Source organism: Magnolia sinica, chromosome 6 (genome assembly GCF_029962835.1).
Source record: "Magnolia sinica isolate HGM2019 chromosome 6, MsV1, whole genome shotgun sequence".
In the NCBI taxonomy this organism is placed as follows: Eukaryota; Viridiplantae; Streptophyta; class Magnoliopsida; order Magnoliales; family Magnoliaceae; genus Magnolia; species Magnolia sinica.
This window is the reverse complement of record NC_080578.1, coordinates 48,387,492-48,455,102: the sequence shown is the minus strand read 5'-3', so window position 1 is coordinate 48,455,102 and position 67,611 is coordinate 48,387,492. Positions and strand designations below refer to the sequence as shown.

Genomic DNA, 67,611 nt, shown 5'->3' with positions numbered 1-67,611 from the left:
TGCTTCGCCGATCGGGATTGCCTTATAGTTTGTTCGGCTAGTTGACGAAGTTCTCACCCTTTATTTCCATCAGGACTCGCTCCTGAGGCTTATTGAGCAGGGTGTATGTCGTGAAATTGTTGTTGGGTCACTTACCTGACCTACGTTCATCCCGAGGCCAACCATCTTTTCTTTTTTTTTATTGGTCGAGTTGGTCTCCTTCTTCATTGATTCTTTTACCGAGCCATTTCTACTTTCGCAGGATCCTAGATTCCTCTGCGTCGGCGTATTTTTGCGATCGGTTCATGAACTCGGCCAATGTAGACGGGGGGTTCTTGTCCAAGGAGAAGAGAGAGGGCTTATCTCTTAGCCCTTGCATGATGGCGTTCAAGGCCGTTTCATCCGAGTGCTTTCGGACCTGTAGGGCTTCGAGATTGAAGCGTCTGATGTAGTCCTTGAGGAGTTCCTCTTCTTTCTGAACTATATTTTTCAGATGTGCCAATGCTTTAAGTTTCTTCTTCCCCCCGATGAAGTTCGTGACGAACGCATCACTGAGTTCAACAAACGAACTGATGGACTTCAGTTTCAATTGTTTGAACTAAAGTCTGACAGCGTTGGATATAGTAAGTGAAAAAGCTCGGCACATGACTTCATCCGAGACATCGTGTAACTCTATGTAGGTCTAAAAGGACTCTACATGCTTAGTTGGATCGGCCTTTCCGGTGTAGAGTGCGATCTGTGGTAGGCAGAATCTTTCTGGTAACCGAGCACATAGCACGTTAGCCACGAATGGGGATTCTGCCTCCTCTCTTCCAGAAGGGTTAACCGACTAATTTTACTTCATATCCACAATTTGTTTCTGCAGGTTTTGGATCTCAATCTTTCAAGGTTCCTTGCTCTCCGCAGTTCCCTCGGTCGAGGGTCGGTTGCGCCTTCTCCGATCTATCTCATGGCGAAAGTCAAAAGAGGGCAAGGGGACGGTCCCCGAAACATGAGTCGGGGACAACTCAGTCGGGTCCTGACATTGGCTTGGCTGAGGAAATGTTTATGGGGTAGAAGGCTATAGGTCGGATTGGCGGATGCCAGTCGACCATCCTTCCCTTCTATCGGGTTCTTGTGCTTGCCGAGATTGCATCTATTCCAACATTTGCCTCATGTGATCCAGGTCAGATTTGATGTCTCTCTCCTAAGCATCATGCCGGCCATTCCCTCGCTTCCGTTGAGTACACCTAGTCGAACCAGAGGTTGCTTAGCGGGCCAGAGAGCCCTGACAAGTCTCCGATCATGCTAGTTGGTCCGCGGGCTGCGAGGCTTGACTGGCTGCTGGTAGGGTTGTAATCGGAGTCACCTCAGTAGGGGTTGGAACTTTCTTTTTCCCTCTCGCTATGAAAGGTTGTGCAGTGTTCTTGGTAGAGCGAAAATGACTTACAATGTCGTTCCCACAGACGGCGCCAAACTATTGATGTTGTTTTCTACTCACCCCCTTTTCCGCTACTCGAACACCTGCGCAGGGAGAGGACAAAGGAGACCCTGGCTTGTACAGGGACCCTCCGATGCCTAAGTCAGACTTGAATTCTGGGTCTAATGATTTGATAGGGATTTTGGGGTGAGAATGTGTGTGTACCTTTCACCATCAGGCGTTCCTTATTTATAAAGGAGAAGCGATCCCGTGTAACTTCGGGACCTTCCCTAAATGGGATAAATCATTATCTTGGATGATCCCGAGATCCTCGATTCCCTAGATTCCCAGGATTGGAGATTATCTTCCGAAGATCTCGGAGGAAGATTTTCTAATACGGGCCGACTCTTAGTCGATTCTTAGCTCGGCTTAGGGCGAGATCCGTTGATAAGCCTCTAGCTGAGAATAAGTGGCTCGGCAAGCCATTGGCCGACCCCGGAGCGTCGATGTTCTCGGGCACCGGTCGACTCTTTTCCTCTACTATTCATCTGACCCTTAGTCAGAAGCGATCGATTCATAATCGACTTATTGTTGATCGATGGCCTCCCTATTGGCCGACTTAGAAGGTAGGTCGGACTGAGGTTGGGCCAAAGTTAAGTCGGCTTATGTCTGGTCGACTTATGCCTGAATGATGGCCGACCTATGAAATGAGTTGGCATGGATTGGTCCCAGGGAATTTCCTGAGGGATCCTTAAGGTGCTTCAGCCTCCTTATAGTCTCGCCTTGTGGTACTGGACATGTAAGCCTTGGTTAGGCTCGACGCCTAGTGAGTCTGGGCCATGTCATTCATATATAAGCCGACTTATCGGACTTGTCATATTTTTCCCGACACCATTCAAACCACTTATAAGGTCACTTTAGCAGGGATGAAGCCAAAAGAAAAAAAATGTTAACATGCTCTAAAACTTTTTGGCCAAGGAATGTTTCACAGTGAACATTTAATCGCCACTTATTTTACTATCACATGGTCCACTTGAGTTTTCAATCTGACTTACTTTTGGGCTCATGTCCTAACATGAGCAGGAAAAATGGGTGGACAAGGTGGATTTCTCATGAAGATGAGATCATGGATCTTGCTTACTTTGGCTGTAAGAACTTAAGGCATGTTTGATGGGTTATATTTACTTGTATGTTTTTCTTAATTGAGCATTTATTAACTATAATGGTAAATGCCAATAGTTATTAATACATAATGTTGACATCTATACTTTTTGTATATCTTAACTTAGAAAACAAGGCAGACAATGTGGGCCCACCATGATTTATGTGTTACATTCACAAGAGCTATTCGTTTTTTGGATCATTTTAAGGAATTAGTCAAAAAATGACGCCGATCCAAAGCTCCAGTTTACCACATCATAGGAAGCAAAAGGGGATAATGATGACACCATTAAACCCATTGTTTTCTTTGGTGTGATCCACTTGATCTTTGGATTTGTCTTATTTTTAAGCTCATGTGTTAAAATGAATGGATAACCTAGATATAACTCATACATCATGGTAGGGCTTATAGATTTTCCATAATGAAATAAGGTTGAGTTTGCCGGAGCAATTCCGCTCTTTCCAAAATAGAGAAAAGATGCAATTATTATGCTTTTACCATACAATTATATATATTTACATTGAAACAAATAAACCCTCAGTGTGGTTTAATAAGGGATATTTAAAAAATCTCATGGATTGGATGTACAGTTTTGGAGGTGGACTGGGTACACCCCCATAAGGACAGTGGGAGACAAAAGTGACGTGACAAGATTTGGTTGGATGAAGCCCATGCAAAGTATGTTGGAAAGGGACGCAACAGATTACACCTTACCCTACCAAGATGGACTCAATCTAAATGGGTCTATGTGGAGCCTATCATAATGTATTCTGTTTTATCCACGTCGTCCATTTATTTTAAATCTTCTTAAGGAATGAGCCTAAAAAAGAAGCAAATTCAAGGCTTAAGTGGGCCACACTACAAGAAACAATGGGTACTAAATGCCTATTGTTAACTTCATGGGGGCCTTGATCAAGATAGTATTTGTGTTTTCCCTTCATCCATGTCTACATGACCTTATGAATAGGTTAGATGGCAAACAAACTTTACGGGATTTGACTCCTTTTTTGGATCATGCGTGTCACGCCCTAAATCCAGCATTCGACATCCGACACCCATACACCGAGTCCTGAGTTCTGCGTACAACTTGTAAATTTTGGGGATAATTTTTTTTTTGTCACTAATGGATATCAAGCATAAAAGATTGGCATTTCCATCACAAGCAAAATAACTAGTTTCCACTATACAATTTATGTATAGTACAATTGTTCCACAAAAGTATATATCCATTAAAAAGTATCGAAAGTGTAGTTTCCAAAAATCACACGGCATGCATCATTTGTTACTCATATATCTAACATTGTCTTGAAAATTTATAAAAATAAAGGTATGAGCTTTAAAGACCAGTGAGTGCATTTGTATGTGTAGTATGTTGTACATACAGGCAAATAAGATGAATATGCCATGAATGAATCATGTGTGACGGAATGCATGTAGTAAGTAAGGTATGATATTGTTACCAATGTAATGCAATGCAATGCATGTACATCATGATTATGCTCCAAATCATATAGCTAATGCTGCCATGACGCAAATGATGATGGTATGGGCCATGCTATGTGAAATTCCAAACACATTGTCACCCAAGTGATGAAAGAGTAGAGCACGGGCACTATGCTCTTTGGCCTCCTAAGTCGGGGTCGAGCGACCATCGAGGTGTTCTTGCAACTAAGACAACTTCACATTTCAATCCTTCTGGGCCGACTGAGGAGGAATCACGCCCAGTAGTTAAAGGTACTCCTCATCGGAAATGGATTAGATAGTTCAACCAAATAGAAGAGAGATCCCAGAGATCGGTAATCCCATGAACACGTACACATCTAGGAGAGTGATCCCCCACTCCTTGAACAATGGATAAAATGTATGCATCTCAGGATACTAGTGCTCGGATAAGGTTGTGAGGACGTGCTGATCCTGATTAGGCATTCACACTTCTAGCAATCCTCGGAATGGAGTCCTAGCTAAGATATTGAAAGAGGCGAGCTAACTATCCTAGAAAGAGGGGGGGGGGGGGTTAATTGGACTATGGCAAATAAAAACTTAAAGTACTAAAATAATAAATAAATCAGAATAAATCACAGATCTTAATAGCAGTAATATTGAGAAATTGATTCAAACTTAGTTCGTAGGACAACCTTACACCAGAAACAAAGTTTTAGGTAGGACAACCTGATTTCAGGAACATTTGTAAGGATCAAGATCCTAAACTAAGCAAGAGATAAGAAAGCTATCTATTACAAGCATTCACCACATATGCATAAATAAATTACAATCATTCACCACATATTAAAAACTTAAATCATTCACCACAAGCACCCGAAGTTATAGTGGTTCGGTGTGTACACCTACTCCACTCCCAATAATTACAACCCACGTGATATTGGCGTTCACTAATAAACAAGGTTTTCACATGTTCACCTTAAAACCTATACAGTTGTGATTTTAGAAGGGTTATCACAAACAAAAACCCCACGCTGAGATTTTCTGGCTATCTTAGTCAAAACCAATACATAAGATTTTATGGATATCTCAAAAAAACCAAAATACAAAGATATAGAATGATATTTATCTTCTCTTGGAAGATGTTCTTGATTTAGCTCGTAGAACCGTTTTACTTAAAGTATAATGTTCAATGTCTAGTAATACAAACAAGGGTTCTAGGTTCTAAATTGATTTTAAATTAATTCAAACTATAAGCTACTTATTTGAATCCCTTAGATCTCAAAATAAGAGTGATTACTCTCTTTAAAACAAATGATTTATAAAAAGAGATCAAGGAATTAAAAACAAAAGCTATATAAACAAAAATATAAAATACTGTGTAATAGCTTGATGATAGTGGGGACTTCTCTCTTTCTAAATGGAGGCTTTTCTTACCTTGGATGATTAAATTCGGAATGAGAGAATGCCTCTATTTATAGGCTGAAATGTTGTTGCTTTGACTCGTCTAAGATCTAACCAAATTTTAAATTTTGGGCACGATCGGATTAAACAGTCTTTCGACTGGTCGAAAGCCCTGCTTGACTGGTCGAGGGCCCTCTTCGATTGGTCGAGCACAGGCTTCGACTGGTCGAGGGTGCTAAAAATAAGTCACTGGACTTTGAGTCGAGCACCCCTCGATTGGTCGAAGGTACTGAAATTTTAGTGATGACCGCTTTAGTAGAAGTGAGAATATGTCAAAGTATCATAGAGGGGGGTGAATAGGACTTTATAAAATTTTATAATGATTTAAAATCCAATTATCATAATACTGATTTAACAAACTCCTATCAAGATGACCCCAATTTAACTCCAATGGCTTCCAAGCCAAATAGAGGATCCAATCATAAGACTATTCAGAATTTAAACAGTATGCAGGCTTAGTCTATGATGAATGAAGGATACGACTCTATGTGTGTGTGTGGGATGTGATTCTTATCAGTTTTAAATAATCATGTGAGCATGCTTTACGAGAACATTTAAAGTAAACACAAATAGTAAGGTGAAAATATCTATCCCAAACACAATCGTTTATAGTGGTTCGACTACGTGCTTATTCCACTTCCGGCGGACGCACTCAACCCTTGAGTGTACCGAATCTCACTAAAGGAGGTTTTAAATCAGGTTCACCTCTAACCTTCACAACTTATATAAGGTCGACTCTAGGACCTACACAAGGAACCTAGACATGTCTCCACGAGACACAAGTTTATGCCCCACACAGGAGTAAGGGTTAACACACAACACCTGGGTTTTATGCTCTACAGACAAGCAAAGGATCCACATAAGGAACCTAAGGACCTGTTTGGCTAGGCAGATCCCATGATATTAGGAGGGATGGGATCGGCAATATCCTGGGATATGCATGATAAGCGAAACAGATCCGGTGAACTTGTCCAGGGATATGAGCAATCCCATGGATCTTAAGACAATCCACTGACATCACCATCATTACCTTAAAATTGATCCTATCCCTTGGTTGGATAGATTGGAAGGTAAAATCCCGGGATATGCATGGCGTGCCAAACAGACCCAGTGAACTTGTCCCGGGATATAAGCAATCCCATGAATCTTAAGACAATCCACTGACAGCACCATCATTACCTTAAAATTGATCCCATCCCTCCTAATACCATGGGATCTGCCCAGCCAAACAGGCCCTAAGGTTTTAGGCCACACAGGCCAAGGATTCACACAAGGAACTTAGAGTTTATGCCCTACACAAGAGCAAAGGTCAATGCAAAACACCTAGGTTTTAGGCCACACAGGCCAAGAACATACACTAAGGACCTAAGTTTATGCTCTTCAAGAGCAAGGGTCAACACACAACACCCACACGTACTCTCCTGTCGGAGGCCTCTTACGAGGACTTGAAAGGGGTGAGAATCACTTGTGACCCAATCCTACACAAAGGAATGATTAGCGGGGTCTTAGGACTCTAATGACTTACAGATAAGTAAATGGGCCCCATTAAGCGCGTTGATGAAGATCTTCTCCTTTGATGACGAAGAATCTTCAGCTCCCTTGATCCACAATACTGATGATGCTCCAATGTATGGCGACGGGTTGGGTCATGGTTACATTGGAATCCTACTCTATAAAATGTTTTCCTATTTTAGAGACAGTAATTCCAAGCATTCAAGGTATCCCAGCTCAATGATTTACCATTAAGGTGGTAGCTGGAAGATCCTTGAATGTGGAAGTTCATTCCCCAATCCACTCTATGAACTCCTATGAGAAAAAGAGCTTAGGGTAAGTAGTATGCAAGACTCTCTCAAGGCTCTCTCTATTTTTCTCAATTCTGCAACCAGTAAGAAGCTCTCCTTAAATAGGCAAAGAGATTCAATGGTAATAAAATAGTTAGTTTTTTTTACAGAGTTCAATATCATCAAGCCATCTTCGATATCATCGAACGTATACTTTTGAAGACATTGAGTGATTGATCGATGATATGAACTCTACTGACAATCACTGCTGAATTTCTTATACATAGATCGATCATATTGAACATTCTTCGATGTCATCGGATTTCGAACTCTGATTTCATCGAACCACGATTCAATTCCTTGACAATGAAAAATGAGAGCAGGCTAAACATGAGACAGCTGGCTTCAATATTACTAATCCTACCACGATGTCATTGATATTCAAATGTCGATGATATCGATACCTAGTTCGATTCATTGATCTTTTATAAAAGATTTTCCTATACGCTTGCTCGACATTCCATTATCCAATTTTGATGATATTGACCGAGTTTAGATATGATAGATATTTAAATATCAATATTATCGAGGGAGTCTCGATTCCTCAAACATTTAATGAGGATTTTCTTAAAGGCTTGCTGGACTAGTTTGGTCCGAATTCGATAACATCGAAGATCCATCGATATCATCGGAGTTTGAATTCTAAGGAAATCGAGGCTCTCTTCTAGTCATCGATAAATGAATGATTTACCTTAGTATCTTGCTAGACACAAACAGACTAGAATTCGATTATATCGAGCTGTCTCGATGATCTCGGAATTCGATTGTCAATGATATTGATACTTTCATTGATTCATCAAAAATTTTGTCCAGAGATCAAGTTAGTTGCTGGACACAAGAGGTCCTCAATTCGATGATATCGATTGGATTCCGAGGACATCGATAACTGGTGTCCTATCTCATCGAGGTGATCTCGATATATCGAAAAAAGATGAAAACTTACAAATTTTCCAGATTTGCAAGATAGTTTTCATACTTTAAACCCTATGATATTCTATCCACTTTTAAGGGTTTTATATATACCTGGGTGTTTTGGGATATGGGATGTGAGACTAAGTTTACCTTTGACGAGTTCAGAGTACACATCCAGTTGATGCAGACACTTGTATGATCTTCCTATGGGGCTCACTTGACTTGCTGACTCAACACCCACGCTAATTGACAAGCTAGGGCACTTTCAAGTGTCTCTTCGACTGGTCGAGCAGTCTACTCGACTGGTTGAGAAACCACCAGAAATATTTGATTTTTGAATTTTAAACTTGGACTGGTCAAAGATAATCTTAGACTGGTCGAGCCACAGCTTAGACAAGTCAAACGAAGGCTTAGACTAGTCAAACTAAAGCTTAACCAAAGTATTAAAACTCATATAAGTTTATCATTTGAAAGCACCTAAGTCTAAGGTCTTTTTAGGGTCAATTATACCTGAGAAAACTGGACATTGAAGTGTAAAGCTTAGATCTTCTACTTGAATCTTCAATAGTGCACAGTTGTTCTTCTACTTGAAGTGCAGTAGAACTTGAATTCATTTTGACTTGAACAATCCATCTTCACGACTTGTACTTAAACTTGCATTTTCCAACTTCATGACTAATACTTGAAGGTGAAATTTTCATCTCATCATGTGAACCATATCATAAGTTGTTTTGTCCCATCGAAATTTGACAAACAAGAGTGTGCTTTATACATAATAGCACGTACAGATATCCTTGGTCCCTTGGTCTAAGGACTTGTACCAAGCAATTGTCTCCATCCATGGAATAAGGGTCTCGCGGGGGTCCATGGCTAGATAAGGCCTCATGGGAATGCTCAAGACGATCGCCCGTCCTCCTACAAAGAAGCAGCAACCACTAGAATAAAATTTGAAGAGCAAAGGGGTAATAGCCAAGTGCAATCGGTGATCGAGATTGTACTGAGATGGAGCCTGACTCGAGGATGCCTTCAGAGAGTGACCACATCGACCACCTATCATCATGCAAGATCAACACCAACACTAAATCAGTTCCACACGAGAGAGAAGGGGGGGGGGGGGGAGTAAAGGAAGCCAAAGTAATCAAATAAGTGGTCCAAATCATCCAAGAGGGCCCCCATGCCAATCCAATGGTCAAATCGCCCTAGAAATTCCTTTGAATGCATATCAAGATCCAAAAGTGACACAGGGGCAGCAATGTAACACTAAGATGCTCTCGAACACCAAAAAGGACTACTCAATGATCTAGATCGTCTTGAGAACCCCACCTCGATCTAATGGTTGGATTACCTCAGAAATCCTTTTAAGCATTGACCAGTAAAGCTAGACACCAAGCTGATATGAGCCGAGTTGTGTCAAGCTTGACTCGATTCAGCCAGCGGCTTACCTTGGCTTCAATTCAGCTCTACTCTATCTTCAAACCGTACTAGCTAACTTGGCTCGGTACGGTCAGCAGCTCGGGCTAGCTCGAGCCGAGTTTGAGTTCAAGCTCTCGAGTTGAGTTTGAGTTCGAGATTGTACATAAAATCCAATGCATAAAATCCAATCCATCATATATGTAGAAGTGAAAATCAAATTCAACTTACAAATTGAAAAATGAAAACATTATGAACTTACAGTGTTCACAACATCAACTTAATATCTTTCATAGAAGGAGTGTCTTCCTAACATATAACCATGGTCGTGTCCATAATAGTTACCTCATTCATCTGAACTGGATCCATCACTTTCGTCGTCTAATCCATCGTTAAATGCATTTGTCTTTTTTTAGTACATGAGATTCGTTTGCCGAGCTCAAGCTATCACCTAAATCTCCATATAGATACCTATTCGCATCTCCTGAATAAGAAGGTGGAGAGAGTTTTCCATTGTGCTTTCGTATAGATTCAACTAGATTTTTCAAGTTTTCTTTTTGAGCAAATTTATATGAAGTACACAACACTCTGTAAAATGCACTGAGACTGGAGAGAAACTTGGATTCTTTGTTACTCTTCTTCTCTTTGCTCATGCTTAATTCTAGTTTGACATCATCTTATCTTAAAGGACATTGTTGATGTCTATAAGCCTATTCAATACTACGTTTCAAAGGGAGTTGTAATTGCTCTTCTTGTAATGCTATTAATCTGACTTCCTCCTCTTCCTCTTCCTCTTCCATACTAGTTCTCTTTACTCTTCGTATATCAAAACTTTCTCCAATTAGAACTCTTGTGAAAGGTTTGGATGGGGTGGAAGGTTTCTTATTTGGGTATTGAATGACCTAAAAAAGAAGTTAGACCTCCTTTAGGACACGATTTTGCATCTCTACCCCAATTTGCTAGGTGAAACCTAAGCCGATTAGTTTGTTGATGTTGTTTTTTGGTTAACCCTTCTCGGACCCTTGAGTACATGCACATAAGAAAAACAAGGAAGACCCTAGCTAATGTAGGGGACCCTCTGATGCCAAAGTTAGGAATCCGGGTCTTTGTTAAAATTGTATAAGGGTAGAGATGATGTACGTGTACCTTTCACCATTAGAGGTCTCTCTATTTATAATAGAGGGGAGATTATATCGTAAAGGGATCCTCCCTATTTAGTAGGTACGCATTGTAGTTGGATTAGAATTCCTAATGTATAGGAGATCTCCTTGGATCCTCCCTATTTAGTAGGTACGCATTGTAGTTGGATAATAATTCCTAACGTATAGGAGATCTCCTGAGATCCTCGGTAGGGATCTCATAATTCCGAACTGACCACGAGTTAGTTTTCGTGATCCTTGGAGGAAAGATCGGATAGGTCTTCCTTCATATTAGGTTGGTCATTGTCTAGAGACCGAGGCGTAATCGTCCGAGCATTGATTAAGGTCGGCTAATAGAAATCACAATGCCGACCAATCTATAAGAAGTTCGACATCATTCGCTGATTAAACTGACCAAAGGTCCTTGTGATGTCCTTGTGATCTCCAATTCCTGTAGCCTTTAGCTTCTTCATTACTTCCTCGAAGAACTCCACCTTAGTCATGTCGACCTTTGAGATGACCTTAGTCATGCCGACCTTTGGGACGACCTTAGTCTTCCCGACCTTTCTCCTTAGTTAGGCATCTGGTTCTGTAACATCCTGAATTTTTGTTATTTTGGATTACCAAAAATCCTTAAATTTTTTTATATATAACTAGCCCACGTCATCACTTGCTGACCCTTGACGCTCAAGGTGAGCTTATACGTAGGTGATATGAGTAAAGAACCGCACAATTTCGATTAACCAACTGTATGAAGCCAACGAATCCGCCTGATCACTTAAACCTCAAGTTTAACCTCATGAATTGTTCATCTAGTGCCCAAATCTAACCGATCAATCACTGACTGATCAAGACAACCATAAGTAAATTAAAAATCTACCCAAACCCGAGCCAGCTATGGGTTGGATCTTAACTAATGGACTAAGTCAACATATTTACTCATTTAGCCGAAGAACCAACGGTTTGGAGTGATCATGACTGAATCACAATTTTTGCTAATTTAGAATAGGCCACACTATAAACTTAGTTAATCCAGACCTTAATAACTGCGCCCAAGAAATCTCCCTACCCAATTCATTCGAAAAATCCCCCGATTATTTGAACAAGCTCCAGACCGCTCGTTAGTGGCCCACTAGTTTCGAAATTATAGAATAATGTCCATCTCACTGTGCTTGGCTTCCATTGGGTGGTGAACCAAGAAAGTGCTCGGAACTGCTCAACTCGGGCTAAAAGCCAAGTGCTTGAAACGCGCGAATCCACTAGGCTGAAATCTAAAAACTTAAGTGAAATAGACCTTCCGCTTTTTCGCGAAGTTATGGCTTTCCGACCATTAGATCGTAACCAAACTTAAGGCATGAGTTAAGGATATTTTTCTGCTCATATCAGTATAACTATGGCTCGATTGATCATCAGTGACCGTTGATCGCAAATCAAGCTCCCACGGCCAATCAGGTCATCCGTTTGCCGCTAAATTCTAACCAACCACTTATCCGACAATGGGGCACCTGCCCCATGACATAGATGGGTCAGGAGGCCACTGGAATGGCCCTAAGGGCTAGAAATCAACCCACTAGGGGCATGCATTTTGGAATAAGAGCTCCTAGGGCCATTTAGATGAAAATTTCAGACTATATAAGTCTAAGAAATTCACTTCCTCACTCCCATATGAATTTTTCTACAAGAGAGAGAGAGAGTGGGGAGAATAGAGAGAGGGAGCTCCAAACGAGTTGGATTTTAAGAAATTTTCTCTCCTACCTCAACTCACATCGAAGCCGACGACTCTACCGCTGTAGAAGCGGCCCACCAGCCATAAAAAGGTAATCAATCCAGCCCCTTCCAAATTTTAGGTATCCTAAGACACTTACATGCTCTGTAACATGCAAATTCTATTGGGGTACGGCTCCAAAACCGTTGGACGTATCCTAAGTGCGAACCATTACCTCTATGTTGCCAATTATCAAACCTATGTCACAAATAATGATTGTGTAGTGAAAATTGTGAATTGCATGCTAACTAGCGACTAATCCTTAGGCCTATTATCCTTTTATGAAGTGAAATTTTTGTTTATGGTTATCGATTATTGATTGCATGCTAGAATAGACTGGATACACTTAAATTCCTTGCCCATATGTTCCATACTTTTCCCTGATACATGCGCCTAATTAGATGATTGTGGTAAATTATGCAATGATTGAATAATGCACTTGCATGCCAATTGTTTGCCCATATTAGTTAGAATATCCTGAAATGCTGTTGAGTTGGTTGCTTATTCCTGAATATAATTGATTGGGGCATGCTGTTAAATATTAGTCTATTGGTAATTGATTTAGCTAATAAATCGCTTTAGTAGGATGATATGCACTGTCTGATCATTACTAACATAAATCGTCGGTTACAGATCATTGGTTAGTCACTAGGATGTGATCATATGCTCATGGCCCATCTGAGTCCTGGGATCTCATCAGTTTAGGAAAGTATATGCTTAAATGGATTTAATATAACCATAGTTTTAACATTTACATACCTACTAATTTAGGAATTGAATCCAAGATGCCAAATATAACCAAAGACCCAAGGGATCCCAATTCTAGGGATCCCCAAGTCTAAGGGATCTCAAAACCAAGGATTCCTAAGTCCAAGGGATCCCAAAAACCAAGAAATCCTAAGTCCAAGAGGTTTCTACCCCCACATTTTCTTGTGGTTCGACCCACCTTAAATCTGGACCAGCTTGAGTTTTGGGTCCATGGCCTAACATGATCTAATAAGACAGATGAACGGAGTAGATATCGTATATACATCATGTAATGTAAGCTCTGTATCCTAGTTCGTACTATTCCGTAGACTCTCACGATCCTCCCCGTCGAATTTTGGCAACTAGCGACCTGTAATCAGCGTTTATGCGTGACCCTAAGTCATATACTATAGATCTGAGTCAGCTCGACCCGAGACTTGTACCCTTGCGACCGCGCCGTTGCCGCAGTTCCAATGCTACACCTTGCGCACCTATGCTATACCCATGCTAGGAGTTGTGGGCCCACATTTATTTCGAGAAAATGTCGCAAGTTGCAAATTCTGAGAAGAGAATCTCTACAATCTATCAAATCAATCCCATCAATCAATCAAGTACAACACCCATCCCTCTCTTACCAACAAGGCATGACAACCCATACCTCTTCCATCCAAAGTCAACTCTCTCTCTCCCCACCCATTCCTTCCTTACACCCATCACCATCCCTCTCTCCTATCCATCACTCTCTCTCTCTCTCTCACTTCTCTCTTCACTCCCAAGCTACCAACGGAGCAACCGTCCAAGCAATTCCTAAGGAGAGGAGAAGCTAGGTGTGGCCCACTCCCTACCACCTAATCTCCCATCCTAGCCATCCAACCTTCATCAACTTCCATTAAAGGGAAAGCCAAGGAGTTTAGGAGTCCAAGGAGCCAAGAAGGAGCGAAATCTATAATGCCCGTATCCTAGACCGTACCATTCCAAAAGTTTTTGCGGTCCTCACGATCGAATTTCGGTGACCCGCGATCTGTTATCGGTGTTTGTGCGCGATCCTGAGTCGTGTTTCATATATCAGAGTCTGCTTGACTCGAAACTTGTACCCTTGCGATCGCGCCGTCGCCGCAGTTCCGACGTTGCATCTCATGCACTGAGGCGATACCCAGGCTAGGAGATGTGGGCATGCGTTTAGTTCGAGAAAAAATGTCGCGCGTTGCAATCCTTAGATAACATCACATCAATCCCATCAATCACATCAATCAAGTACACATCACTCCCATCACACAATAAAGTCAACTCTCTCTTACAACCAAGTACACCCATTTATCACTCACCATCCCTCACCCATCTCTCTCTCTCTCTCTCTCACAACCCTCTCTCTCTTATTTCTCAAACCCATCTCCTAAGCAATCCACGTCCAAGCTCCATGAGAGAGTTAGGTGTGGCCCACCTTCCTACCACCCAATCCCACCATCCAAAGTCTATCTCGACTGTTGAATCGCACTCCTTGGAGCTCTAGATCGCATTGGCGGAAGAAGGAAGATGAGATCTAACGGTGGGTATTCATCATCTCATTTTTTAAATTTAGGGCCCACTTGTAATGGGACCCACCTGATGTATGCATTGTATTTAGAGGGACCCATAGTGGTGGGGTCCCTCCCATCTCCACTGTTTCTTTCCCTCTCTCTCCCTCTCTTTCCCTAGTTTCTTTTCTTTTGGTGTATGGCCCACCTTGATGGCACGTATGGCCCACACATTTGTGGGAAACACCTGCTGTATGCATTTCATCTAGGTCATTCGTCCGTTGGACGTCCAGCGTGCCTGGATGAAGGATAACACAAATAATAGCTTGATCCAAAACTTTGTGGGCCACCCACATGTGGTGCATGTGTTTTATCTATGTCGTCCCTTCATAGACCCCACCCTCTGCACGTATGGCACCCACACCATCCAGCAAGGGACGTGGGACCACACCATGATGTATGTCTTCCATCCACACTGTCCAACGCTTTGGACGGTGCTGAACTCCACCTGATAGGTGTTGTGAGACCCACCTTGATGCATTTGTTTCATCCACACCATCCAGACTGTCTTGACGATGCTGGACCACATGGAGTACGTATTGCATCCAAGCCGTCATGTATATTATATTATATATTATATAATATAATATAATATATATTATATCTGGTGGGCCCCACGTGGGACCCATCTTTAATGCATGTATCTTATATAAGCATCGTCCATCTGGACGGTGCCATGTAGGCACGCTGTTGCGTGTGTGGGCAACGTGTGTGGGACCCACATGAGGTATATGTTATATCCCTACCGTCGATCTGTTGGATGTGGACCCCACCATGGCAGCGTGTGGGGCCCACCTTGTAATGATGTATTCCATTCGCATCGTCCAATCCATGGGACGATGGGATGTGGGTTAGCTGGGTACTGCACACCTGGCTATTCAGCAAGTTGCAGGGCCTGCCTTGATGGCACGTGTGGGCCCCACCATGATGTTTGTGTTGTATCTCCACGGTGGACACCACCATGATGTATTTCATCCACATCGTCTAGATTGTGCTGGACGGTGCTGGTCGTGTTTGGACGGTGCTGTCCAAAGTTTGGACGGTACTGATTTACATGGTTAATGTTTAGATGGTGATGATTTACATAGATAATGTTTGGATGGTGTTGATTTACATGGGAAATGTTTGGATGGTGCTGATTTACCTGGACAATGTTTGGACAGTGCTGATCATTATTAGTGGGCCATTGCCCCATGGAATGATAGTGTACAGTGATACATATGTTACACTTACAACTATTGAAATGATTTTTGGTGTGGTCCAAGCCCACTTGAGGCCCATTGGTGCGGCCCATCCATGAGGCCCATCATGATGTATATTTAAGGCCCATATGATGGGGCCCACCTGCCTTGTATTCAAGGCCCATGTGATGGGGCCCACCTGCTTGAATCTGAGGCCCATGGGCAAGGCCCATTGTGATGTATTCAAGGCCTATGGACAAGGCCCATTATGAAGTATTTGTGGCCTATGGGCAAGGCCCATTGTGATATGTATTAGGCCCATAATGCGTGGCCCCTTTGATGTATTCGAGGCCCAGATACGTAGCCCATTCAATGCATATGAGACCCATGTGTAGGGCCTACATGTTATATATTTGAGGCCCATGTGTAGGGCCCGCTTGTTGTGTATATGAGGCCCATTAGTGCGGCCCATTGATGCAGCCCACTTGATGTATATGAGGCTCGATATGATGTACATGTGGCCCTTGAGTAAGGCCCATTGATGTATATTAGGCCCTTGTGCGAGGCCATGGGCCCACGATACGTTTGGCTCTATGTGGGCCACTCCTTGGGAGCAATGATGGTTAAATGTCCACATTAATGGGCGATGATGGTTAAATGTCCACATCGTGACCTTCCCTTAAGCCCTTTGTTAGGCCGATTATCGAGGCCAATTATCGATGTCGATTATGGGTGGCGGTTGTCGATACCGATTATGAGTATGTGACAGCATAGTATCATGATACATGCCCATACGCATCATTTACATATTTGTTATGAAATGGTTGACCATTGTATATGTCATTGGGCAAGTTGTTATGAGACTCCCTGATAGGCGGAGATTGTCTCACATGAGCACACGGTATGCATAGGATTGATGCATGACTGGATTATATGACTCATATATCTTGTATTGTGTATTGTGATTACTATACGCCCTAGCGACATTAGGGTCGTAGCCTCCACAGGCATATCGTGGATGGCTAGATGGGACACTGAAAATCTGTTCTAGCAACGGGCTCCATAAATGGCCCTGGGTGAAAATCCCTAAACCCTCTTGGTACCAGAGGATGTCCAAACGTCTAGACCGAGTGGATATATATGAGCGCATGAGAGCCGTATACTAGTATGTCGTGTCTCCTATTGTGTCATGGTCGGTTAAAAGGGGGTGTGGCCTTACCTACCTGAGGGAGTAGGCAACGCTAGGCTGAGTCTGACCAACTTGAGGAATGGGTCCGCTATCGACGAGCCAGGCCTGATATTGGCAGGCGGATAGTGAGGTCTCTTCCACTTACCCAGTTGTGCGTTTGATGGGGCGGCAGGTGGTGTAGAGTGTATTAGACCCCAGTGATGATCCTAGAGATGTAGAGTACTGATTTGTGGAGCAGGAGTTGCATACTCAACATTATATTCATTCATTCATTCACTATTCACTCGAGCTGGTGGTGTGCAACTAATTATTGTGTACTTTCGTAATGACCAGGATTTCGGTTGGGGCGCGCGACTAACCTAAGATCAGAAGCTTACCACATTGAGTCTATCTATCCAAATTTAGGTATGAGACTGGTTTGGATAGAAGTCCTTTGTGATAGAACCCATAGCCTGCGATACCACATACTATCCTCCCGACTTCACACGGCAGTTTGGTCATTTCATTCGCACCACATATTGCATATTGCATTACATCCTTGGCATATGGCATTTTGGGTTGCTATATTTCTCCATTTATATGACCTAGATAAGGTTAATGGTATTCGTAGCCCTTTCGAATTGCATATTATATTGCATCCTCGAATTTGATATTTGGTTCATTATGTTTCCGCATTATATGGCCGATTTACATTACTTTCTCAGCATATGACGTTTGCTTGTTATATCTTTTCATCACATATCATGGATGAGGTTGATGATATTTTTATGGACTTGTTAGTATTTCTGCTTACTCTTATATTGTAGGGTTCGTAGACTTACCCGTATTTTCATTTACTCTAATATTATATTCTAAGCATGCATATACTGCTCACACACTTACACCACCCTCTAAGCTTTCTATAAGCTTATGCATGATAGATGCATGCAGGTGGCATTAGGTCGCAGCGGTATTGAGCTTAGAGCGTGCAGCTGTCTTCTGGAGCTTTGATTTTCGATATATGTATTTTCCCTTTCAGCATTGTATTCAACTATTTATATTAGTGGATATGTGATGATGATGTTGCCTTTGTGATTTGGGTAAACTTGTGGTTATGCTTATTACGAGTAAAATGTATATTGAAAAATCCTCATTGTAGAATCCCAGGATCGAAATCTGGCATATAAGCGCTGGGAGCTGAGAATGGGGTACTACGGAGGCTATCGGCACCGGATTCGGCGATCGAAAATTTTGTGAGCTCATTTTTTGAGTTTGGAGCGTGACAAAATTGGTGAGTGTTCATAGCGTTAGATCTTGATTTTGATGTAAGGCCCACTTGTGATGGGACCCATTTTGATGTATGTGTTGTAAATCCTAGAGGGGCCCATACTGGCGGGGTCCCTCCATCACGCTATTCTCTCTGTCTCTCTTCCCAGTTTACGGCCGGCCATGATGCAAGTATTTTATGCACACTGTGCATTTAGTGGACCACGCTACTGTCCAAGTGGGGCTCACGTCGCCACCATATCTGGGGCCCACCACTGGCTGTCCGTTTGGACTGGCCCAGACCGAAGAGAAAGCACAAATGTTAGCTTGACATAGCTGGTGGGCCACACGTGTGGACCCACCAGATGCATGCATTTCATCCAGCCATCCAAATCAATGGGACACTGGTGGAAGGTCCAGCAGTTGTTGTGAGACCCATCAGATGTATGTATTTTTATATCCACACCATCTATCAGGGATGGTGGGACCAAGGGTGCACATGTGTGTTGTCCACACGTGAGACTCCACCTTAATGTATCTATTAATCCAAGCTGTCCATTTGCTAGATTCACCTAGCTATATAGTTGTTGTATTAATCTCAACAGGTTATGTCGGTCTAATCGTGAGGTGTGTGTTATATCCTAACTGTCCATCAAATGGACATGCTGGATTGACGTCCAGCAGCCCTGAGACCACCATGATTTATATATTTTATCTTAACCGTCCATCAAATGGACGTGCTAGATTGACATCCAGTTGTGGGACCCCACCATGATGTTGGTGTTCTATCCACGTTGTCCTGTACAGGGATGTGGAACCCACCCCGTTGAATGTATGGGTTTCATCCAGACCGTCCATCTATGGGGTCCTGATGTAAGTGTTTTATCACCACCGTCCAGCAGATGGGACGATGGGACCACCTTGATGGATGGGTTGTATCTACACCGTCCAGTGCATGGGACGGTGGGACCCACCAGATTTATATATTTTATTCTCACCATACGTCCAAGACGTGGCCCACCCCACACGTGTGGGTGGGACCCTCCTTGATTTATATATTCTATATTCACATTGTCCATCTGGACGGTGTGATACACGTGTGATATGGGTTTTATCCCAGCTATTCATTTGTTCTGGACGGGCGGGACCCACCTTGATGTATTTATTTTATATCCACTCCATCCACACTGTCCGTTTTGCTGGACAGGTAGGACCCCCACCTTGAATGTATGTGTTTCATCCCTGTGAGGGACACCGTGATGTATGTATTGTATATATATGCCATCCGTTTGTGCGGCCCACCATGATGTATGTATGCCGTCCATTTGTGCGGCCCGCCGTGATGTATGATTCAGGCTACCCATCCATTTTTCCTGGGTTATGGGCTACCCCATTAGGCCCACCTTGATGTATGTATTGCAAGCTCACTACCCATCCCTTGTGCCTAACCCATGGGCCCTTGTGTGTGGCCTAATATATGTATTTGTGATCCAATGATGAGGCCCAAAGTGATATATTTATATGGCCATGTGGTGAGGTCCAATGTGATGTTTATATGGCCATGAATGAGTCCCAATGTGATGTTTATTGGGCCCAAGTGATTAGGCCCACTGTGATGCATTTGAGGGCCAGGCGATGGGGCCCATTGTGATGTATATTAGGCCCGTGTGAGCAGCCATTGAGATGTATATTAGGTCGTGTGAGAGGCCCACTGTTGTATAGGAGGCCCACTATGTATGTGTGAGGCCCGCTGTTGTGTGTGAGGCCCACCTATTGTATATGAGGCCCGTGTTTAAGGTCCGATGAGATATACACGCAGCCCTAGTGATGAGGCTCATTGTGATGTATTTGAGGCCTATTGAGATTGTATGTGGCCATTGAGATATGTGAGGCCCATATGATGAGGCCCAATGTGATGTATGTGAGGCCTACGTAATAAGGCCCATTATGATTGTATGAGACCCATTGCGTTTGTATGTGGCCCATTGTGATGGTCCCATTAGGCCCATGTGATGCGGCCCATTGTAGTGTGTATCAGGCACATGTGATACAGCCCATTGTGATGTATTTAAGGCCTAGGTATGAGGCCCAATGTGATCTATATGAGGCCCATGAGTGAGGCCTAATGTGATGTATATAAAGCCCTTGTGTGAGGCCCAAGGTGATGTATATGAGGCCCATTGTGATGTGTGATTCCACCAGGATGTATGTAATGATGTTTATGATGCCCATCCATGTTCCTAGTTGATATTAAATGGGCTATGCTTTGGGAGCAATGATGGTTTAATGTCCACGTTGTATGAGCAATGATGGTTAGATGTCCACATTGTAACTCTCTCCAGGTGTAAGACCCGTGTCATAGTCCGTACCGTTCCATTAACTTTCGCGATCCTTCTGGTCAAATTTCGGCAACCTTTGCACCGTATCTGATGATTGCGCGATCCTAAGCCGAGTCCTGCTTGCCAAAGTTGGCTCGAACCAAAACCTATATCTTGGCGACCACGCTGTCGCCGCGGTTCCAACGCCGCGACTCGCGCATCGACCCGATACCCAGGCTAGAAGATGTCGATCTGTGTTTATTTTGAAGAAACGCCACGCGTTGCGATCTCGAGGGAATATCTACAATAAGTCTCATCAATCAACCATAATGCATCCCTTATCCAAGTACAACCACCCCACTCCTCCGTTTCCCATAAGTCAAACCTCTCTCTCCCTCACCATCCCTCTTTTACCCATTTTTCAAACCAACCCATACCTCATTAATTACAACTACCACCTCACCCATCCATATCACTCCCATCATCTCACCCTCTCTCTCATTTCTCAAAATCTCCCAAGCAACAAAAATTTCATACGTCCAACCCCTCTCTCCCAAACCACAAGTGTGGTCCACCTTCTCATCTTCCATCTACACCCTCTCATCTTTCATCCACACCATCAAAAGTCCATCAACCTCCATCAAAAGGCAAGCTAAGGAGCATTGGAGTCTAAGGGACCAAGAAGAAAGAAGATAAGGTGGGTGATCTACCGTTGCTTGCAATTTTAAGGGCCACTTGTTGTGGGACCCACTTAATGTATGTGTTGTATCAATGGAGGGCCCATAGTGGCGGGGTCCCTCCTCTCTATCACCGTATCTCTCTCTCTCTCTCTCTCTCTCTCTCTCTCTCTCTCTTTTCCCTCCCTATAATGAAGTGGGCCCTACCAAATCATGTTAAATCCACTCCATTCATCAATGGTGAGGCCCACCACATTTTAGGCAAAAATCCACCATCCGGTGGGAATATATATATATATATATATATATATATATATATATATGGTATATTATACTAATATATAAGTACACATATATATAGTTGGTGGGCCACGTCCATATGGGACCCACCACAATGCATGTGTTTATCCATACCGTCCAGCGTCACTGGACACTGGACGGATGAGGTTAACATGGAGTGTGTATACTGACATGGGTGTGTACTTGCAAAAGAAAAAGAAGAAAAGAGAAAGAAGAGGTGGGCCACTCATGCAGGCCCCACCTTGATGTATATATTTAATCCAAGCCATCCATTCCATTCTCGGAATTATTTTAGGCGTTGAGCCGAGGTATGAAATTAATCCGAGCATCTGGTGGGCCGTAGCATGGAAAATGGTGATTCTTACCGTTAAAAAATTCACTTGATGACCCTATACACGAAAATACCTCGGATATTAGACCCGTTGGGCTTGTCTTGAGCCGTAGGAGTAAGTGGACGGAGTGGATTTTGTTGATATGGGCCCCACCTAAGAAAATCTGTGGAAAAACAGATTTAAAAAAATAATAATAATAAGCAGCAACAGCAACTGCTGCCGCTGACAGAAGGCGCAGGCAGCACCTGCGCTGGCTGCTGACGGACGACCGACTGGGCCTCACGGCTCTTGCTCTGGGACCCCATCGTGATGCGTTTCGAACATCAACACCATGTATTTGATGGGTCCCCTCGGTCTAGGTGACCACCCCAAAAATCAACTTTATACAGAACTCCGGTGGGCCACACCATTTAAAATCATGTGAAGACATGCCTAAACACATAAAATCACTTGGTGGGGCCTACCTGAAATTTGGATGCCGCTAAAAATTGGTCTGAACCCTCAGCCAAGTGGGACACATATAATGGGTGGACTGGATTTGGGGACCACATTCCAGTGGGCTCCCTATCCACATGATCCAATCAACAGGTTGGGTGAAAAATAAACATTACAGTGGGACTCCCCCTCCCTAACCGTGTGACCCTGTTAACGGGTTGCATGGCAAGTAAACGTTACGGTGGGCCCCAGCTTCCCATGGTCCACGTGACCCGTGCACGGTCTGGATGGAAAACAAACATCACAGTGGGCCCTACCCTGGTCCACGTGACCTTATGAATAGTTGGTTGGAAAATAAACATTATGTTGGGCCCTAGGTTGCTTGGAAAATAAACTTTACTATGGGCCCCAGGTCTGAGTGACCTTATCAATGGGATGGATGGGAAATAAAAATTATGGTAGGCCCCACATGGGACCCACTTATGTATGTATTGTAAACCATACCCTCCATTAGAGTGGGCTCCATCATGATGCATGTATTTCATCCAATTGTCCAACCATTTTGGAGATAATTTAAGGCCCATTGTTGAGGCCCATCTTGATGTATTGGTGGTCCTTGTTGAGGCCCACCTTGATATGTACATACGAGACCCATGTATAAGGCCCATTTGCTGTACTGGAGGCCCATGGGTCAAGGCCCAATAGGACGTACATAAGGCCCATTATAGTATAATTCCACCACGGTATATGTGTTGATTTTATAGTGGGCTATACCTTGGGAGCGATGATGGTTTGACGTCCACATTGAATGGATAATGTTGGTTAAATGTCCGCATTATAACTCTCCCTAAGGCCCACTGATAGGCCCATATTTGTGGAAAGTAGGCCGTCTAGGCCCATCTCCGTTATACACAGAGCCCATCTCTTTATACATGTTTAGTATAGATCCATGATTCATGATCATTCGCATCATATGTATGCCTGATGTGAGGAGTGACCGATCATAGCATATGCCTTTGGGCGGACTGTTTATGGGCTCCCTGATAGGCGGAGTTGCCCCATATAAGTGCATGGTACACGCAGGACTGTTGCATGACTGATAGTGTGACTCATGCACTTGCATTTGTGTGATTGTAGTTACTATATGCCCTAGCGACATCAGGGTCATAGCCTCCACAGACACATCATGGATGACAGGATTCGATATCGAAAATATTTGGTTCTAGCATACGGACGCCATAGATGTCCCTGGGTGAAAATTCCTAAACCCGATGGTACCAAAGGATGACTCCAACGTCGAGACCGAGTGGATACACGAGCGCGCGAGGGCCGTATACCAGTAGGCCGCGTCTCCCACTATGTCGTGGTCGGTTGGAAAGGGGTGTGACCTTACCCGCCTGAGTGAGAGGGCAATTTCTAGGTTGAGTTTGACCAGCTTGAGGAATTGGTCTGCTATCGACGAGCCGGGCCCGATATTGGCAGGCAGATAGTGAGGTCTCTTCCACCCTCCCAGTTGTGCGTCCGGATAGGGGCGGCAAGCTGGCATAGAGTGTACTTGACCCCGGTGATTATCTATACTGAGAACTGCATTGATTTGATGCTCTTGTGAGGAGCTGCATTGATATGTGGATGAGGATTGACATACTTGACTTGCATTCTGCATCGCATGGCCTTGATGTGGCCGATCGCATTCACGTTTTACATCGCATGGCCTTAGTATGGCTGATTGCATACATGTGTTCATCAGCATGATCCCGCATTTCTCTAACCTTGCATCCTGAGCACGCTCACATTACGCACACACTTACACCACCCTCTAAGCTTTCTATAAGCTTATGCATGATTGATGTGTGCAGGTGACGCTAGGTCACAGCCATAGCATAGCAGTAACAGGAGTGTGCGGTCGAGCCCTCTGGAGTTTTGTTATCTCGTATTTCCCTTCAGATGCATTGTACTTAAAGTTTTTTATCATAGTGAATTTTGTGATGGTGTTCTTGTGTTTATTGTTCGTGGGTTATGCTTTTAGTTATGCTCATTACAATTGAACTGATGATTTAAAATTCTCCTTGTAGCATCCCAGGATCAGAACCTGGTGTATAGGTGTCGGGAGCTGGGAATGGGGTACTATGGAGGCTGTCGACGCTAGATTCGGCGATCGAAAATTTTGTGAGCCCGGTTTCCGAGTTTGGGGCATGACACTAGGTCCCGTTGCTAGGGCCATTCTCATCTCCCCTTAATAGGCTAACCCAAACCGTTGGGCCCTCCATTAATAATTATATTACGCATCTTTCCCTTGATTAGGCTATCTCAATCCGTTGGGCCTCCATTCAATAATGATGCTTTTCACCATACCCTGTAAGACCACCTAAGCGTTGGAGCCCATCTTTTGTTCATACTGAGCCTTCCATAGGGAATGTGGCCCACCTTGTGCTTATTGAGCCCTTAGGAAGCCCAAATTGCTACGTGATGGAACGGGCAAGGAAGCCCGCTCCTTGTTCTTAGGCCCATTCTTAATATAAGTAGGTCATCTAGGCCCATCCTTGATATGAGAAGAGTACATCGTCACCATAGGTAGAAAGATCGGTGGTATTAGGTTTGGTATATCCATTGTTGAGGACCGATCCTCATGTTATGGATTAGATCTGTTGTCCTTCTATGAACCCCGCTATATATATAGGCCGATTATTGATTACGACTATGATTGATATACGCATTGAGTATGTGTTAACAAAATATTGTGTTGTATGAGGCCTATTGTGACTATGTGAGGCCCATCGTGATTGTATGGAGCCCATTGTGTGATTATATGAGGCCCATTGCGATTATATGAGGCTCATTGTGATTATATGAGGCCCATTGTGAATGTGTGAAGCCCCTTGTATGTGCGAGGCCCAATTGTGATGTGTGAGACCCACCATGTGTATGTGATTGTGTGCACGCCACTCATTCATTATTACGGGCCATGGGCCGCCTTATACCCACCAAGAGCCGCGCTTCCCATTGTATCGTGGTCAGTTGGGAGGAGGTGTGGCCTTACCTGCCTAAGGGAGTAGGAAATGTTAGGCTGAGTCTAACCAGCTTGAGGAACGGGTCCGCTATCGACGAGTCGGGCTGATATTGACAGGCGGATGGTGAAGTCTCTTTCATTTACCCAGTTGTGCGCTTGATGAGGCGGCAGGTAACGTAGAGTGTACTAGACCCCAATGATGATTCTAGAGAAGTATGGTACTAATGTGTAGACTTATTAAGCTGGAATTGCATACTCAGCATTTTACTCATTCATTTATTCATTCACTATCCACTTGGGCTGTGGTGCGCAACTAATTGTTATGTGTACCTTTGCAATGGTCAAGATTTCGGTTGGGGTGCGCGACCAACCTGAGATCAGGAGTCTACCACATTGAGTCTAGCTATCCAAATTTAGGTATGAGACTAGTTTGGATAGAAGTCCCTTGTGATGGACCCCATAGTTTGCGATACTATATACTATTATCTCGACTTCACACTCCAGCTTGGTTATTTCATTCGCACCGCATATTGCATTACATCCGCAGCATATAACATTTTTGGTTGCTATGTTTCTATATTTATATGGCCTAGATGAGGTTAACGATATTCGTGGATTCGTCAGGATTTGCATATTATATTGCATCCTCGGTATCTAATATTTGGTTTACTATGTCTCCGTCTCGCATAACTGATCTACATTGCTTCCTCAGTATATGATATTGGCTTATTATATTTTTGCATCTCATAGCCTAGATAAAGCTGATGGTATTTATGGACTTACCAGCATGTTTCCACATTGCTCTGATATTGCATACTTAGCACTTACATCGAGTACATACTTTCACCGCCCTCTAAGCTTTCTATAAGCTTATGCATGATAGATACGTGCAAGTGGCGTTAGGTCGCAGTAGCGTTGAGCTTGGAGCGTGCAGCTGTCTTCTGGAGCTTTGATTTTCGATATATATATTTTCCTTTCAGCATTGTATTCAACTGTTTATATTAGTGGATATGTGATGATGATGTTGCCTTTGTGATTGGGTAAACTTGTGGTTATGCTTCTTATGAGATAAATGTACGTTGAAAAAAAAATCCTCCATGTAGGATCCTAGGATCAGAATCTGGTGTATGGGCCCCGAGAGCCGAGAACGGGGTACTAAGGAGGCTGTCTGCACTGGATTGGCCGATCGAGAATTTTGTGAGCCCGATTTTCGAGTTTGGGGCGTGACATGTAGGGTCCCACGTGTGGGCCCCACTTCCACGCCCAGCATGGGCGTTCGCCCGCCCAGTGGGTGTTGTCATTTTATTTTAAATTTATTTATTTCTTTTTTTATACACTATCAGTGTGAGCCCCGCGTGGATGTTCTACTCCATTCACCGCATAGTCCATCTCGAGTGGGTCTAATGGGTTCTGATTTGGGTTGATTTGGACAAACAGGGACTCCACAATGGGCCTTGGAAGATTTCAACAGTAACTATTTGTTTCCCACATTGTGACCCACTTGAGACTTGAATCTGTCTCATCTTTCGGCCCATGGACTAAATTGATATAGAGAAGTCGGTGGACGGTGTAGATTAAACATATATATCAAGGTGGCGACCACGACTAGGACGTCCCCACCCCACATCAGCATTGCTAACATGAGGGGTGCTCTAGTCCCACCGTTGATTATGGTGTGGTCTACCTGATGGTTGGATTAGCTAGATTTTCGAGTTCCACAGCTAAAATGAGCCAGGAGATGGATGGATGGTGTGGATCTAAGAAATACATCAATCTGGGTCCCACGAGTGAAAACTCACTCCGAACCTCCCATGCAAACCAAATAATGACGATGGGTAACCCAACCGCTTAGTATTTGTGGTATGGGCCACCTGGAATTCAGATTAGCTTCATTTTTTAGATCAACACCTAAAATGATGAGGGAAATCGGATGGATGGTGTGGATGACATATATACATCATGATGTGGTCCACAAGGGAAGCCCACACGGTGGCCTTGGGAGGTAGACGATGCGAGCACTGTCTTTGGACATTGTTGCGTCCAGCGACAGTGCCACTGCCCCTCTCCCTATCTTTTACTTTAAGGGTGAGGTAGGGTCCACCTAGGAAATCCACTCCATCCATTTGAATGGCCAACTCATGGTGGGAACAAGAGACTTTGGATCACATCAATTTTTGGTGTATTTTCATAATCCAAGTGTGCTTACACAATCAATTAGTTAAATAGAAAATAAACATAACGGTGGACCACACAAAGTAATCAATTCTATAATAGCGTGCGGAACACGCTCTCCAATGCATGGCCCACTTATGGGTCCCACAACACCATGATAAAGAAAAAAAGGAAAGGAATCCAGCCATCAGGGTGACCCCCTGCCACTATGGGGTCCACCACATACTTAATATATAATTAAGGTAGGTCCCACCCTTGTGGGCCCACCAAAATAGAAAAATCACAAAGAATGGGCGGGTTTTGACCCTCCAATGCACTCACTTACAAGGATGGACGGTTGGATCATCTCGAATCGGTGATCGAATGGCCCACCAAACTCCTCTTTACCCCTAATCTTCTTTAATCTCACTTTTCTCTTTCACTTACTCTCTTGATCCCTCATAACCCTCTCTCAATCTCTCTTTCTAATCTCTCCTAAACACTCCCTTTTCTCTTTATCTCTATCTACTCTTTCTTTCTTTTCTCTCTTTATCTCTTAATCTCTCCCTAATCTTTCTAATATTTTTTTCTCTCTCTTAATCCCTCTCTACTCTTGTTAGAAAATTGTAGAAATGAAAGGGAGTTAGGGAGTTTTTGTGATAGAGATTTTATAATAGGGAGGGAATAAGGGGAAGATGGAGGGGTAAAATGGGGGGAAAAAGAAGAAAAAATGATGACTAGCATAGCTAGGGTATGGGTTGCATGAGAAAGGCATGGACTTATTTGACTAATGGGGAGAGAGTGACATGAGTGATGGATGGCTTGATTGATGGATGGATTGATGGATTTGACAACATGAGGATTCGTGCAAGTGGGGCTCACATGCATTGCGCGGCCCATCTCAGATTGTGCCAAAATTGTAACTTCTAGTCTAAGGGTCGAAATGGAGTGTGTTGCGCGTCGCTAAGGTACAAGTCTCGAGGTATTGTAGTACTAAAATGGGATCACGATCAAAACTCATCGATCTGGTCTGTCGGGAACATGCCGTTGTTGAAGAAGAAGTGTACCAAAGGTCTCATGAATTTACGAGTCTTACAACTTACCTCCCTTCATCAGCAACAGGAGTATTTATAGGGTTCATAGGATCATGTTAAGATCATATATCTTATAGAATTTCATAAGGATATGCTGAGATCTTATCTTGGGTATGGATCTTCCTCCGAATTTATCACCGAGCTTGCCTTAGTCGGCATAATCTTCAATTATATCGGATTTGATCCCTTGATTCGAGGCAAGATATTCTCCGAGATACTCGCTTCACCCTGATGGTGGTCGATCTGCTCAGCTTTGGGAGAGGCTCTTTGCACTTGAGCCATATCTTCAAGGAGATGGGCTCGAGGTCGATCTCTTTGCCGAGAGGATCGTCGACAGTGTCTTCCTAGCTCTCTGAGCTTTATGCTTCGTTGTTTTAGAGAACTCGCTGTGGTACTCTTCCTACGGTCGATCGCCATTTCCATATGGTAGATCAATTAACTTTTTCCACAACAAATGACAACTATGATTTAAATTTCAATTTATATCGAATCCATATAGGGCTATCAATGGGCTGGGCTCAAGCCTAGCAAAATCAAAATTTTAAATACGGTTGGCCTAGACTAGGGTTGCTCTTGGGGCTCACCTTGTATAAATATTTTGGAATGGGCTTAAATTGGACTATTTTACCTATTTTAAGCTCATGTTAGACATGGGCTTATGTTGACAATGTTGGTTGGGCTTAAACAGAGGTTGGCCCAAGCCTTACTTGCTCGTTGACATCCTGGTTAGAAACGGAGCCGTTACTAATGGATTTGTGGATATCTAATGAAAGGCCTGCATGAAAAACAATCGGTTGTTTTGCATTCAACAAACAAGATTTCATAGATCAAAAACTATAATCATTTAGTTAATATTATTTTAGGTTTGTAATGCATCTGCGCGACTCCTTAGGTTTGTATCGGCTGTATTTGAGTGAGGTGTGCGCCACTTGTACAACTGGAAGCGTGTACGTATCATCCATCATAGTCTGGCAGATTATCAACAAATGTCTTCCTTTAAAGTGGAGTTTTTTCCCACTGTAAATCTCACCTTTTACTCACCAGCTTTTCTGAGCCATCCAAACTTTACCTTTCCAAACTAAACCAATGCCTTTTCTCGGACAATAATACCCCTATAATACAAACTCATTTTTTGAAATCTTCTCTCCTCTCCATATACCAGAATACCCTACCACCAAAAATCTATTTTTTGGAATCCTCTCTCCCCTTCACACCAAAATACCCAACTATCGAAAATCCATTTTCTGGAATCTTCTCTCCTCTTCAAACTGCAATACCCTTCTACATAAAACCCTTTAATGAAATCTTCTCTCTTCTTCATATACGAATACCCTTCCACCAAACCATTATTTTTTTTTCTTCATTTTATTTTGTCAACGAAGGACGAAAGTGGTGCTTCCATTGAAGAAACGATGCATTACATGTATATTTGAACAAATTGCCCTAAACCCTAAACTCTAAATCGAAAAAATTTGCAATTGCAATGCTCGGTCAATTTTAAGAAGTACTCGTTCAATTTCATGTAAAGCTCGGTCAATTTCATGTGAGGCTCGATCAATTTCATGTGAAGCTTGGTCAATTTTCTATGACATCGAACCTAAATGCAACATGGGACTACTTACCTTCTCTTTAGCATCTCTTGCATTTACAAGTATTATTCAATTGCTTTGGTATGCATTAAATCCCCTCTTTCAAAGTCACCTTCCTTGCCTCTTTGAAATTCTATGGCTCAAGTACGACATATCATCCACTGGGAGTTTATTCAATCATATCCATCTAAGCTCTAGTTGTAGACTTGAAAACTTTAACTACCCACTTATTCTTTAGTTCCTTTAGATTTACATCATCCTCATCTATTAGTCAACTGAGTTGTACCTTATGGTATGCTTCTATTGTCTAACGAATCGTTGAGAATATGTCATTGTGTTTGTTTTCGGATAATGGCTATGAGAATTGTATGCTCTTATGGTGGGAAGTTAGTATGTGAATGGTCAGCAAATGAACAAGTTGTTTGGTATGAGTGAATGGTCAGCAACAACCCTAGGGTAGAGTCGACGCCTCATTGTAAATAAACAAGTTGCTCGGTATGAGTGAATGGTCAACAGCTCACCCAGAGTAGAGTCGGTGCATCATTGCAAATGAACAACTTATTTGGTATGAGTGAATGGTCAACAACAACCCTAGGGTAAACCCATGGATACTTAAATAAGTCATTGGATGTATGCAGACTAATAATCGAAGATTAGATTGTATGCAGATGAGACGAAATTGATTAGGGTGAGGTTTGGGTTGATGGATGTATGCAGACTAATAATCGAATATTAGATTGTATACAAATGAGATGAAATTGATTAGGGTGAGATTTGGGTCGATGGATGTATGCAGAGTAATAATCGAAGATTAGATTGTAAGTAGATGAGATGAAATTATTTAGGGTGAGGTTTGGGTCGATGGATGTATGCAGACCAATAGTCGATCATGTTACATCTGTTGCTTCATCTTACTAGTGAAGCTAGAGTGGAAGAGATGAGTAGTTTGCAGGAGAGGTGGAACGAGAAGATGTATCGCACGTTTAAAGTCGTACTATGCTGCGTGCTAAAAAGGAGCTCCACCCCCTCGCCTGACTCACCAAGGCAGTAGGCGATAGTGGTCTACTGCCTTAACTCACCTGGGACCCTTTTATATAAACCAAATGTAATTTTTCTTGATTTTGTTTGTTGATTTTTTTTATTGCGCTCGTCTTAATGATTGTTCAATTGGGAGCTGGTGGTGGGGACCATCTTATCAATGGTTTGGATCACTAAACCATGAGGCTCACTTCTAAAAACTAAAACACCAAGCTACTAGTCGAACTCTCGGATTGACTGTTGTGCCACATCTCTTGCCCTTTGCATCCTTGATCAAGTTATTCCAAAATGGTTAACACAACAACGGTAGCAACCGTTCTGCTTTATAGGGTCCTAACACCCTTAATAGCCATGACAGCCAACTGATTATTCTTAGCGTGCCTGGAGGTAGCATACATCCTTAACTCACATTCCTTAAGCATGACATGCATGTCCGCTCACATGCATGCAATCACCCATGCTATCTTTTTTTTTGCAATTTCTTTATGGTTAGAGTAATATTTTTTAAAATCCGCATATTTTATTTTTTGTTTCTTTGCAACATATGATTCAAAACACGTCAAACCTCTAATTTCATGTACTGCTCGGTCAATTTCATGTACTACTCAATTAATTTTGCGAGTTGTACGAACGATTCAAAGGAGATCACAGTTAAATGGGCCTCAAAATGATGTATTTATTATACCCACACAGATCATCCATTTGTAGAGATCATTTCAAAGCATGAGCAAAAAAAAATGAATCATATCCAAAGCTCAAATGGACCACACCAGAAATAGCAGTGAGGATAATATTTTCACCATTAAAACATTCGTAGGTCCCACCATAACGTTCATTTTCCATCGAATCTGTTCATAAGGTCAAAAAGACTTGGATGACAAGGAAAAATAAATATCATATCGATCCAAAACTTTTGTGACTCCCAAAAGAGTTTCAATGGTGCCACCATGACAGTCTGTCTAATTTTAAAAAAGAATCTAATGGTGCCTCCGTGATATCCATGATGCCATCGTGGGACTCTGTCTTGTCCATGGTAGCACCGTGGATATCACGGTGCCATCATGACAATCTGTCTAAAATTTAAAAAGAATCTGACGGTGCCACTGCGATATCCATGGTGCCACCGTGGATAAGACAAAGTCCCATGATGGCACCGTGGATATCACGGTGCCACCGTGAAAGCAAGGGTATTTTCATCTACAAAGGGTTAAATTGTACAACAGTGATTTAGTTAGGAAAAGTAAAGTTTGGCTGATTCAGAAAAGCCAGTGAGTAAAAGGTGAGATTTACCGTGGGAAAAATCTCTTTAAAGTGAAAATGCTCACATAACTATACTTTTTTCTTACACCCCGTTCCAACCAATGACCACATTGTTGAAACTCTTATGAGTCTACCACTAAGGCATGACTACATTTTTTTTCGACATGCCCATGCACTCACACCATGAGGGGGTGGTTTGGCACAATGGATTTAGGGGGGGTTTCAAATCTCCTGTCGTTTGGCACCGAAAAGTAACTGGGGGTTTCAAAATCCCCTAAATCTAGGGTTAAAGCTTGGATTACATCTAAAATCTTTCCAAGAGATGCATGTATAACAAGTGCGTCACTATACTATTAATCTATTGGACACATGTCCCACTAATGATATCCCAAAATAATTAGATTATCAATTAGATCACTATAATTACTTTAATACGATGATCAACACCATCCAATCACTAGGATGTGATCTTGTGCTTGTTGCTCACTCGAGACTCGAAATTTTATTATTTTCGGGCGGAGTATATATTTTAGTGGGCTTAAACGCAGCAATTGTGTCAAACATTACATAGGTTTACTAATTAGAAATATTAAAGTTAATTTATTAATTAAATTCAAATCCATGTAAATATATGATGCGGAGCTTCTTTTGGATTAAAGTTGATAGTGAATCCAGGGTGCCAACATAATAAGAGAATTCACTGACGTGGATGGAAGAGAGGACTTCATCTAGATCAGATCCATCCCATCCATCAGGTGCACCATCTCTCTTTGGAGCAGACCCATAAATCACGCCGATTAAAAACTCAGGACCACGAGGAACAATTGAGATGGGAAGTCCCACCGTTAAAATCGTGAAAATCATGTGTGGAATCCACTGTGGCGTACATATGCCATCCAATCCACTCGTCTGAGCGCACCAAACTAGGATGAAAGAATTCCTGAAAATCAAAATCAGGATATTTCAAGTTTCATTGAGTTTTTAGGCATGATTTTTACACCGTTCTCTATGGTGTGACCCTTTTAAGCCCTGGATTGGACTGATTTTCACAATCCATTTTAATAATTTGGCGGAAAACCTGATGGACGGGGTGGATCTGACGCCTATTCTCCCGCACCAGGTGCTCGGTTAGTTGTAGGCACGCCTTCATTATCACACCGTGTAGTCACGCTATCGCAGTCCGTTTTAAAGCTCACCCAAAAGCGAGAGAGAGAGAGATGTACATCTCATTCTCATTCGAATGGAGTTGGCATTTCCTCGTCTGCAATTTTCCCTTCACCTCACCAGAGCCCCTCTCACTAGCAAGCGCCATATACAAGAAACGCCCATCTGGTCAAGAAACCGAGGGTCACCGAAAACATTTCGGTGTCTCGCGCAAGTGGCGGTGCACACAAATCCAGTAGTCCCTCCTCTGTTTCTCATACCCTTTCCTCTGCGTGCTTAAATTAAAAAAAATCTCCCTTCCATCATCTTCTTATTACGATTTTCATTTCACTTCATTTATGCGTGGGTTTCAGGCGGCAGAGTTAGAGAGTAGAAAGCATGATCTCTTGAGAGCCGCTCAAGAGACGCAACGTGGCCTCATTGCAACCTCTGATCAGCGCGCGTCCATTGAAGAAGCCCTGGTCAGTCATTATCTTTCCTTTCTCTCTCCTTTTTAGTTTCTTTGGTAATATACTGAAAATGCAGGGCTAAAAAGAAATTAAAATGGTAGGTGTGCGTGGAGGGCTACGATGCAGGTTCAGCAATCGACCTCACGAAATTGGATGGGACATGGCGCCTGCATTACACTTCTGCTCCCGACGTTCTCGTTCTTCTCGAGTCGGCAGCGAGGCTTCCCTTCTTCTTTCAGGTCTGGTACTAAGATTTCTCCATTGAACTTATTTTCAAAGGCACCCAAACAGGTCCTAAGTGTATCGGAACCTTACCTGCATATAGTTGCATTTGGACTCGTTTGCATCTACATCACCTATCTGAACCGTCCCTTAGGTCCAGTCCGCTCTTCATAGGCTGCCTTGAAAAAAATCGTACTGATTGGATGATCCACACCACCTAGTCTGTGGCTTGCTGAAATTGATGGACCATATTGTTCATTAAAGATAGGTCCAATCACGGATGTTTAGGACCATCTGATTTCTGTGCACAGCGATGAAAGAATATTAGATTAGATGTAATGGATGGACCAGATAGGTGATGTGAATGATTATAAGTCCAAATGCAACTATGTGCATAGCAAGGTTTTCATACATGTGAGAAATGATCTAATGGGCTCAGTGTATAGCAACCTTCCCAAGGATCTAGTTGCATTTGGACTCAGTGGCAGCTACCTCACTTATCTAAATTGCTCTTTAGGCCCAGTCCAGTCTTGGTAGGCTGCCTTGAAGGAATCATAGTGATAGGATGATCCAAACCATACAGTCACTGGCATGCAAAAATGGATGGACAGCTGGTCAATAGAAGCTATGTTCAGTCAGTGAGGTTTAGGACCATCTGCTTGTTGTGATTTTTGTCTAGCAGTGGAGGAAGAGTGGAAGGAACCAAATGGATGGTCCGGATAGATGATGTGGATGCCAACGAGTATTACAAAAAAAAAGAGAAGAACCTAAGCGGGGAAGGGTTCTGTATGCTCAGTTCCACTTGACCATTTCTCACTAACAATACTACAACATAAAGTTGTATAAGAGAGTGGGAGAGTGTGTCTGGTAGGGAGGGATATTTAGCAAAACATAACGGAAAGCAGGGATTTGCAACAACAGTGAATTATTGGAGTAGTTGGAAACTGAATTTTTATTGTTTTATGTGGTTATTTTTCTGATACCCATTATTGATGTGGTATCATGAAAAAACACCTTGTTAGTACTACTTGCTTATATTAGGAGAGAAACTGTAAAATATAGTGTTTGACAGTTGCACACACACGTATACACATGGAAGATACGGACAATCCAAACTGTCCAAAGTGTGGGCCCCATTGTGGACGAGGCATAACCTAAATATTTCCTCAATAGGACGCATATGACTATTTGATCAGTAACCTTCAAATGGATGGATAGAAGAGAAGTCAACAGTCAAATTCAACAGGTGTGCGCCCATTAACTGGATAGTAATGAATCATCATCATCCCAACCATGTGATTCTCGGGGCATGTTCTATCTACAATACGCCCACGATGTGGATGGTTTGGATTCAGTGCATATCCCTCACGTGTAGATGTGAGTAGGGGTGTCAATGGGCTGGGCTTGGGCCTAAAAAATCAGAATTTTGAATAGGCTCAGCCTGAAACAGTTCAAAATCCGGGCTGAGACCTACCCCGGGCCTGGCCCATTGACAGCCCTAGATGTGAGTGTGTGCATGATATGACCTGCCATGCTGTGGCAGAGCATAGTATTCCTTATCATTCTAATGACAAAAACTTCCCTCAGTTCCGTATAATATCTAACATGACCTTTGAATTCTTTGGGCTAATACCTAAATGCTACTTTGGGAGGCCCAATTCAGTTATTTTCTTTTATGGTTCTTCTAAAATGGGATTTCCAAATATCACATGGTTACATTTATGTAGGTGGGGCAAATTTATCAAAAATTTGAATGCCGGGATCAATCTGATGGAGGCATTGTACGTAATGTTGTGCGTTGGAGCATCCCAACCCTATTAGAGGTAAAAAAAAAGGAAGAATAAATCTACACAGCTTTTATGTCTTTTTTTTTTTGGGTAAAATGTAAGTTCTATTCAAGCTGAAGAACATGAAAGCGTAACGAGAGAGTTGTCCATATTTACAAAGCTTTTCATGAAACTAGGATCAACCCCAGTCCATTCAATGTAAGGGGAGGCAAGAAGCCTGGCCAACAAAACTGTTGAACCATTGATCTCGTGGAAGGTTGTGAGCATTTGCTAGCAGAGTGTGGCATTTGCTAGCAGAGTGTGGGTCCTCCAATTCATGTATTCCTAAAGCACAATAGCATTTTTTGTCAATCGATATTTCCTTTGATCATTATGTTAGGAATGCTTAGTTTGAGGGTGTGCCTGATGCCCTACGGCATGCTCGTATCTTTTGCAATGTTAAACTAGGCATTGTGTATAGCTGTGCTGAAAGAGGGGTTAAAGGTGGCACTAGTTCTAGCATTTACTACATGCAATAAAACATTTTTTTAGATGAACTCATAAAACATATTTGAGAAATTAGATCCCTCTTTAGAAGATACGCAAACTCGGATTTCCTATATTTGAGGATTCTTTAGGGTTTTTATCCAATATGGGGTGAATTGTTTGCTTGGCATTATCATCATCATCATCTAAGCCTTGTGCCAATTAATTGTGATCGACAGTTGTTGTTTGGCATCTATAGTTAATTGTGAGTGTTGGAAGACGAGCATTCTTGAAATATTTTTGCTTGTGTTGTATTTTTATGCTTATCTCTCGAACTATATTATTATTATTATTTTTTGAAGAACAACAAATCAATTTATTAAGAAAGTACCGAAAAAGTGCAAGGAATTACAAAGCCCATTCCACTACAATACGCTTTGCTTTGAAAACGACCTTCTCTGCCCTACCGCACTTGTTCTGGAAGCACCTTCCATTCCTTTCCCCCATGTAGATCACAAATCAGCCAGAATGACCAACCTCCAAGGATATTGAACATTTTAGTCAAGCTGAACACCGTGCCAATTCAAGAATAGGCCTCTAAGGGCCTGTTTGATTTTCCAAATCACACGTAAATGCCTTGGGAATTAGTAATTATTACTCCTCTTGTTTGAAAATGCACTTGCATTTCTGTTTCAAAAACCGAGTAAAAAAGACTGGTTTAAATTTCTGGGCCCCACCATGATATATATGATATATCTGCGCTGTCCATCAGTTTTAGCATAACATTTTGAGGCATGAGCCAAAAAATGAGCCTGATCCAACACTCAAGTGGCCCGCACTAAAGGAAATAGTGGCATTGATATGTTTTTAACGGTAGATGTTCGATTTCGTAAATCTTGTGGTGTGGTCCACTTGAGCTTTGTATCAGCCTCTCTCTCGCTCTCTTTTTTTTTTTTCTTTTTTTTTGTCAAGCCCTAAATTCAGCTGGCATAATAGATGGGCGGTGTGGATAAGACATAGACATCACGATGGGCCCCACATATATTTGGCAGTGTCCTCGGTTTTAGAGCTCAAAAAAGTAAGTGTCATATCAAGCAACGATAACAATGCTGTAATTACCCAGTGAAATAATTATTACTCATTTGCAGTGTATTTACTAAAGGTTTGGAAAATCAAATAGGCCCTAATTGATTCCAGCATTATGCGCCTATGAGGCAGCTTCACACTTTCCTCCCGTACGTACAATGGGATGAAGTGGTGATTTATGGATTTGGCATTCTCCATACACATAGCACACATCTGCGTGAGCACCATGGACCTTTTTTGGAGATTGTCAATAGTAAGAATCTTTCCCCTACCTACAAGCACCCAAAAGCTACAATTTTCGGAGGGGCTCCATAGCGCCAATCATATGTTGTGTGCTTGCTAAGCTCATTCCTCTCATACCTCTAAAGGGACTCGTAAAATGACCAAATTGAGAAGCGCCCAAACTTATCTTTCAACCACACCAATCTATCCTCTTCTTCCTTAATCAAAGTGTGAGCTTGAAGGCAATCGAGTAGCTTCACAAATTCTTCAATTTCCTCATCTCACACATTCCTTCGACAAGGTGGTGTTCACTGTCCACACCAACTCGGATCTTATGACAATGAAGCACTTTGATATCATTATTCCATTGCGAAATGTGCCGTTCTCGGGAAAGCTTCTTGGAGGGACATGTCTCTAGCTCACATATCCTCCCAGAATATGATTTTCTCCTCATTTCCGATCGCAAAGCCGATCCCTTCACTAAAATTGGATTCAAGCCTTGCAATTCCCTTCCAAATCCATGATGCTTTATAAAGAGGTCTTTTGCACCCCATCCACCAACTAGGCACCCATACTTGCTTGCCATGACTCCTCGCCGTAAGGCATTCTCTTCTGTCTTGAATTGCACAACCACTTCCCTAAGAGAACCAAATTCATCTTCTCCAAGTTCCTTATACTTGCCGCCCTTTCCCTATACAGCCTACAAACATCCTTCCAATCCATGAGATGAAATCTTCTCTTGTCCTCTGATCCCTACCATAAGAAATTACTTCTCACCTTTTTCAACTTTGCTAAAACTGACTTTGCTAAAACTGACTTCGGGCATCTAAATAAGAACATAATATAATGGAAGGTTTGGCAAGACTGCTTTTAGAAGAGTGATTCAACAACCTATAGTGAGATATTGGCTTTTTTCCACTTTGATAGTTTCCTTCCAAACCTCTCCATAACTTCATCCATTAAATGCCTTGCTAGCTTCCTGATACAAAGGGGGAGCCAAATAGGAAGATGGAAAAGTTTTCACGCGGTAACTCAATATCCCTGCCAACCATTCTACTTTGTCCATGGGAATGTGCACCCCTAGCATCTCACTCTTAGCGATGTTGACTTTGAGATCTGATATCACTTCAAAACAAAGAATCACCATCCTAAACTTTTCTACCATATCTTCATTAGCATCACAAACAACAATAGTGTCATCTACAAACTGTAGGTGCGTAATTGGAGGGATCTACTTGTCTATTTTGAGACCTCCAATGATACTTGCTTCTTAACCCTTTTCGAGCATTTTACTTAGGGCTTCCATCACTATGACAGATAGGAAGGGGGATAGTGGGTCCCTTTGCTTCGATACCTCTTGATGATTTGAAAAAAACCTTCATGGTCTGTTTGGAACATGGGATTAAGTGGGATTAGGTGGAATGGAATTGCAACTGGTACATGCAAATTCCATCCGACGTTTGGAAAAAGATGAGAATGATTGCATTAATTTAGGTATCATATCATTGAGTCTTAACAAAGATACGGTGGGATTTCTAGTGGATTTTGAAATCCACTACATTTATGGGCCCCACATTGATGCATGTGTTTTATCCATGTCATCCATCCATTTGTGTCTTTTACACGTGACAATTGAGTTGCATATGCATAGTATACAGGTGACTATTAGGACCTCGGCTCTACTGTTCCAACCAGTTGAGCTAAAAGCTTAAGCTGTTAGCCAAAGGCGGAACGATAGTTTTATAGCCAAGTCGGGGTATTGATAAATGTCGGTGTAACGGTTCATTCACGGTTGGGGGTGCTGGCCCATACCAACAATCCTCCCCCCCCCCGCCAACATGTAATCATTGTGCAATAATGGTGTTAATTCCACCTAATGCAATTCAATACCTTTTAACCTCGTGTCCCAAACATGCCCTTACGGGATCCGTTAACTAGAATTGAGAATCTCACCGAACAGATACATTCTTGCCAATAAATAGGCCAAAAAAATCCGAATTCATGTGATTGTATGCCTTTTCAATATCTAGCTTAGAGACCAAACCCTTTATTGCTTCCTTAAACTGCAAGTTAATGCATTCGTGGGCTAGAAAGCACTGACCAAAAGCTGTCTCCTCTTAATAAATGCCGATTGATTCTTGGAAATGACACTAGCCAACACCGTTTTGCATCTATTTCTAACGTCTTAGCAAGGATCTTATACGACCCTCTGATTAAACTAATCGGTTAAAGTCCTTTAAATATTCCGCCCCAGACACCTTCGAGATGATAGCTAAAAAGGAACCACCCAGGTCAGACGGTAGACGCCTCCTCTCGAAAAGCTTTCATAAATTCCATCAAGTTACCTTTAACGGTTTAACCACATTCCAAAAAACTTGGAAAAATGCAAATGGGAATCCATTTAAACCCGGGGCCTTGTCCCTCCCCAACGACTCCACATATTTTGCTTCTACCATAAAAAAAAGGCTTCTTAAGAGTTAGAGCTTCTTCCTCCAAGAAAGAACTAAATTCAGATGGGTCTAACCCACCAGTCATCCATGAGAAGGGATTTGTAATAGCGAACCACCTCATTAACACCTTCTCATTCTCCTCCATCCTTATGCCCCCCACGATAACACTTTCAATTTTGTTACTCTTTACCCTTGCATTAGATATGCTGTGAAAAAACTTTGTATTTTTATCCCCTTCTTTTAGCTAGGTGGCCGTCGAGCAATGTCTTCATTTAATTTCCTCCTTGTTGATATGGCTGGTGTTCGAATTATCTCCGATATTATCAAAATATCTCCAATATTATCTTTATCTCTAGCTCAGCGATGCCGATAACACTGTTAGTGATACCGATAACGCTGGTAGTATTAAAAATTCCAAGTATTAGCAATGTATCGCTAAGTACGCCAGCGTATCAATATCGTTAATATAATTGCCAATATTTTCAACTATGTAAATTCTAGGGATCGCTTTTATTACCAATGCATCAAAATCGCCAATGTATTGCCCATATTTTCGACTATGTAAATTCTAGGTAATGCTTGTATCATAAGTGTATCGACAATATTTCAATAATATCGCCAACGTATTGATATCATCAAATTTTTGTTTATTAGAAAAAAAAAATTATATTTCAAATTTTTTTTTTCATGGGCACATGGTTGTATCATGTTCAATTTGTCATTGATAATATTTCGATCTTATCGATATCGCAACATGCGATATATTGAGACCACAATCTTTCATTTTCTTTCCAAGTGTTGATGGATTTCTTGGTGAAATATCATGTGTTGTTGATATTTTGCAATATTGATGCATGTTTGGATGGAAGGTTGGATGGTTAAAAAGGTCGGATGGGATGCTTGGACTGATTTCTTACAAGTTACAACAGCACATGCTTTTAAGGCCCCATTAAATAGAAACTTGTTATGTATGTATTCTTTTTGCAATTTTTTTTTTTTTCTTTTTAAATTTCTAAATATACAAATATGTACATTTTAACATCTCTTGAAGTTTCACTGAAAATTCTACCATTTTCCCCATGTTTCCCCGCATTTCCGGTTATCAGCGATATCGATATTGTTTCTATATCCCTGGCCAACGAAACTTGTAGCGATATCGATAATTCGAACACTGGATACGGCTAGAGTAATCTTGTGATAATTTTAGTGATTGGTCATTTTTCTTCTCCCGATAGCTCCATAATTTCTGCCTCCACGTCAAGCGACTGAAGACCCTTCGACTGCTCGTCCATTTCTCTTTGTTGCTTGCCCAACACTTCCTTTTTCCAAATCATTTTTTATCCCCCTTCCAATAGCTAGAGTTTACGAGACAAACGGAATCCAGCAAATCCCTCCACTTGAAAGGAATTCCATCAATCCTTAACATGGCTATGAAATCCCTTAACCTCCAACCAACAAAGCTCAAAATGAAATGGTTTAGGACCCCAACTCCTCGTCTCGACCGTCAGAAAGATAGGGCAATGCTTTGACACCGGTTTCGACTAGGCTTGAGAGAATATGAGTGGAACCTCTCCATCCAAGCCGATGGGATAAGGAATCTGTCTAACCTGGACATGATCGGGTTAGCTTGCCCATTAAACCATGCTTATTTCCCCCCATCCATAGGTAGATTAATTAACTCATGCTTGCTAACCCAATCAGTTAAATCTCTCATGCTTCGAGAGACACCGCCACCGTTGGATTTCTCAAAAGAAAGAATGAGTAACATTGAAGTCCGCACCTAGTCACCAAAGAAAATCAAACCTATCTCTAACAACCAACCTTCCACTCCCCAATTCAAGTCTTCTTTCGACCAAACATTGGTGTCCCTTGGGTATCACAAGCAACCACTATCCCCCCCAGCCGAACCTACTGAGCTAGACTCCACCCATTATTTGTACTTCAGATCCTATAGAGAATCCATAATCCTTCTATCTACAGACTGGAGCTTAGATTCCAAGCATCGGTATCCCAAGTCCTTTCGACCAAAAATTCATATCCCAGGCAACCACTATCCCCCCAGCGAAACTTATAGAGTTAGACTTCGCCTGTTCTTTGGACTTCAGATCCCATAGAGAATCCATAATCCTTCTGTCCACAAACTGGAGCTTAGATTCCTGAAAAGAGATAATTTGAGCTTTCCATCTGCCGCTAACATCCTTAATCTTCTACCTTTTCTGAGGGCATCCCGAGCCTCTCACATTCCAACACAATATCTTCATTTTGGTACTGATATACGCCTCCCTCTTTTCAGCCCAACTGCAGGGTCAACAGACACCATACTTAAAGCTGAAGCCAGTCTTAGTTCCTAGTAACCTCTGGGAGATTTCGGATTCGTTTTACGACCATCAGACAGAGATATCACAGTACCCTGATCTTTTACAAATTGAAAAAGAGCATAATAATCTTCAATACTATCCCCGAAGGTGACTCCTACCAGCCTACCCACCTGGTGTATCGCAGCCCTCAACCACTTTTTCTTTTGAGCTGATTCTGCTTGAACTGCAACTGGATCTTTCATGGCTGATTGATGATCCTCCGCAATAGGGAATGTGACACTAAGAGCCATCTGAAGGGGCGCAACATCGGGAAGCTCCCTTAGACCATGCCCACTATACTCTACTGCTCTACATCTACGGTATCCTCCAGCACATCAACTGCCTCTAAGTTCTAGTCAATTACCAGGGGAAACACAATCAATGTCCCAACAGAATCGGACCATGCTTTGGCCAGGTCCCTTCAACTCTTTCTTCTGTCTCCATTGGCAAGATTATGAGGTGAGCAACCATCAGTCTCTGGCTGAAGAGGCGTCCACAGAGGAAAAATGGAAAGTAGCCATGGTGGTTGGGGTGATAGCACCATAAGGGTCCTGGAGATTTTCATCATAAAGGAAAAGATTTTTGTGGAAAATGATTCCTTTTGCTATTATGAGAGCATATGGTAAGAGTGGAATGACTAATGAGCACCTCTTGAAAATGTGTTGACGACGATTGAGTTAGAGAAAATATTGAGAACCTTCTGATTCTTTGTCACCCTTGGGAAGGGATTTCACAAACTATCCGTGTTTGATTTAGAACATGGAAACTGGCATGTGATTGTTACTTGTTATTGAAGAAGTCAAAGCAAAAGAAATGAGGGTGAAGCCTCCACCCGGATGTTGGAAAAAGCTGTTAGAAGTTCCATGGGAAACCAGATGAATCCACAATTGGGGGAAGTAATTAGAAATGATCCTAGTGAGGCTAAAATTGGCTTTTGGGTGAAGTGGAACCCTAGGCAAGAAGACAAGGGTCAAGAATCTTCTGATAGTATTTGCAGTTGCAGTCATCAGTGAAAGCCCCAAGTAGTTGCGATAAGGATTAGATGATGATGAGTCATCAGTGAAGGCAATTGGAAGAATTATTCGTGGATATCATCTTCATCACCTGGAGACTTGAGATTGATTTTTATTATTATCGAAATTAAGGATTGTTAATGAAATAAGGGAGTTGATAGTGATCATGATTGCTTGTGTGAACCATGCCTTTAGGGAGGCGAATGAAATACTGGTACAGTAGAATGAGGATGCCTTCTATCTGCTTTATGTAGCAGTTATTCTTTGTCATTGCCTTGATGATGTAGCTGCATCTCTTAATCATCTAAATAAAGTTACGATTAAAAAGAAATGTCGCAATAATTTAAATTATCCGAGTACCTGCCAAAGTTTCATGCAATTTCATTTATGAAAACCTAGCGGTACCTTCATCTTCATTAAAAGATATGCCCATCTAGTTATATGATTGCTACTATTTATTTTACCATATATTGAACTCTCGACTCTTCTACCTTTACAGGAACAGGAAGGTGCTACTTTGCTCGTTACAGCAAAATTTTCTGTTGTTTCAAAGCGTAATATATACCTGCAGTTTGAAGAGGTCAGATTCTGTCTAAATCCGGTCTTCTCTCGCTAATCTGGTTTTGTCTTGCTAATACAGAAACAGTATAATGTGCAATTTGGGTAGAGTAGAGTGCATGGTGAGCCTTGGACATGAGCCTAGCCGAATTGTGCTATTCCTTCACTGCTTTTTTTTTAAAAATTTTCAGTAGGAACTGAGCAGTGCCGTTGGGCCAGTATAGAATGTTTTCTTTGGCAGTCTACAAGAATTAGAGAGGTATAGCTGCTAGAAAACTATGCAATCTATTTTACTGAAAAGCGGGTGAAACCACCTCCTAAAGTGTACAAGTTATGTGTCTGCTGGAGCTTGATTTGGAATTGGGCCACATCCAGTACAAGTCATTAGAGAACACAAGGGAGGAATTGTATCTTTCCTCCCGGGGCCGATGTTATTGAGGATTCTAATGAAGTAGAGTTCCAGGCTTTTAGAGATTTTTCAAAAAATTTCAAGGCATCCTTCTCCGATCGGGTAATTTCAGAATGTTTTCATATAATGCCATCAATTTTAAAGTTGATGAGCAGACGTTTGTTTAATTCTGACGGTTGACACTGTTTGTTTAACTGACCGATTGATTTGCATTGATCTACCAGTTAGTATGTTAAGTTCAATCTAACATTCAGTTTATGCCCCATCCAATTATCCAAGTTGGGTTACAATTTGGGTGGCCCATGTGCACCATTCACAACTTTTTAGTGCATGGATACCATCATACCCCGTTCTCCATTTTCCCCCCTCAAGACGGTTCTACTTGGGTCTTGACTCATACCTTACCTGAAGAGTGTCTTACTTGGGAGGTACCATTAGGCTTCTAACAAGGTTCTCCGTTGAAGGCTGACCCAATACCATCACTTTTCCCCACCATGCAATAATCCAGACCATTCATCTAGCAGTTCCCACTGGAGATGGTCCATATGGAAAAGATGTTATCCATCAAGTATCTCATCATCCATATGACATGACTTACAGTAGTGGTGGAGCAAATCAATTTTAATTCACCTTTGAATTAATGATGATGATCTCCAATGGCATGAGATTATTTCCATGTTGACCATATACTCAAGGAGCTTCTAAATGAATGGACTAGATCATTGCTTGGTGAGGTAGAAGGGGTCAGTCTAGAGGGACCCTTTGGAGTTCCAAGCAAACATTCTTAGGTAAAACTTTCAAAAGGGCATCTTTCTTTTTTTCCTCATATGAAAACACAGTTATTTAACTGCCCTAGTGGACAAGGATATGTACATCATGTTTTTAAACTCTCAAAAGCTTTCGACAAGGTTATGTACATCATGTGGAATTAGCTCCGAATTAATATAGAAAACACTGCTGTTTCTAACTTGTTGCTGCACAGTTTGATAACAGCACTTTTAGTGGTGAAGAGTTCCTAAAAATACAATGTTCTCAGTACATGTATTTTCATCCTGGCATTGATATTTGTAGCCTGTTGTTCATGATTGCTCTACTAAATTGAGGGAATAAGCTTTGCCAGCATTCATGACTTTCCTTCTATCTTCAATTCTTGTGGAGGCTATTTTGGTTGGAATTTTATCCAATGATTTTATTTTATTTTTGGTAGGTTGCAGTTGAAAATATCAAGATCAGTGAAGAACTGCAAGCCTTGATAGCTCCGGCAATCCTACCTCGGTCGTTTTTAAGCCTACAGGTATACTGCCAACATGTGCATCTCTCTCTGTCTACCTTGAGGCTTGAACCTTACTAAGGCTACTCCCATAGTGTGGGTGCGAGATCTAGGCCATTCGTCAGGCAGGCTCCACCATGCATATTGCACATGCTGAAAACTAAGCTGGCCCCATCATCAGGTGGGTTGCATACATATGTCATGTGAACATTGGTTAACTTTTATCTTCCAATGCCCATTTTCTTCATGCATGTGTAGCCTTACTGGACCGGCTTATTTTGGGTCACTGCCACACATGGTGGAGCATACCTGATGAACTCGCCGGATCTCGTGCACATGTGACACATCGGGGAGAGTCAGGTTCAAAATCTTAGTCTCACAAATGATCATCTTTGACAGGACAATCCATTATTACTGTTCTAGTGGATGCAAATGATTATCAGAATGCATCTCTGTGGCTTCTTTTTGCATTTACTCACCTCCATATGAACAGATTAGTGTTTGGTTGTGCAGATCTTGCAGTTTCTCCGAACTTTCAGAGCACAAGTTCCTGTGACTAACCCAGAGAGGTATATCTAAACATGCATGCTTTTATGGAATCGGCTTGCTCTGGTCCAGCATGCTGATTCAAAAGGGGTGTTTGATGACCAATACCTGAAATATGGCAGTTGATTGGTGACTCCAGACTGCTGATCTAGCCAAACCGTAAGTAGCCCATGAAAATCACTCAATGGACGGTCCAATCCATTTTTTCCCCCATAGACCATTAGCCATTCCAACGTTCATTCTCTGGAAAGCTTTTTGATGCGATTTTTTAACCAAGGGCCATCCATGGAGGGTGTGGATTGGGTACTACCCCCACCAGGACCTAGCTAGAGACAGACGGTCCTGTCAGGGGATGCCTATCATGATGTATGTCTTTTATGCACGTCGTCCATCCATTTGACAGATCATTTTATGCCATGATGCCAAAAATGAGGCATATTGAAGGCTTAAGTGGAAAACACTACAGCAAGTAGTGGGGATTGAATTCCTAACATTGAAAATTTCCTAGGGTCCACCGTGATGTTTATTTGCATCCAACTTGTTCATAAGGTTACATAGACCTGCATGAAGGGAAAACATAAACATCAGCTTGATCCAAAATTTCTGTGCCCCCCAAGAAGTTTTCAACCGTAATGTTTCAATCCCCACTGCTTCTTGTGGTGTGGTCCACTTGAGCCTTCAATCTGTCTCCTTTTTGGGCTCATACCGTAAAATGATCTGACAAAATGGATGGACGGCGTGGATAGAACATATACATCACGGTGGGCCCCACAGATCCCTAACAGGACTGTCAGTCTCTAGCTAGGTCCTGGTGGGCTAGTACCCAATCTACGCCCATCCATAGATGGGACCCACTAGATGGTGGGTCTGGCTCCCCCACCTCACTTACCATGAATCAAGCATTTAGCTGTGAATGCACCTTGCTAATCCAGTTTGCAGAATTTGAAACGTCCTATTTATGCAAATTGATGTGAGCAATGAAGAACAATACTGCAGCAGATCGCCTGGGGGTTTGTATTACCTTTCATATCTGGACCGCGACATGCTTCTGGGTCGTGCTGTTGGAGGCGGAGGCTTGTTTGTGTTCACCAGGGCACAACCTCTCACATGATGAAGAGCTGATTCTCAGTTGCCTATTGGTATGTAAAGCTGATATACTTCTGAAACGTGCAAAAATGAGTTTTGACAGTGTAGTATACAACCGATCTCTTGTAAAGAGAGAGGAAAAAGGAAAAAACTGAGCACGTGCATAATGTAACCATACTTATGTTGGCACAAGCCATCCGTGGACACAAATGCATGACTCTGCCGGATTCTGTGTTGTTGTGGAACAGATTGCTGTGGTTTTTTGTTGTATATTGCTACTGCGGCTTATGGTGATTTTATGCTCTGACTTCAATTTATTTTTTATTTTTTGTTAAATTTGATCTTCAACTTGCCTAGTTAGTTCTTTATCAAATATTCTGATGAAAAATGCTAAAGCCGTTGGTGCAAGGAGATATTAACGGGGCCAATTGCAGTGCATGTGCCAAAGTGGCACACGTGTGTGCAAGATCCAGGCAATGTACTAGGTGAAGCTCTATGTTAACCAGGGTTGCGAAACTCGACTTGGCATGCCTATAAAATCTCTTTTTCAAAAACAAAAAAGGGAGAAAAAAGAAAGAAGAAAAACTCAGGTAAGTCAACACAGCGACTACAACTAGTTCCTAAAATAAATTATTCTTATTTTAAAATGTACGCTGTTGACATGCAATTTTGGCACCCGAATGAAATGAGTCTAAACCATCCAATGAAGCCTCAGTGAAGCGGATTATCTGTTACCCGAGTAAGACCTTAGTGGGTGTCACCCGAACCGTGTGGGGCCCACCTTGATGTAAATTTTTTATTTTATTTTTTGTAATCTGTTTTTACATCTCATTTTAGGATGCGATCCCAAACCTTAAGAAGACTCGAAATCTTAAGTGGACCATATCACTAGAAATTGTGATGATAAATATTAAAAACTTTTTATGGGCCACAAAAGTTTCGGATCAAGCTGATCATTATATTTTCCCTTCATCCAGATCTTCTTGACATAATTAACAGATTGTATGGCAAATAAGCATTATGGAAACCTTATGATGGGCCCTTTGAAATTTTTAACGGTGAGGCACTCAATCACCACTGTTTCCTGTAGTCTGGTCCACCTGAGATTTTGATCTGATTAATGTTTGGTTCCACATGTTAAGATGAGCTTGAGAAAAGGATGAAGGGTGTGGATATACAACATATCATTAAGGTGGGCCCTATGGGAAGGGTAACACTGGTGTTACCCAGGTAACAGCTAATCCGCTCCCTCCCTTCTAGATTGGCTAGATTGGCTTCAGATGCTCTCTGCCTAAAATCACCCTTTGTGTGTGTGTGTGTGTCTATATATATATATATATAAAGAACCCCTGGAATGCCCTCTGCACTAGGATTCACTGTGCCTGTTTGACAACATACATGTGCTAACACCTAAGCACCAGGCGCTTAGTCCTCGAGCAGGGACCAATTTGCTTGGTCTAAAGATTCCTTTGAATTGAGCTTCTCTCATCCAATGAGAGGCTGGTATGACTACCTAACGGTGCATCAAACTTTTCGAATAAAATTAAAATTCTCATAGACTATAAATACCCTTCAACGTGTCATTTGCAGGGCCAAATCTCTGACTTCGCCTATCGGGATTTTATACCAACGTTCTTCTCCCACCTGAGGTGAGAGCCTCACCAGTCTGAACACCACCCCCTCTGGTAAGGTTCTTATGCTAAGGTGCAGACCTCTTAGAGAAGCCTAAGCACCATGCCAGACGGGAGCGGATTAGGTGAGACCCCGGATCCACCAAGGCGGGTGGGAACCCTGGTTATGGGGGCTCACTGTGATGTATGTGACTATATTCATCAGTATTGAGATCCAAAAAATGAAGCAGATCCAAATGTCAAGTGGACTATAATACAGGAAACTGTGGTAATAGACCATTAAAAACTTCTTGTGGACCGTAAAAGTTTTGGATTAAGTTGATATTTGTATGGTCTCTTCGTTAGCGCAGGGAGGGATGTGATGAGGTTGATCCCCATCTTCCTCTTCCTTAGGGATAACTACTCCAAATCCACAGAGCTATCTGGACTCCTCACAAAGCTTCCTCGAATCCATGAAGGATAAAAGCATAAATAATTCCTTTTAAATTCAAAATAACTTAGATTGATAATTACAACTCTTTAAATAAGGAACTCAAACCTAGGATGGAGATTTAGACTTACACTTAGACTCCAACTCAAACACCCTAAAAATGTGACTTACTATAAATAGTAAACTTACTATTTGTAGATGACCTCTATTTCTACTAGACTTTGTGGTTTTCGGTCAAAAATATTAAGTGTCCAATTTGGCTCAACCATGATATTCTCCTTACTTTTCTAAGCCATTTTCATGTTGGTCACGACTTCTACAACTCAAAGGATCAAAAGTAACACTTGAACTAAAACTTACTATTTATAGTAAAATGAAACTAAATGGGACTTTTGGCTGTCGATCTAATGGAATCTCGCAAATTTGGTGTGGGCAACCTGGCGTAGTGGCGTTTGTTGGCTCAAACAGGTCATCCTATCCCAAAATCATGTATAATATGTTGAAAAACTTATCCCAGTTTGCGAGATACGACTAATTTAAGATTCTGATAGTTCGAATCAATTTTGCCTCCGATCGGGCCTTCTCTGGTTCATATTTGCCGTGAAAGTGTCTGTGACCCGTTCTACATCAGTCCTCTTCACTTCAAAAGAACTTAACCTTGAGTTCTCGTCCAACTTTGGTCCAATCTTCTTGTTCTTTAACTTATTGTAGGTCCTGGTTGGAAATCTCTCCTTGCGCAGATGAACCATAACATTGTCGCTCACCTTGAATACCTTTCGTCGCTAATGCTTGTCTGCTTGTTTCTTGTACTTTTTGTTTGAAGCTTGCAACTTGCCTTGCAAATAAGCATGAATGCCCACAATTCGGTCTGCCATATGTTTTGTTCCAATGCTAATGCCCGGGAGCTTGGGCAAAGGGACCAAGTCAAGTGTGTGGTGGGGCACTTGACCATAAATGATCTGGAACGTGGACTTCCTTGTCGTAGTTCACTATATTGTTCAATGCAAACTCCACTTGAGATAAAGTCAAATCCCACTACTTCGACTTGGCACCGGAAATACACCAGAGGAGGTTTCTCAACGTGTGATTCACAAATTCCTTCTGCCCATCGGTATGCGAGTGGTAGGCACTACTGAACTGAAGTCACATATCGAACTGATTTCACAAAGTCCGCCAGAAGTGGCTAATGAACTTCATGTCATGGTCAGAAGTAATGGTCTTGGGGACCCCGTGTAGCCGAACAACATATTTGAAGAATAGATTTGTCACGTGTATTGCATTGATAGTCTTCTTATATGACATAAAATGCGTCATCTTTGAGAAATGATCTACCATCATGAACACCAAATCCATATTGCGCTGTGTTCAAGGGAGACTAAGCACAAAGTCCATAAATAAGTCCTCCCAAGGGCCGTCAGAAACAGGTAATGGGGTGTAGAGGCCTGTATTCTGAGGCTACCCCTTAGAGGTTTGACAAACATAACAGTGCTGCACCGCTTTACCCACAACATGTACCAATCGTGGTTAGCAATATCATTCCTCAATAAGAGCCTGCATTTTGTCTCGCCCAAGGTGTTCACTGAGGCCACCTCTATCTAGTTCTTAGATAATCCACTTCTTTGAAAAACTTTGGAGGATGCACAATTGATTCTGTTTGAAGAGAAAACTGTCTTGCATATGTAGGTTACTGGAATGACCATCTTGACACCTCATCCATGCATCGTTAAAGTCTTCATCCTCAGCATACAACTCATTGAGATAGTCGAAGCCGACAACCTCATTACTCATGTAACCAGTAGTGATGCACGGTGGCTAAGTGCATCAGCCACCTTGTTCTGCTGCCTTGGCTTGTGCTTCAGAACGAATGTGAATTCCTACAAAAATGCGACCCATCTAGCATGCATGCGGTTCACATTAACCTGACTATTAATAAATTTAAGGCTTGATGGTCAGTGTAGAGAATAAAAACTCTTCGAATCAGATAATGCTGCCAATGTCGTGGAACTTGAACCACTGCGTTCAACTCAAGCTCATATGTCGACAGTTTCTTTTCGGCTTCGTTGAGCTTCTCGCTGTAGAAGGCTACTGACCTACCTTTCTGTGATAAGACTCCTCCAATTTCGACATATGAGGCGTCACGATCAACCTCAAATAGCTTGTAGAAGCTGGGAAGAACCAAGACCGGTGTTGTGGACAATCAATGCTTAATTTCAGCAAAGATCTTATTAGCCTCATTGGTCCATTAAAATAGCCCTTGTTTTTCATGGAATTTGTAATGGTTGTGACTATAGTGCTGAAATTCTGCACAAATTGACGATAGAATATTGCTAACCCATTGAAACTTCTCACTTCATGAATGTTCGTCGGAATTGGCCATTCATTGATAGCTCACACATTTTTATCATCCACATGGATACCCGTGGACATCACAACAAATCTTAAGAACAACAAGTTATCCATTAAAAAATTGCATTTCTTCAAGTTGAGATACAACTTGTTAACTATTAGGACTTGTAACACGTGCCTGAGATGTTCCATGTGCTTCATCTCACCCTGGCTATATATCATGATATCATCAAAATATACTACCATGAATTGGCCAATGAAGCTTCAACACTTGATTCATCAGACACTTAAAAGTGTTCGGTGCGTTTGATAGACCGAAGGGCATGGCCAACCACTCATAAAACCCTTCATTGGTCTTGATTGTTGTTTTCCACTCATTATCAGGCCGGTACTAATCTAATTGTACCTGCTCCTCATATCTAATTTAGAGAACACCTTGACACCTTCTACCATATCAAGCATATCGTCCAACTACACCCCGATCCATAGCTCAAGTGGTAGACTGAGTGAAAGATACCTCGTTTCAACACTGAGGTCTTGGTATTAATCCCTAGTGGGGGTGGCTAACAGTGAAGTGTGAACTGACAGTGGGGTGTACTAACAAGCTATTAATAAAAAAAAAGCATGTCGTCCAACTGCGGTATCGGAACCAATATTTAATGGTAATCTTATTAATAGCCCAGTTGTAGACACATATACGTCAACTCTTATCTTTCTTCTGCATTAAGAAAGTTGGCATGACGCATGGGCTCATGCTTTCTCTCAGAAGACTCTTATGGAACAATTCCTCCACCTGCCCTTGAAGTATCTCACACTCTTTCAGACTCATCCGATAGTGAAGGCGATTGGGCAAGCCAGCCCCAGGGATGGGGTCTATGTGATGTTGGATGTCCCGCATGGGGAGAAATTTGTCAGGTAATTCTTTAGGCCATATTTCTTTGAATTCGTTCAACAATAGCCTTAAACTTGAAGGAATGTCTAAGGGCTCCGATTCTTCTCCCTTTACCACTACAGTGTACACCTCACCGGTTTCCTTGGATTCTTCCATGAAATCTCAAAAAGTCAGGAGGGAGCTCCCCTCCACCGTAGAAGCTTCTAGGTGGTTCTCTGGTGCCATTGGGGCAGGGATCGTCTTGCGACCGTCCTTGATGATAACGTATACATTGTTTTGTCTTCTGTGGGTTGTATTACAGTTCGATTGTCATGGTCAACCGAGCAATATATGACATGCTTCCATGTCAACCATGTCACAAAGTACTTGATCTTTATAGGCTCAACACAAGAGCCAAGGTCCTACACAAGAACCTAGTCGAGTTTGGGTCACAAACTCTTACCCTCAATCGTACACAAGGAAAGAGAGTATACATATTCTTACAATTGACAACTTGTCGGGCTGAGCCCCTTTTATAACACCTTCTTGGGTAGCTTGATCAATGCTCTCCCGTGCTTCAATCAGCTCTCCTTTGTTCCCCCGATCGTGATGCCGATGCTTTGCCAAGGCTTTAGCTCCAAGATTAAAAAAAAAAACATTGCGTGTAGTACTCCTTTTGAGGTGACTAAGGTGATGAGAGGTTTGGATGAATTTTCTATAACTAATGAGAAGTTGTAATTCCTAAGAGATTCACCTAGATGGGTCTTCTACAGGATTTAGATAATGGTATGTGTATAAAGGTTGAGTCTAATCTATAAAAAATGGTGGAGTTCAAGCTCATTTTTTAATGTGGATGTTAGAATCATCATTTGAGTGTTAATCTTAAGAAAGATGACTTATAACTCATTTTTTTAAGGCTTGGGATGTGAAATATGATTATGGAATTACTTAAGCTTCTATTGCACCAAAAATTCGTCCAATTGCCCAAGAACTGAATACCCTTTATAAGAAGTTTGAATTTCAATGGTAAAAAAGGGCAAATTATTGCTCTTATGATGGGATCGAGTGGTCTTCGATGCCATCGAGGTGGACATTCGATGTCATCGAATGGTACCTCGTTACGAGAAAATGAGATAAAATGATTAATTCGTGCTAGACATATCTGATTTACCCATTCAATGCCATCGAGTGATCTTCGATGTCATTTAGGTGAACTTTCGCTGCCATTGATGGGGATCTCGATGCCATCGAGAAAATCAGATAAAATGATCAATTCTTGCTAAACATATCTAAATTATGTAATCGATGCCATCGAGGGGATCTTCGATGCCATCAAAGACCCCTCGAGGTCTGCTCGATGGGATTATGCAACACTCAAAAGTTTGCTATTTTGGGCATATGATTTCACAACACCTTCTCACATCTTTTAGTCTTATTTATCATATTTCAATTAGGTTTCTAAGGTTAATGGATAATTAACAAGGTTTACTTATTAAGCCAAAATCATCTAGAAGTTCAAGGATTGTTTTGGGTCAAAGGTTAGGGCCACAAAGGCATCTCATTTACCTGTTCTTTGCTCCTTGATGCACTTGTCCTTTTGTGTCTTCGGTCTTCAGCTTCCAATGGCTCAATCGACTATATAACATAAGGACTCATGTGATTGACAAACAAGATGCACAAATCAGTGCACTAACAATCTCCTCCTTTGTCAATTACGTGACAAAAACCTAACCTAGACTATATCATGGTCTATACCAATGACATGCCAAGACAACTCAAAATATTATATGCCAAATATAAATGATTCACAACTCGATACACTAAGACATGTAACACTTACAATGCTCCCCCATAATTGCTTCCCCTATTTCATTAATCCTTGCAACAACAAACCAACCCTGTAACACAGAATTCATTATTAGCCGCTAAACTTCCCAAAAATTATTAAAATGCCACCCCTCACACCTATAAACACCCTTCTCCTCTTCACTTTAACCATCACCTCCTCCTTAGTAAGTTATCTCTCATCACTTAAACCATCATCCCATCCATTCATCAAGGAAAGGAAGAGAGTGCAATGAGAAAACCAATCCAACCCTTAGGCTAGCCTAGTTGACTGAAGTCCTGGTTACTCAGATAAATCAAAGGCTAATCTAACCACATACTGACAGAACCTTTCAACATCCCATTCACCCTTTCCACCGAACTATAGATCCATTACATTTGCATTTACATCGGCATCGTGCATCATCCTCTCTCTTTTCAACCCCCTACGTAGTCTACTCGAGTATATACTCTGTGGCTTGCCAATCTCTTGGATCCTGCCTATAAAAAACTCAAATTGATTGAAACTTTCTATCTCTTTACCATCCTTCATCAGGCAAGTGGGTCCTGTTGGATTACATTTCCTGAGTTGAACATTGCATTCGCCATTTCTTATATCTACATAAGCATATCTCTCCTTAACATCCCTGCTACCTTGGTCGGTTCAAGTCTATGCTCTACGGCTTGCTGGTTTTCCAAATCTTGCCATTAAAAACTCGAGTCGACTGAAATCTTCTATTTCTTTATTATCCCTCACTGGGTAAATTGCATCATTACATTGGATTGCCTTTGCCAATTCCTTACTTCCGTTCCTGAGTTGGATATTGCATCATTACATTACACATCATTCATTACCTCGCATAACTTGGACATTAGAACTAACCAAATTCCTTATATTTCAGTGAGTTCTGTGAAGTAGAGACTGCAAATTTGTGTGAGTAGAGAAGGTGCTTAAAACATTCCTTCTTTGCCATCATGGTCCCTTACTAAGAATCTTAGGTTACAAACCAAGGGTCATTTGTGTAACACCTGGTCCATTCGGTACTATTTTTTATGCATATGTGCATGATGATCGATACCCTTAGCTAGACCTGGATTGGCCGTTCATAGTACACACCCAACTGACTAGAACCCCAAAACCTCGAAACCTATTTCATATCGACCGCCCCATCCCCGCGATCGTGGAGGTACCACCCGTGCGTCGGTATGATACTCCGTTAGTGAGATACGCCGTGAAGAATAATTAGTGTATCATGTGCGCATGGCGCCATGTACTCCACTCCACACATGTGCACAACACATGTCATACACACATGCACATGCCACACATGGGTGAGAGAATCTCAACCCATGTGTGTGATGTCACACACCCATACCTCTCATCTCTCATGTGCATGAAAAGTCAACTCTCCTCCATGCCACACCTCATGCATGACATCATCACACCATGTCATCCCATACTCCTTTAATCCAACATTAATTACAAAGCATGAATTAAGTACCATAATCCTAGCCTAAGCTAATATTAATCACATTAGCTTAACTTAACTAAAATTTTATCCATTTCTTTATAAATACCCCTCCATCTCTTAACATTTCACCATTTTTCATAAAAGAGAGAGAGAGAGAGAGAGAGAGAGAGAGAGAGAGAGAGAGAAGAGTGATCTTGGTGGGCCACCAACTCCATCAATCTCATCCCTTCCATCTATCTCAACCATCAATTTCATCTCAACCATCCATCTAATTCATCAAGGTGAGTACACCCACTCCACTCTTGGTTTGTTTTTTTTTAAAATTATTTGTATGATTATTAGTGGAAATGATTTGAGGATAATGATGTGATCAATGGTGTGGATACATAAGAGAGTACATATAAAAATAAAAATAATAATAATAATTAATACTTGTGATGATATGATGATAATGATGTGATTAATGGTATGGATGCATAAAAAAATAATAATAAATAATAATTTATTATAGGCTTTATGTGGGACCCATTGATAGTGGGCCCCACTAGAATTTTGTAGCCATCCAAACTATTCAAGTATGGCAATTTGGTTAGCCACACACTCACACATGCACGCGTGCATACACACCACAAAAAAAAAAAAAGAAGGCAGGCATCCAAAAAACCTGCCGCCGTTTGAAAGAAAAAGAAGAGAAGAGGTGTGGGACCACAATGGGCCCCACCCATGATGTATGTATTAAATCCACACCGTCCATTCAATTTTTCAGATCATTTTAGGCGTTGAGCCAAAAAATGAAGCCAATCCATTTCTCTGGTAGGCCACACCATAAAAAATCATATAAAGACATGCTAAAACATATAAAAGTACTTGCTGGGGCCCAATTGAAATTTTTATGCATTTGAAACTTGGATTGAACGCTCCACCACGTGGGATACACACAACAGATGGACTGGATCATCCTGTTGTGGGCCCCATATATGAGAAACATTAAAAAAAAAAAAACATCACTCTGACGCTGCAGCAAGCAGCGTCTCTATTGACGCTGGAAAGAAGTGGCCCCACCATAGGCCCTAGCTTAATGTATGTCGAACATTAGCACCGTGAATTTGATGGGTCCCCTCTTAAAAATGGGTTGCGCCAAAAATCAACCGTACAAAGAACTTAGGTGGCCCACACCATCTAAAATAATGTGCAGACATGGCTAAAATATATAAAAGCACTTGCTGGGCCTCACCTGAACTTTGGATGCATCTGAAACTTGGACTGACCCATCAACCACGAGGGACACACACAACAGTCGAACTGGATCGTCCTGTTGTGGGCCACATATTTGAAAACAAAAAATAAATAATATATATATATATATATGCTGCCGCCGTCAGCGTCTGCTGCTGACGCTGGAGGAAAGTGGGCCCCATCACAGGCCCCACGTTGATGCATGTCGAACATCAATACCTTGCATTTGATGGGTCCCGTTTAAAAATGGGCCACCTCCAAATTTCAGCCATACATGGAACTCAGGTGGCCCACACCATCAAAACAATAAAATAATAAAAAAAATAATAATAATAAATTTATGAAGTTGAATAAATCAGCAATTTTATGGGTCTGATCATGTGGTATATGTTATATCTAAACCATCCATCCATTTGGTGAGCTTGACCTAAGGCTTGAAAGAAAAATAAGATAGATCTAACTATCAAGTGGGTCACACGACAAAAGGAGCAAGGATTGAACATCTACCATTGGAACCCTTTTTGGGTCAGAAGTTTTGAACCAATATAAAATTTGTCTTTCCCCTTAATTCAGGTCTCTATGACCTTATGAACAGATTGGGTGGAAAATAAATGTTATGGTGGGCCCGATGAATGGTTTAACGGTGAAATCATTATCCTAATTGCTAATTGAGGAGATGTCCAGATAATTTTTGGTTATGATTCATTTTTGGATAATTTTCTAAAATGATCTCTAAAAATAGATGAACGGTGTAGGTATAATAAATACATCACTTTAGCACCCATGTAACTTTGATCTCCTTGAACCATTCGTACAACTCGAAGCTCAGAGCATGTAAAATCATGTGTTAGGTCCACCTGAAATTTGGATGTATCTGAAACTTGGTCTGACCCCTCAACCAAGGGGGACACACATAATGGATGGGCTGGATTTATGAACCACACCTCTGCGGGCCCAACAAATAATTATGAATATTTAAGGGAGGGTAACCCTCTCAACTTGTGTGTGGTATGGCCCACTTTGATGTAGGTGTTATGCCACTTAATCCACCATGGTTATGACATGATTTATATTCAAGATCCTCATCATTTATTTATTTTATCAACCCCTTTGACGGTATGTTACCAAGACTCAGGCCCATCCAATGATTAGATAGCCGTTCATTATGAAATAATGTAAATTGAACTCTCATCACAAAAATTTACTATGGGCCATCCTGATGATGCATTAGATATTCAACCCATCTAGCCCATGTACCGGGTCCCCTCTAGGGCATTGTCCCAAAGATCAAGTCAATCCAACCTGAATTGGACCACACAATACAAGGCTGTGAGAATAAGGACTTAACTATTGAATCCAACCTAAGGCCACCATGGTGTATCTATTTAATCCATGCGGACCATCCACTTCCTCATATCATTTTAGGGTTTGTACTAAAATCAAAGTAGACCTAAGTCTTAAGTGAGTCACATATGACCTAACCTCATGGGAAAGCCCCATGAGCTCTACCATATAGAACTTATTGTAAATTCCATTTATTTGTGGGTCCAAGAATGTTAAGGCCCATTTTAAGTGAATGCCATGTGGGCCCATCAGCGGTAGCCTTGGGCCAACCATTAGGTCTCTATGTCAAGAGTTTGTAATCTCCATGTGTTAAACATATGACGAACTAGTATTGTAATTTTTGAAGTAATGATGGTTAATCCCTTAAATGGGTTGATCATGGACAACCCTTGATCACTTGGCACTTTGGTTAAAGTACGGCCCTAAGTAATAGGATCATGTGATTTGTGTCTAAACCCTTAAACATGTTTAATTATAACAAATATGTAGACTCTAGTGGTGTGAGGGTGTGATATACCTGTTTGGTCCATTAATCATGTAGGTATTTGATGTATATATAGCCACCTAATCACAGGCAATGGTGGAGTATATGTAGTATACGTAGTCATCTAATTGTATGAATGTGAAATACGTACAAGGTCACCTAACCATATGAAATCAAGTGGCATTGATGGCCATTCAATGACGTAGGTTTGTGCTTATCGATATAGATACCGCCACTTGAATCACATATAACTAAGTTGTACACTAACCGAATGTGATGTAGAGTTATATTACCCAAGTTAATGCTATTAAGGTCCTGGATTCTATACGCTGTGATCGCTAAACCGTAAATGGTACGATGAAACGTGGCTCTTAGCCCTTAACTATGCAGCACCAAATATGAGCCATTAACTATATGACGTGTGAAGTGGTTGTAGTATAAGACTTATCATAATTGGTGTAGTCATGTATTCGTGGCCTATGGGTAAGGCCCATTGAGATATATTTCTGGCCCATATGATGAGGCTCATTGTGATGTATTTGAGGCCCATGTGTAAGGCCCACCTATTATGTATTTGAAGCCCATGGGTTGTGAAGCCTGATGTGGTGTATTCTTGGCCCATGTGCCGAGGCCCATAGCGATGTGTAAGGCCCATATGATACGGCCCAATGTGATGTATATGCGGCCCACGAGTGAGGCCCAATGCAATGAATGTGTGGCCCTTGCGAGAGACCCAAAACAATGTATATGAGGACCAATGTGATGTGTGATTTCACCATGATATATGTATTGATGTTTATGTGGGTCACTCCTTAGGAGTAATGTTGGTTAAATGTCCACATTGATGGGCAATGTGGTTGAATGTCCACATTGTGACCTTCCTTTAGGCCTTGTTAGGCCCATTCTCACCGATTCCAATTGACGATGTCGATTACGCGTACATGATAGCATAACATCATGATACATGCCCATACGCATCATCTGCATATTTGTTATGAGACGTGGTTGATTATTGCATATGTCATTGAGCATGTTGTTATGAGACTCGCTGATAGGCGGAGGTTATCTCACTTGAGCACACAGTATGCACAAGATTGATGCATGACTGGATTGTATGACTCATGCATCTCGCATTATGATTACTGTACGCCTTAGCGACACCAGGGCTGTAACCTCCATAGGCGTATCGTGGATGGCTAAATGGGACACCAAAAATATTTGGTTCTAGCATACGGGTGCCATAGATGTCCCTGGGTGAAAATTCCTAAACCTCCGTGGCCAGGAGACGCCCCAACGTCGAGACCGAGTGGATATATATGAGCGCATGAGGGCCGTATACCAGTAGGCCGCGTCTCTCACTGTGTCATGGTCGGTTGGGAGGGGGTGTGACCTTACCCGCCTGAGTGAGGGGGCAATATCTAGGTTAAGTTTGACCAGCTTGAGGAATGGGTCCGCTATCGACGAGCCGAGCTCGATATTGGCAGGCGGATAGTGAGGTCTCTTCCACTTACCCAGTTGTGCGCTCGGATAGGGGCAGCAAGCTGGCGTAGTGTAATAGACCCCGGTGATGATCCCAGAGAGGAACTGCACTGATATGTGGATTTATTAATCAGGAGTTGCATACTCATTTATTCATTCATTCACTATTCATTCGGGCTGGTAGTGCACAATTATTTGTTACGTGTACCTTCGTAATGACCAGGATTTCGGTTGGGGCGCGCGACTAACCTGAGATCAGGAGTTTACCACATTGAGTCTGACTATTCAAATTAGGTATGGGACTAGTTTGGATATAAGTCCTTTGTAATAGACCCCATAGTCTGCGATGCTATGTACTACCATCCTGACTTCACTCCAGCATAGTCATTTCATTCGCACCACATATTGCATTGCATTAATAACATTTAGCATTTCAGGTTACTATGTTTCAATATTTAGATACGACTGACGATATTCGTGAACTCATTAGGAACTGTATATTGCATTACATCCTCGGCATCTGATATTTGGCTCTTTATAACTCCTCATTTCCATACTGATTTATATTGCGTATTCTGATATTGTATGACTCATGGACTTATCAGTATTTTCGATATTGTATAATTATGGCATGACAATATGATGATGATGATGCGATTACAGATGCATGTAATATGGTTATGGCTGTGGTATGATTTTCTTGTAGCATATTTATCTTGCCTGCATGTAGGACACACTGCACACACGTGTGTACTCACTAGGCTTTTTGCCTAAGCCTCCTATTTTCTATTTTTTTCAGGGTTAGAGTAGCTTGGAAGACTTAGCTTTCTCGATGCATTGCATCTATTCTTCGATTTGGCAATGTTGACGTTACGTACCTTTTGTAAAGCATTATGCTTATAACCATCGGGACTTATGATGGAGAGTGTTGCTTGGTAGTTTGATCATGGATCTTCATGCTCAGGTATTATTATATGTATATACCAAAAAAAAATCAGTCAAAAATCTTCCTTGTGGTGCGCCGAACTCGGGACTTGGTGTATGGAAGTCGAGTGTCGAATTCGGGGCATCACGGAAGCTGTCTGTCCCCAGGTTTGGGGCGTGACAATTTGGATAAGGGAATCCTCAGATTCTCTATTCTCTGGTTTATAGATTATGTAGGGTCTAATTGACTGTGGAAATCCGAGTAACTGGATAATGACAGTTCTAAGTCAAATATGCAACACCTCGAGTCACACCTCGACAGTTCATGGCCCAAGATGCATGGCCCATTTGATGTATTCGAGACCCATGTGTGGGGCCCACATGTCATGTATTTGACGCCCATGACCAGGGCCCACCTGTTGTGTATATGTGACCCTTGAATAAGGCCCATTGTATTGTATATTAGGCTTTTATGTGGGGCCGTGGGCCCATTATATGTTTGGCTCTATGTGAGCTATTCCTTGGGGGCAATGTTGGTTAAATGTCCACATTGTCGAGGCCGATCATTGACACCGATTATGAGTATGTGACAGCATAACATCATCATACATGCCCATATGCATCATCTACATGTTTGTTATGAGATGTGGTTGACCATTGCATATGTCATTGGGCAGGTTGTTATGAGACTCCCTGATAGGCAAATGTTAACTCACATGAGTGTACGGTATGCGCCCGATAGATGCATGACTGGATTGTATCACTCATGCATCTTGCATTGTGTGCCCTAGCGACATCAGGGCCGTAGCCTCCACAGACATATCGTGGATGGTCAGATGGGACACCAAAAATGTTTGGTTCTAGCATACGGGCGCCATAGATGTCCATGGGTGAAAATCTCTAAACCTCCGAGGTTAGGAGATGCCCCAACGTTGAGACCGAGTGGATACATGAGCGCCAGAGTGCCGAATACTAGGAGGTCGCGTCTCTCACTGTGTCGTAGTCGGTTAGGAGGAGGTGTGGCCTTACCCGCCCGAGGGTAGGGGGCATTACTAGGCTGAGTTTGACCAGCTCGTGAATGGGTCCGCTATCGACTTGCCGGATAGGTATTGGCAGACTATTGGCCAGGCGGATAGTGAGGTTTCTTATGCTCACTTGGACTGTGCTGCTAGGAGAGAGACAGTGCCATTTGGAGTGTACTAAACCCTAGTGATGATCCTAGAGAGGAACTTTACTGATATGTAGATTTAGTGAGCAGGAGTTGCATTCTCATTCATGCATTCATTCATTCACTATCCACTCGGGTTGGTGGTGTGCAACTATTTGTTACGTGTGCCCCGCAATGACCAGGATTTCGGTTGGGGCGCGCGACTAACCTGAGATCAAGAGTTTACCACATTGAGTCTGACTATCCAAATTTAGGTATGAGACTGGTTTGGATAGAAGTCCCTTGTGATGGACCCCATAGCCCGCGATACTACGTACTATCATCCCGACTTCACACTCCAGTATGGTCATTCCATTCGCACCGCATATTGCATGACATTCGCGGCATACGACATTTTAGGTTATTGTGTCTTTGCATTTATATGGTCTAGGTACGACTGACGCTATTTGTGTTACTCATCAGGAATATATATTGTATTGCATCCTCTACATTTGATATTTGGCTATCTATGATTCTTCATTTGCATAGTTGTTCTATATTGCGTATTCTAATATTGATTGATTCATGGACTTGTCCATAATTCCGCTTACTTTGTTATCGTATGATTTATGATATTGTCAATATTTCTGCTTACTCTGATAATTCATGATCTTATCAATATTTCTGCTTATTCCGATATTGTATGATTTATGGATTACCGGTATTTCTGGTATTGTATGATGATGTCATTATGTTAAATACTTGACACTTACCTTGTACACACACTTACACCACCCTCTAAGCTTTTTATAAGCTTATACACGATAGATGCATGCAGATGATGATAAGTTGCAGCAGTGTTGAGCTTGGAGCGTGCAGCAGTCTTCTGGAGCTTGACTTTCGATTTATGTATTTCGCTTTCAGTATTGTATTCAAATGTTTATATTAGTGGATATGTGATGATGATGTTGTCTTTGTAATTTGGGTATACTTGTGATTATGCTTATTACGAGTTAAACGTATGTTGAGAAAAAAAAATCCCCCTTGTAGGATCCTAGGATCGGAATCTGGCATATGAATGCTAGGAGCTGAGAATGGGGTATTACGGAGGCTGTCGGCGCCAGATTCGGCGATCAGGAATTTTGTGAGTTCGGTTTCCGAGTTTGGGGCGTGACAAAAATTGTGCCCTACCATCATAACATTTATTATTTGATAAATTTAAATTTTATAGCCACTACTGATACACCCATCCTTTCTTGGGATATAGTCCACCTGAGATTGGATCTGCCTCATTTTTTGGATCATCCCATAAAATGAGCTAGCAAAATGGATGGATGGTGTGGATAAAACACATATCATGGTGGGGCTCACAGAGCTTTTCTAGCACCCACGCATCAACGAGTACCAATTGGTGTGTGTGCACGCGCTATACTATGCAATCTGAGTCCTCTTGGTCTTTCTCTTTGAAGTTAAGCTTGCAACTAGGAGAAAAAAAGATATAACAAGTATTTCTTCTTCTTCTATTTTCATTTTTGTCAATCATAAATTTCTTTTTCAATTGTCATCTCCATAGTTAGTGGGATTCTTCGTAAAGGTTTGTTAAAATCAATCTAAGTCTATAAAAGTTTGTAGAAAATAAATATGGGCATATTCAATGTAAAAAACAAGGGAATTGTTGGGATGGAGATGAACCAACCCAACCTAACCCAACCCACCCAACTCTAGGATACAAACCCAACCCAGTCCAGCCTGACCCAACCCAACCCAAGGTGGGTTAGTGTTGAAATTTTTTTGATTAGGTTGGCCTTAGGTTTGGTAGCTTGGATTGTATTTCGATTTGGGTTGGGTGTTGAGTGTGAAATATTGCATATTTTCCCCTATTTATGCCTTGGTTTTATGAATATGATAGTGCTTAATCGATCTAATTATACATGTTTTCATGTGCGAGGTGATTTCGAGAGCTTAAAGTGAAATTGATGTTAAAAGAAAGATTTAGAGCAAAAAAGAAGAAAATGAAGAATTGGATATTTGGAAGTCATTAATGAAGAATTCACATGCCAAAGATCTAAGAAAACCAAGTGAGGAATAATAATCGAAGATTTGAAGTGAAGAAAAGGAATCTTGAAAATTGGCTAGAAAAAATATATTCTGGAATTCTAAGTCTAAAAAGAGAAAGTCCTGGAACAGACTTTGGTCCCATCGAAGTTCAATTTCAGTTCGACCGAAATTGCGCAAAACAGTCCAGTGAGAAGTGAAATTTTCAGCCTTAATTCGGTCTGACTGAAGCCAACTTTAGTCCGACCGAAATCTCGTAGAATAGTCCAGTGAGAAAGTGAGATTTCAACTTTAATTCGGTCCGACCGAACCTAACTTCGGTCCAACCGAAGCGTAACTTTTTGCATAAGATTGAGGCGGTTTCAAAGTTAGTCCAAGTAAAGCTTATAAATATGGGTTTTTTAGGAGTTTCTAAGCACGAATTAGGGTTGGAAGAGTGGAGCAAGGTGTTAGAGAACTTCAAGGAGTCCTTCCTTCTTCCCCAATCTTCTTCTTCTAGTTAGTTTTTATGTTTTCTTTAAGAGTTTTGGTTTCAATCATGTCTTTGGTTGGCTAATATCTTAGATAGAGCTAAGAGGTGAAGCTTGTAGTTTGTTTAGATGATTATCTTACTTTGCATTTATATTGAACTTCTATTGATTTATAGTTTGAATGAATGAATATTTTCAGTTTTCTGTGGTTTATTGTGACTTCAATTACAATAGATGCTTGGAAAGCTTTTGATATCTTCTTATCTTATTTTGTAATTGTGAGATTATAAAATTCGTGATCCACCAATGTCTCCTAAGTATGGTGGATGCTTGAATTCCCTACAATCATCACAATTAGGGGTGCACACGGTTCGGTTTGGTCCGGTTTTGGGGTGAAACCGGAACCGAACCGTTCCTAACGGTTCTAGGAAATTTGGATCCGGAACCGAACCGTTGGCACCCTAGAACCGAACCGGAACTGAAAACTGGTTCGGTTCCGGATCGGTTCCACGATTCTTGGCTTTTTATAATCAAGCCCAATTACAAGTCCATGTCCATCCATGTTGTGGTCCATTTGATGAATGGTTTAAATGTTGTATAAGGTGTTCAAAAATACATTTACGAAAATAATTATTCTAGAGAAAATAATTATAAGGTATATAAAAATACATTGGTTCGGTTCAAGGTTCGGTTCCACGGTTCGGTTCTACGGATCGGATCCACGGTTTGGTTCTATAGATCGGTTCACGGTTCGGTTCGGTTCTACATACCCCCAAACCGAGAGCTGAACCGATGTCACCGGTTCTTTGATTTTTGGAACCGGAACCAAAACCGGTGCACTCTAGAACCGGACCAAACCGGACCGTTTGGTCGGTTCCGGTCCGGTTCTACGGTTCTACCGGTTAAATGTGCACCCCTAATCACAATGGTGCTTTATGTGGGAACTAATTCAATGAAATGTTCAGATTTGGTTTAACTGCTCTATCATCCAACTGGATATGATAGGACTTCGATTCTAGTTGTATTTGTTGGATCAAGTAAGGTAGCATCTTAATAGCTACAAGTGGACCCTTAACGTTCTAGTTTCCTTTTTATAACTGATCATTCTTTCGCAATTATTCTCCCTCTTATTCCAAATTCTAGTTTAGATCTTATTCTTGTTCTAGTTCTAGTTATTTTCAAAATACATACAAGTTAAGTCCTTGTGGATTTGACCTCGGCTTTATCGAGTTATTACTACATCGTGACCCTGCACTTGGGTTTTGAACAAGTTTTTGGTGCCGTTGCCGGGGACTTCGGCTACGTTTTTCTGAGATTGATTAGTATTAGACTTGGGTTAAGATTAGGGTTAACTTTTGCTTTGTTTTTTAGGTTAGGATTTCTGAATTTGTTTTTAGAAACTAACATTGTTTTCTGTTTTGTAGCAATCTAACTTAGCATATCCAATCTGGTAACTTTTTTCCAATTTTCTTTTCTTTTCAGATTGCTTATTTATATAGTTTCTTTTTCTTAGGTTTTAGTTGTTTAGAATTTGAGGGCTATGAGTATTTCATGCCCAAGTGAGTCTGTGACAACACTCGACGTCTTTTAAGTGAAGGAGGACTAGTCGAAGGGTTGTTTATCTATCACCAGATTAGACACCACTTGAGATCCTCTAAGTTAATTGAAGTAATGGCTGCAAATCAACCTCAACATCCAGTTGAGGAAGTTCAAGATGAGAATGAGGTGCATCAAAGTCTCCCTCCTCGTACTTTACGAGATTACTTACAATCGGCAGGAGTGAGTACAACTTCCTGCATGGTATTTCTACTTAATGAAGGAAACATGGATTTTAAATCGTGAGTTATACAACTCCTTCCTAAATTTCATGGACTAAACTCTGAAAGTCCATACTTACACATTAATTAATTTGATGAGATAGTCGCTACATTGCACTTTCCAAACGTGTCTGAAGACACAGTAAGACTGAAGTTGTTTCCCTTCTCATTGAAGGAGAAGGCTAAGTCGTGATTGCACTCCTTAGAGCCGCGATCTATAAGCACATGGCCTGAGATGACCCAAGAATTTCTTAAAAAGTTCTTCCCGTTTCATAAAACAAACACTTTAAGGAAGGCAATCATGAACTTTGCCCAGAAAGAGGAGGAAACTTTCTTCTAATGTTGGGAG

At 41.7% G+C, this 67,611-nt stretch overlaps 1 protein-coding gene across 6 annotated transcripts; it reads left to right on the top strand.

Moving 5' to 3' along the window:
• The first annotated feature begins 33,783 nt into the window (after positions 1 to 33,783).
• On the top strand, positions 33,784 to 48,041 carry LOC131248750 (probable plastid-lipid-associated protein 10, chloroplastic). 6 transcript variants are annotated; one of them, XR_009172422.1, is made up of 9 exons: positions 33,784 to 34,050; positions 34,166 to 34,273; positions 34,363 to 34,500; positions 36,211 to 36,306; positions 44,363 to 44,443; positions 46,038 to 46,124; positions 46,359 to 46,460; positions 46,614 to 46,669; positions 47,579 to 48,041. XR_009172422.1 is itself a non-coding variant. In XM_058249194.1 (8 exons), the coding sequence occupies exons 1-8, from the start codon at positions 33,889 to 33,891 to the stop codon at positions 47,613 to 47,615; spliced, it is 765 nt and encodes a 254-aa protein (XP_058105177.1). In that variant the 5' UTR covers positions 33,807 to 33,888; the 3' UTR covers positions 47,616 to 48,041. The 6 variants fall into 6 exon arrangements, 5 of the variants coding, with proteins under 5 accessions (XP_058105178.1, XP_058105177.1, XP_058105179.1 ...); XM_058249194.1 differs by lacking the exon at positions 46,359 to 46,460 and having other exon boundaries at positions 33,807 to 34,050; XM_058249196.1 differs by lacking the exon at positions 46,359 to 46,460 and having other exon boundaries at positions 33,810 to 34,050; positions 47,586 to 48,041.
• The last annotated feature ends 19,570 nt before the right edge of the window (positions 48,042 to 67,611 follow it).

What these genes read in the sequence shown, in the direction of transcription:
- LOC131248750 (XM_058249192.1), top strand. Translation starts at nt 33,889, where the DNA reads ATGGAGTTGGCATTTCCTCGTCTGCAATTTTCCCTTCACCTCACCAGA. An exon ending in GCATCCCAACCCTATTAGAG is followed by an intron (nt 36,307 to 44,362) that starts GTAAAAAAAAAG and finishes CTACCTTTACAG; the next exon opens with GAACAGGAAGGTGCTACTTT. An exon ending in GGTCGTTTTTAAGCCTACAG is followed by an intron (nt 46,125 to 46,613) that starts GTATACTGCCAA and finishes TTGGTTGTGCAG; the next exon opens with ATCTTGCAGTTTCTCCGAAC.